Source organism: Trachurus trachurus, assembly GCF_905171665.1.
Source record: "Trachurus trachurus genome assembly, chromosome: 16".
NCBI lineage: Eukaryota > Metazoa > Chordata > Actinopteri > Carangiformes > Carangidae > Trachurus > Trachurus trachurus.
In genome coordinates this window covers 4,336,578-4,406,881 of record NC_139902.1, presented here as the reverse complement: position 1 = coordinate 4,406,881, position 70,304 = coordinate 4,336,578, and the positions used below count along the sequence as shown (strand labels likewise).

At 41.9% G+C, this 70,304-nt stretch overlaps 4 protein-coding genes across 7 annotated transcripts; 2 read left to right on the top strand and 2 right to left on the bottom strand.

The window, feature by feature from the left end:
• Nucleotides 1-19,034: 19,034 nt before the first annotated feature.
• LOC310999387 (secretory phospholipase A2 receptor-like) lies at nt 19,035-27,251 on the bottom strand. 2 transcript variants are annotated; one of them, XM_083989795.1, is made up of 6 exons: nt 27,145-27,251; nt 24,444-24,601; nt 23,458-23,829; nt 22,456-22,791; nt 22,148-22,242; nt 19,035-19,503 (listed from the first exon to the last, which is right to left on the bottom strand). In XM_083989795.1, exons 3-6 carry the CDS (start codon nt 23,702-23,704, stop codon nt 19,396-19,398), a joined length of 786 nt encoding a protein of 261 aa, XP_083845921.1. In that variant the 5' UTR covers nt 23,705-23,829; nt 24,444-24,601; nt 27,145-27,251; the 3' UTR covers nt 19,035-19,395. The 2 variants fall into 2 exon arrangements, with proteins under 2 accessions (XP_083845921.1, XP_083845920.1); XM_083989794.1 differs by lacking the exons at nt 24,444-24,601; nt 27,145-27,251 and adding an exon at nt 23,978-24,092.
• On the top strand, nt 26,516-29,221 carry pkdc (protein kinase-like domain containing). Its single transcript, XM_083989792.1, has 3 exons — nt 26,516-26,576; nt 26,882-27,284; nt 28,468-29,221. Exons 2-3 carry the CDS (start codon nt 26,914-26,916, stop codon nt 29,102-29,104), a joined length of 1,008 nt encoding a protein of 335 aa, XP_083845918.1. The 5' UTR covers nt 26,516-26,576; nt 26,882-26,913; the 3' UTR covers nt 29,105-29,221.
• A 639-nt stretch (nt 29,222-29,860) lies between these two features.
• On the top strand, nt 29,861-43,374 carry herpud2 (HERPUD family member 2). Its single transcript, XM_083989787.1, has 10 exons — nt 29,861-29,972; nt 30,709-31,115; nt 34,119-34,196; nt 35,529-35,642; nt 36,506-36,666; nt 37,204-37,329; nt 39,047-39,382; nt 40,041-40,149; nt 42,547-42,735; nt 42,819-43,374. The coding sequence occupies exons 2-9, from the start codon at nt 30,969-30,971 to the stop codon at nt 42,733-42,735; spliced, it is 1,260 nt and encodes a 419-aa protein (XP_083845913.1). The 5' UTR covers nt 29,861-29,972; nt 30,709-30,968; the 3' UTR covers nt 42,819-43,374.
• A 13,351-nt stretch (nt 43,375-56,725) lies between these two features.
• tbx20 (T-box transcription factor 20) lies at nt 56,726-69,120 on the bottom strand (the record flags this gene model as incomplete). 3 transcript variants are annotated; one of them, XM_083989614.1, is made up of 8 exons in its annotated part: nt 56,726-57,054; nt 58,018-58,130; nt 60,880-61,010; nt 62,756-62,914; nt 65,716-65,824; nt 66,760-66,924; nt 67,720-67,957; nt 68,991-69,120. In XM_083989614.1, the coding sequence occupies 8 exons, from the start codon at nt 69,118-69,120 to the stop codon at nt 56,726-56,728; spliced, it is 1,374 nt and encodes a 457-aa protein (XP_083845740.1). The 3 variants fall into 3 exon arrangements, with proteins under 3 accessions (XP_083845740.1, XP_083845741.1, XP_083845742.1); XM_083989615.1 differs by having other exon boundaries at nt 60,898-61,010; XM_083989616.1 differs by having other exon boundaries at nt 60,934-61,010.
• Between the last annotated feature and the right edge of the window lie 1,184 nt (nt 69,121-70,304).

Genomic DNA, 70,304 nt, shown 5'->3' with positions numbered 1-70,304 from the left:
TTACATTCGCGATCCTCCAAAGATGGCGCCCAACATCCCACGGCGTGACGTAACTTCACATTCTCTATAGACACCACTACAGTGTCTCACCCATGTGGTCACCCCGAAGAGAGGAGCAGTACACCCGTGCAAATCCGGCCTTATACAGAGACAGTCTAAGAAGAGAACACATGTAAGAGAGGAGTACAACCAGCATCAACAGCATTTAAATTAATTCACTCAGAATTATAACTGACCATTGGTCCCAAAGACACACAAAGACAAAAGAAGAAAAAGAACCAAAGCAAGTTCAATTCACAAAAGGCAGATGATTTAAAGCAGAAGTAAGCAGAATGTTTGTGTTAATATAAGTTTTAAATAGTTATATCTTCCGACAGCAATCACTTATATAGAGTGTTTGGTCCGAAACACGGGTCTGTCAGTCACTCTGCTCTGCTGTAAGCCGAGGAGAAAACTTCTTGTATACTTCCTTGTATCCTACAAGCTTTATCCAATGAGGAGAGAGAACGGCATGAAGGGCTGTGTGTGCAGCCAAGGGATGCGCGTGAATGTGGTGATGTAGGGACGAGGACCAATAGATCCATGACGAGGGCGGGGACTGCTAACTCCATCAGCTGATAAGAAGTTAGCCAAAACGACCGGATCGCTTACTTCTGCTTTAACTGGCCTGGGGTCTCATTTATAACCGTTGCGTATGTAGCCGATGATCATATCTGGCCCTCTGCGTTGTGTTTCTCACAGCCTGTCCTAGGTGGAGTTAGAACACTGGTCTCCTGCACGGCAGGTGACGATGCTAACCGCTTTGCCAAGAGGTTGACAACAGCTTGGCAAGTTGGTTAGCACGTCCTTTATGGGTGGAGTGAGTGCACATCCGTTACATGTACGCACAAAACGGGGCTGAAAGTGGCGTACGTGACTTTCCACGCCAAGGTTGTGATCTATAAAAAACAAACTTGACGGGAGAATGTGCGCAGCCCTAAGCAAACTCTGACCCATGCGTACGCATGGTTTGGAGGACCTCCAGCCCTGCCTTTGCTACTGGCCCTGCTGACAACATCTCTTCTCCAGTGCCCGAAGTCTCTGCCCCCAATCCTATAGCTGCTACCTTTGCCCCCCTGTATTACCATCCAACTGTGACCCCTCCTGGACCAGGATGGGGGCTAAACCCAAGTCTCTTACCACCTCCACTCCTCGAGAGACATGCATCCTGGTCCCTAGTTGCGAATGGAAACAGAAGAAACACACTGCCTCCTCGAGCACCCCACCCAAGTCCGCTTTAATGCACGGGCTTACCCGGGCGGAAGCCCAGGGACCTACCGAGTTCAGGGGCCTATTGATGAGCTGGCAAAGTCGCATTGTTTTGTTACTTGTCAGGTTTACTGTCAATCACTTTATACGCATGTTTGTGGCTGCTGATTGATCCAAATTAACCCTTCGCTATGACCCGCCCCGCAGCCTCCGCTCCCCTTGGTTACTGTTACTACGTCTACCGAGCTTTCCCGCCTTGAGTGACAGTTGGAAAATGACAGGGAAAAACACATTTGAGAGTGGTGTTCATAAAAGAAAAGTGGTTCCTGAGAAAGAATCTAGGGAAAAAGAGTTACTGGAGAGGATCCCAAAGCTCACAGGATTCTTTAAACGACCTGCCACGGATGATGGTGGACCCACAAAAAGCTCAGTATCTCACTCACCGGAGGCAGAAGACGAGGCGGGGCTCGCGCATACCAGACCCCACTGACCCCTTACAACTAACCCAAAGTCACATAATTTTAACACTCGCCATGTAAATCATCTGAATCTGTCTAACCTCCGTTCCCTTCCCCCCGCCTCTCAGCCCACTCCAGTGCAAAGTTTCCTCAAACTGGCACTGTTCAACTCCTGCTCTCTCAACAATAAAGGCCTACTTCTAAATGAGTTAATCACTGACAATAACCTGGACCTCTTCTGTATGAGTGAAACATGGCATAAACCTTTGGACGACTTCTCTCTCAACCAGACCACACCAAATGGATTAACCTTCGACAAACCCCGCTCCGAAGGCCAGGGAGGAAGCATTGCGGTCATCCACAGAAAGGACATCAAAACCACCACCATCTCACTCCCTGCTGCCCACTCCTTTGAAAAAGCATTGCTCTTAAGCTCTCTGGCCCCACCCCCTTGTCATTGCCGTCATTTATCGTCCACCCAAGCCAAACTCCTCATTTCTTCCTGATTATTCTGATTTTCTCACACAGTTCTGCGCCATCTCAACATCCATTCTCCTTCTTGGCGGCTTCAATCTCCACATTGACAATCCTGACTGCAATTCTGCTACTGATTTCCTGGATCTACTCCAATGCTGCAACTTTCAACAACACATCAACTTCCCCACACACCGCTACGGTCACATCCTGGATCTGGTCTGCTCCACTGGCATCACCGTCAAAATCATCTCCAGCTCCAATTTCCACATTTCTGACCACTTTACTATGGACATTGAGACCCCTCTTCCTATCCCAAAAATCAAACGCCTGATCTCGTTCTGCAACCTCAACTCCCTCTCCCGCTCCCAGTTTGCATCCTGTCTTGCCACCACCATGTATGCTTCCTTTCCCCCTACTTCTGACAACACCACTGACCTGGTAAACTTCTACAACTCTGAGTAGTGAAATGGCACTCATATGCCGCCCAAGCTGAGTGAGTAGTCGGATACAACTGTCTCCCCATCACCTCTCCTCTCATTACCTAAATCATCTGTCTGTCTGTATGTTTTTGGACTTCCTGTTTTATTTTGTAGTTTGTGTTCATTCCTATTGTCGTTCATCCTGGAGCAGTTAACTGATATAATAACTACTGTCGAAAATGAGATGAAACTTGTAAAGAAATGGTTTGATGTAAATGAGCTATCTTTAAATATAAGAAAAACAAAATGTATGATCTTTGGGAACCGTAAAACAGACACAGTAGTTAAATTGAGAATAGAGGATACAGAAATTTAAAGGGTGTTTGAAACAAAAATTTTAGGTGTCATTATGGATCATAAACTGAATTGGAAAATGCATATTAATCATGTCAAATCAAAATTAGCCAAATCAATTGCCATATTATACAAGGTAAAAGATATGTTGAACCAGCATGCTTTGTATATTCTGTATTGTACAATGGTTGTCCCTTTTATAACGTACTGTCTAGAAATATGGGGGAATGCATATTCTACCCATACTAAACCGATCTTTATTCTTCAGAAAAGAGCTGTAAGGATTATCACTAAGTCAAATTATAGAGAACCATCAAATGAATTATTTATTAAATTAAGGGTCTTCAAATTGACTTAGTGGACTATAAAATAGCATTGATAATGTACAAAGTGTATAACAACTTGTTACCTTGTAAAATTGTGAACATGTTTAAAAAAAGGGAATGTAGATATGAGCTCCGAGGGAAACGTATGATTGAAAAAACAAAGTCCAGGACTAAAATAAAAGATAAATGTATTTCTGTAAGGGGTGTAAATATATGGAATGCACTTGATGATGAATTGAAGATGTGCCAGTCAATTCATGAATTCAAACGTTTGTTTAAGAATAAGGTATTTGAAAAATATGAGAGATGCGGTTGATGTAGCTGACACTATTATGGAATTATGTTTGGGATTTTGTGCAAAACGATATGATTTTCTGTTTGATGTTTTGAATGATGTGATCTGAATTGCTGATCATGTAAGAAGGGTAGGCGAAAATAAGCGATAGCTTCAGCCTATGCCTTTTCGGTTTGGCTCTCTTCTAGTTGAACTGATGTTTTCTGTTGGACTTTTAATTTTGAAAGACCTGACCGAAATAAACAAATTTTCATTCATTCATCACTTCCTGTCGAGCTCCTTTCTTCTGTTTCCCGCCAATAATCTCCACACCTGTATTTAAGCTCATGTGTCACGCCCCTTCCTTTGCCAGATTGTCGTGGTGCGTTCGAGATGAGCCAGGCCTGCGCAGAATCGATCGCCGGTGACCAGCGCACAATGCATGCCGGTTAGATTTGTGTCCGACTTGATCCCGACTTGCTCTGACGTCATGCACGCGCCTGCAATGATAACCTCACGAGATCAAGGCGGCCGCAGTTTTTAGAGCCAGGCGCCGCAGTTGCTCTCCACCGACTGCAAACCTTAAAGTTTGTAGTTCAAACGCTACGTTTTGTCGAAAATCCTAATTTTCTGTGTAATTGTTATTGTAATATTCTTGTTGTAATATATTGTTGTTGTAATATTTAATGCTATTAAATGAATTCTCATGTTGTGCTGTAAAGGTTTCATTTGTGAACAAACATATTTTGTGTGGTTGATTGCCTAATAGGCTAATAATGATCATCATCATCATCAACATAATGCCGGATATTTATTTTACACTCATCAACGAACAATAAGTGCTTTACAAGGCACACAAATGGTAAAATACAATGCCAGATACACACCTATTCCTATACATATTTTAGACCACAAATAAAAGTATAATTTTAGAAAAATAAACTTTGTATGACCTCAAAAACGTGAACCTTAAAAGTATGATCAATTCATTGGTACAAAGTTTGTATTCCTCTTTAGTACATTTGTGAGATTAAACAGTACACAGTGGAATTTATGTGTCCATTATTCTCTGGCTACAGTAGCCTTCATATCACTGTAACTGCAGTAAAAATATTCACATGTGGGTGTGTGTGTGTGTGTGTGTGTGTGTGTGTGTGTGTGAAAGTTAAGAGTTGTTTAAAAAAAACAAATAAACATACAGTATATCCCCGTTCAACAAATTTAGGGGACCTGGAGGAAGTTTCAGAAGTCCTGGAGAAGGGGGTCCTGGAAAAAGTAGCCTATGTGTGGTTCAGTGTTTCCCCTACCCCAAAAGTCTTATGTTTTTCTTTTATAAATGTAGTAATGATGGTCCACAATTGTGATAAAATGTAGCCTATAGTAAAGGGAAATTTGCTTTTCCTGGCATTCTGGGTGGCCAGCTCCCATACAACTCTGGTACAAGAATCACCAAATCTGCAATCACTGGGATTGGCAATAGTCTGGTCACAGGGTTCCCACACAAGAAAGAGATCTGTTCAATTTCAAGTAGGTGTGGTAAGTTTTTTTTTAATGCAGCTGGGTATATAAGGCACCTGCAGAACCTGGTTTTGACCTGCAACAATGGATAGAGTTGTGATTACCGTGAGGGATAACGAAGGTGCCATTCAGTTAAAAGTAAGCAGAGAAACTGCAGAAAGAAAATGAGAACTGGTGAGTACAAAAGTAAAGTATGATACCTTAATTTCATGAGACACTTGGATGGCATGTATTAAATGAAATCTGATTTTTCCCAGATAAAAAGTATGCTGCTGACCTAGTTAAGCAAATAAGAGCCGCAGAACACAATCAAGGGCCGCGTTTCCCAGATTTGTTAAGAAGCTCTTAGCGCTAAGATCTTCTTAGGAACGCTCTTAAGAACGCTGTGAAAGAAGAACGTGTTTCCCAGAGTCGTTCTTAGCTTAAGAAGATCTTTCACTAAGAAGGAAATGTAAGATCGAGCTGACCCACTCTTACGAGTCTTCTTAGCGACCAACGCTCACTTTTTCAAGGCAAATCAATATCACACTAAGCAAGATTTAAACAGTGCACATCGTATGTTTAAAACATATTAAATTATGTGCCGAAATAAAAAATAAAGAGATAAAAAATAAAATAAGAACAATAAATAACCTAAATATGAATAACCTGTGCTCTGCACATTGGGCACACAAATAAAATTAATCATCATGACTATCATTTATCATAATTTTTACGCACACATCCACGTCCCATATCTGCATGAACATCAAAAACACAACCGTTCTTAAATCAACCCCTAGTGTCGCTGTTGCATCGTGTTTTTACGCAGTGGGCAGCTTCTTGGTGTGGTGGGGGCATCGCAAGCAAGGGTCAGTGTCCCGGAGGGGGGGCGACCGCCATTCCGACGGTCTGCCAGTCCGAAAATTCCCGAAGGTCCGTCATTTCGAACTTCCCGAGGGGCCGCCGTTCCGAATGTGTTTTATTTTGAAAATTGACCGGATTCTCTCGTGGTTTGACTTCCTGCCCATGTGCGCTCTGTGGAGCGCCAACAATTTAACAACAAAGACAACGGGCGGAGAGCTTGATTCACCCGGAATGATGCTTCGGCGGACTTGCCCTCGCTTTTGAGGTCGGTTCTTTTACAGTCTATGGGTCGGTTGTGAGAAAAATGCCGGTTGTGAGAAAAATGCTGTCCAGACAACTGTGTTTTTATTTTATTTTATTTTATTTTTTTTGTTCTTCATCACGCGATCGACCCAAATGTCTTCGCGATCGACGTAATGAGCACCCCTGCATTACATCCATGGTCTGATGCAGCCGCGGCACTCCTGCTGAAAATAAATGTCCTTGCTCTGTGCTTTGGTTAGGTTTAGGCAATGTAGAAAGGAGTTGGTTAAGTTTAGTAAAAAGGTTAGGTAGAGGCCAATAAAATCGCAGTTAATATGTATCACCCCCGGGAGTCGAACCCTGATCCACCGCGTCAAAAGCAGATGCTCTGACCACTATGCTACCACCGCAATTAGGCTTGTTAACTCCGTGCCGTAAACCATTCAAGATTTTTTCAGGTTCGGAATGGCACCCTTTCTTTCAGGTTCGTAATGGCACCCTTTTCCCATAAATAATTAAGGGTCGGCATTCCGACAAATTAAAGTAAACGTTCGGAGTGGCGGCCCTTCGGAATGGCACCCTGGAACCGTCACGGAGTGTGGCAGCCGTGACACCGATCCTCCCGTGCCATTTTATGCTGGCACCAAAAAGACTGTCACGCATTAACACTCCACTGCCTAAATATATGTGTACATGTACATCTGGATAGCATTGATCACTCAGTGATGATGAGAAAAGAAAAACGTGTTGACCACCAAAATAATTTTCTATTGGGTGGATTCCAACCCAGACCACAGCAATGCTTCAACTTGCAGTGGGGATACTCTATCAAGTGAGCTATTTGCTACCTTTATGTTACTGAATTATTGTGTTTTCATGCTTTCCAGAGTTGTCTGGCTGTAAACCAGCCAGTCCCTGCGCATGTTTTTATTTTTTATTTTCACACACATCAATCACATGGTCACGCAGCCGTCTTGGCCGCATCTTTACGCGCCTGTGCCGTGTCATCTACGGTCAGTCCGTCACTGCCCGTGACCAACGCGTCAACAACAGCTGAGAAGTTTCTAATCAGGCCCGCGGACACCGGGACCTGTGTTAACCCCATGTTTGGCAAGTGGAAATCCCGTTTTCGGTTTATTAATCGCCCGTCGGTGCAGCTGCGCTTGTCACTGTGTGTGATTTATGCGTGTATTAGGTGGCGGGTGATATAATAATCGATTTGCCTGGCATCGATTGATTCGGTTTCAGTACCGTGGTGGTGGACAGCTCCCGTTAAGAGCTTCTTAAGAAGCTTCTTTGGCGTGATCTTAAGGTTCTCCTAAGAAGGCAGTTAAGAACGCATCTGGGAAACACCCGTATCTTAGCGCTCCTTCTTAGCCGAACCCTTCTTAAGAGCCTTCTTAAGTCCTTAAGAAAGATCGAATCTGGGAAACGCGGCCAAGGTAAGTTCTCTTTTTTATTATACCAGCCAAACATGAATATTCAAATACGTATCTATGAGTCTTTTCAATCTCCTGGCTTTCTTTCTCTGCAGTAAACCCAATCAGCGTCACCCAACCTCCTGTCTTTCCCACACCTCCAACATTCACCCTGTGCCCCGCTCCTATTCCCCAGCCAACAGTTTCTGCCACCCCCACTCAGGTCCGGACCCAGCCTGCAGCCACATTCACCAGGTGCCCCACTCCTGAAACCCACATTTTACCACAGCAATCATTCCCATCTACATCCATCCAGCCAGAATGCGATGAATCCCAGACAGGTACAGTGGTTGCTTCTAATCTGTGGATTAAAATACAATAAGAATGTTTTTAACAATGCTATGTTTTCTCAGAATTCAGACACAGGACCACATTACTTCTGATTGAACTCACCCGGACATACAAAGACCTTTATCACCGCAACAAAATAGCATTCTTCAAAAAACTTAAAAAAGCATTCACTGAAAAAGGGTACAAATTCACAAATGATAAAATAAGAAAAAAGCTTGGCAATATGTTAACCACATACAAAAGGGCCAAAGACAGATCCAAGGCAACAGGAGAAGAAAAGATCACCTGGGAATATTTCTTGGTAAGTGCTTGCTCTGTAAACTTTTTAGTTGACCTTTCTGAAGATATCAATCTCCCATTTGTCCTCTTCAGCATTTCAGTATTTTGTTAAGTGCCTCATACTATGTGTGTGTGGGGGTTATTATGAAAGCAAACTTGTGTGAAAATACCACTTCTCTGATTTTACTGGAAATTCTCTTGTGTCATTACAGAAAATGGATGAAATATTTGGTGGCTCCGGGGTGGGGAGTGCACCACCTGGAACAATCATGTCCACGCCGTTCTTCCCCAGTCAAACATCACCTGAGGACCAGCCCCCCCAGTCAAGCTCCCCTGTCTGAGGACCAGCCAGGTAGGATGGACGAGCAGGAGCCTGGTCCCTCAACAGCCACTCGCAGCACCAAAAGAAGAGCTGCACCAAAAAAGGGCCATCGACCAATCCAGGAGACGTATGAAGCCCGTGCAGAGAGGAGGACCACTGCCCTGGAAGCTCTGGTGAGGCCGGAATTGGCCAGGTCTAGGCGACTTAAAGAGAGAAGGAGAAGAAACTTTGAGAAAAAAATGCTGACATGCATGGGTCAAATAGTCTCCCAACTAAAAGAAATTGGGCAGCAGCAACAAACCATTATAACTCTACTCGAAGAAAGCAACAACAAATAAATGTTGAAAAAAAAAGATATGTGTGTCTGTGTTTTGTTTGTTCGATACATCTCATCAAAAACTGAACAGCTCAGTGGTTGGCTGTTCACATTCACAAATGCACGCGGATTTCCTCCCTAAAAACGCTCGTCTACACGCGAAATAAAGTGAGAATGCAACACCACTTTTGCGTTTTCTGTTGTCGCGTCTTTGGGGTGGAAATCCGTGTGCATACAGTGACGCAAAAGTCTGTGTAATTCAATGTTGTATGCACACCACACAACAACACCAAGTCTGCACGCCTATGTATTCTTCTTCTTCCTCTTGATTTTCGGCAGGCTGTACGCCGGCCGTCGTTATGCTGCCACTCTGGAGGGTGGTTTCAGTTTTCAAGCCCCGAAAACGCCGTCGCTGTCTAGATGAAAGGCCCATCCGATTAAATATTTTGCCATTTTCATCCGCGAGCGTTGTCGTGTAAACAGGGCCTAAGTCTGAAAATGGGTGCAGAGTGTGTGTGGACTGGGACTGCTAATAGTTTGATTAGTGATGTTGTGCAGCTGGAACCACAGGAGGAAATGATGAGGCTGATGAGGAGGTGTGGCAGGGTAGTGACGGGAGTGTTTCCACCATTGATATTTATAAGAAGACTAGGGCTGTTTTCGAAACCACATACTGCCTACTACAATCTGTGTTAGTATACTGTATACTGCATAGTGAATGTGGGATTCAGTATGCTACTTCAGCAGACCGACACCGTTCACACTGCAGTATGCAGTATACGAGTTTCCCAAAATGCATTTCGCGGCAACCGGCAGCAGTAACACAGGCGAAAAGCAGTTTTATTTCCCGCTTTCGCACTGTTATTATGTAACTTTATTAAGTTTTAATATTTTTTCCTGTGAGAAAGTAACTGTTTAGATCCCAAATATACGGCCAGTTTATCCAAATGACGGCTGCTTAGAAGTTTGCTCCGATGTTTTTCGGAGAAGTGAAGCTCCGCAACGACTGCAACATCCCAACGGCAGCAGCTAGTCTGAACTTTCATCGTCATCCCGGGGGAGAAAACGGTCACTAATTAACTTACCCGCAGGTTTTTCGAGGTTTACCATCAGTTGGTTAAATTATTTTTAGGAGATACATGTTGGTCTCATTGATGAAATCTAACAATTGTGGCAGTAGCATTAGTTTGTTTGAATGAAAAGTGTATGTGTGTGTGTGTGTGTGTGTGTGTGTGTGGGGGGGTTGATCGGACCATATGAGTTTCGCTTGTACCGCGCACTGCTGTCATGCATGTACGCTTCTCTCTGTGTGTGTGTGTGTGTGTGAATGCCAATAACGGAGAAAGAGCGCTATGCGGAGATCAATGAATGAACGATATTGCGTTGGTCGAGTAGCCTAGAAATCTAGCTGCACCCTAGCGGCAGCAAATATTTGCTCCGTAGGTGGGTCTAGAAACGAGCCATAGGAACTTTTTGAGTCTTGAACACCGGTTGTGTTCACCAATCAGAGCGCTCTATCTGTTTAGAGAGTCGTTGGGCGGGCTTAACGCCATTACGACATACATTTTAATTGGCTTGTCAGGCTAACGTCATCCTGCTCTTTGCTCTGATTGGTCGTAGCGCTACCGTATTGGTGCAGAGGCAGTTTGAAAGACAGCCTTCATCCCGCCCCCTGGATTGAGCCGAGGTCTACCGGTCGTTGCCAGACTACTGACCCCTTGCAGCTACGTCACAATTATCACGTGACGCGAGAGGCGACGCCATGACGGACGGCAGAAAGTGCTCAGTGATAATGTACTGTCTATAGACTGTATGGGTGCCGTTCAACAATGTGGCTCGATCACTTCACTACAACCTCTCAGCATTATCACTTATTTAAAATAGAATATCTACTCATCCGTTGCAATATTCCGTTTGTTTTTTTGTTATTCGCCGTAGAATATCTCAGTTTTCTGTGCATTTTCCACTGCTAAGGAGCTAACGTCAGTCAGGGCCACACTACCCATACAGCAGCTGCTCCTGTCTTTGCTGCTGCTAACTACAGTTAACGGACCTGGAAATTAAAACCTGGTCCGACCTGTGGGTGTTGAAGACCTGACCCGACGTCTGTATAATTAGTGATCATTCTCTGATTAAAGCAGAAGTGATATATTTGTGTTAATATAAGTCTTAAATAGTTATATCTTCCGACAGCAATCACTTACATAGAGTGTTTGGACCGAAACACGGGTCTGTCAGTCATTCTGCTCTGCTCTGAGCCGAGGAGAAAACATTTCTCGTATCCTACAGTTTTTATCCAATGAGGAGAGAGAACGGCATGCAGGGCTGTGTGTGCAGCCAAGGGACGCCGTGAATGTGGTGACGTAGCGACGAGGACTGTTATGGTGCGTTCAAGGCAGCCCGTAACTTGTGTTTTTCCGACCTGTGAAGTTGTACCAGTTCGATCTGGTACGAGTTCACGGGTTGGAAGTTACGAGTGGCCGTTATAGTGACTTTCACCGGTAAAACAGGTCGGAAAAACACGAGTGGGTTGCCTGGAATGCTACAAAGTCGTAAGTTGTGACTTGAAGCTGTAATTTACGGTTTCAAAAGCCTGCCTGGAACGCAGCATTAGCCAAAACGACCGGATCGCTTACTTCTGCTTTAAAGCCAGCTTAAAAATAAAAGAAAACAGGAAGCCGTCTTCGTTGTAATCGCCGCGATCCGACGGCGGCAACTACGTTGTGACGTTGCTATGTTTAATACGAGCGTTAGCTGTAGTTAGCCACAGCATGTAGCTCAGCTAGGTAGCTTCAACTGTGTTTACATCGACTATACACTGTAGATAAACTAACTTTTAATGGCATCGATAACGTGTCTGTATATCTTCGCACTGGTCCTGTTGCTCATGTAACCCCGCTGCCAATGGCCAGCCCCCGGTTCTTAGCTCTAGTCCAGCAAGGAGTTGGTGTTTGGGACCAATTCTAAGAACCAATAACCAGTTCTTAAGTGGTGGAAAAGTAAAGAACCGGTGCTAGTCAGGCTCTGGCTCCGAACCAGCACTGGAGCCAGCTCAGTGGAAAAGGAGGGGAAACCCTACAACCCCGGTACCTATGTCACAAAACTATAACGCGCCCATTGAATCAAATTGACGTCCACTGTTCTTTTGCCGTCCATCATGGCGTCCGCAGCTACCGCGAGTGGAACGTGACGTCACGTGCAAGGGGTCAATACATTTTAATGATATAGTCTGGCTTGTCAGGCTATTGGTCGAGCGGGGTCATTCCTATGTTCCCACAGCCCTATGTTCCCACAGCCCTATGTTCCCACATTTCTAACTTTTGTTGTCACTGAAAATTAGGCCCTATGTTCCCACAGCCCTTTGGTCCCACCATTGGTTGGGTTTAGGCAATGAAGAAAAGAGTTGGTTAAGTTTAGTAAAAAAGACCCGGTAGAGGCTAGACAGGCCAGATAGATGGAGTCCAGATAGGTAGAGAGAGTCCAGTGGGAACATAGGGCCTAATTTTGAGGAAAACCTTAGAACTGTAGGAACATAGGGCTGTGGGAACATAGGCACGCTCCCGGTCGAGCCAAAAGCCGAAAAGTCTATTGTTGAATGATTGCAATAATTTTCCAGAGAGAGGTAATTTCACAATTTTTTCCAGCATAACATTTGGGCTCAGCCTTCCCTAGCCTCCATTTTGCGCCGCCCATGGCTCTGTATATAGGACAGAAATCTCCACATTTACAAAAATAAATAAATGTTTTACAATGAAGCAATCAGTCTGCATTCATTTTTATTTTATTAAGCTATATAACATGGTTACGGTACATGGCAAAGATAACATACTCTAAACCGTCTTTGGTTACAGTTAGACGTCAGGGGCGCATTGCGTTGTGGGAGTACGCAATGTAGACTGGTCAGATGCATACTGGAGATATTTTCCGAATCAGTACGACATCTGGGAATTTTTCGCATACTGTAGATTTTGCTTTTGTTTGCATACTGCATATGTGACGGGGTCAGTTTTTTGTTGCATGTTTTCTTGTGTTTAAGTTATGAAATATGTGTTGCCTTGTTATATTGCATGTTGTGTTACTTTGTGTTGTTTTGCAGTAGTTATGTTACTTTGTGTATTTTACAGGGTTTATTATTTGAGATTTATGTTGGATTACATGCAATGTTTCTTTTTACTAACTGACCCTGAACTACACCCAGCCAGCAGGCTAATCAGCGCAACAAGCCACAGGTGTGGCATGCACAGGTAACTCTTTTGCGGCAGTGAAGCAGGAAAAAAACACTCCAAGGATAGATGACGCACGCAAAGGATAGAGGACCAGCCGAGAGCCAGAAGACCACTGCCACTGCAGAGACCACCTATGCCTGAAGCACAGCAGCCCGCGTCTGTTCGGCTTAAAGATTCCAGTCTAAAGATTCATCACCACTACCTCTGGGAGCTGAGCCTGGTATCTGGTCCTGAGAAGAACCCATCCAGGACTGTGCGAACCCGAAAAGAGACTTGGACTGTTTTTTTTCTCCATTATGATACTACATACTCAAAATCAGGAATAATTTTAATGTGTTTTTCCATTAAAGTAGTTTAATAACAAGTAGCTACCCACACATACGCAGCAGATATACCAAAAGAGGTAATAACGCCACACAAATGTTTTTGACTGTAGGCTACTTACCAACCCAGCATTTCAATGTTGACTTTCAAGTGATACAGTCACACTATCTCACTCACCTCCACTCACTCTCATTCACCAACACTCTCTTTCACTCACACACACCCTCCCATGTATTTTTTCTTCCATTGTGTTTGCATTTGTCTTTTTGTAGTTTGGCACCACAAACAGTGTAAACTTATGCAAAGATAGATGCACTGTTAATCTCGCAGCCGCACATTTTTTTCAGTACCTGTGCAACTCATGCGCTTTTAAACACTCACCTACCTCTTTCCCTACTTACCCACACTTCCTCTTCTTCCACTGAGCTGAGCAAAGATAATGCTCCTTGAAAGGACAGTTTTGTAGAGCAACTGTCTATGCTGCCACTCTGTAAATCAAGAGTTGTGAGTTTAGCTACATAGTGTAGTCTTAGTTTAAAGAACAGGGACACAACTAATGCCACCAACACGTGGTGGTGATTGTCAATGCCATACTGTGTGTCATTAATGTGCTCCCCAAGCAAAAACACATCATCTGGACCTATCCTCTTCCGCACAATGTAGAGGACCTCTGCCACCTTGATGGGCAGTGATCCTCTGAGTCCACTGATGCCTGCCGAATGACCCACTCTGCTGCTCTAACAACCTTCACTGTGCCCTCTGATGGAATCATCAGGCCTCCATTGTTTTTTAGAGTCAACAGGTGGTAGCTTCTATCCTTTCTGTCACCAGGCTGGCACGGCAGACATCACAGGAGAGCTTCTTCAAAGTCTGCCGCACAACAAATCCTGAAATGTAGACAAGAGCTTTATCCACAAGACCACTGAAGCGGGTGGGAAGGTAGCAGTGGTCATGTGTAATTGCAGGAATGTTGGCAAAGGGCGATGGCAGATCTTCTGCTTCTTCTGCAGAGGACATATCTACAGCAGACAGGTTTGTAGATGTGTTGATGCCGTGATGGGAGGACTGGGCAGTAGAGGACACTGCTGGTAGGGACTTGGTGTTGTCCTGTGCCGTGACATTGCCTTTGCTGCTTGGTTGGACCACCACCATGAAAACGAGAGCCTCAGAGGCAACATCCGTTTCATTTTGTCGATCCCCCACGTCCACATATCCAGACATAGCTTGGGTCCGGGGATCATACTGGATGTGTTTCTTGATGGCCATGGCATCGAGCATCAGAGTGACGCATCCATACTTAGCCTTATCTACTTGGTGTCATATTCCCAGCATATCCAGCATCATTTTGTTGAGACCAGGGGTCTCATTTATAAAACTGTGCGTGGGATCGTTACTAAAAGGGTACGTACACCAAAAAGCGAAGTTTTGCGTGCGCCAAAAAATATTCAGACTTATAAAACCCTGCGTACGCAAACTTCCCTTTATAAATCCCAGAGTTCCTACAAGTGTGCGCAGCTGAATCCGCTTCACGTTCCGCCCTGTACACGCCCGGTTTTAACTGTAGATGGTCAATGCAAACCACCACATGAATGTGATCTGCATGTCAATGAGCCTGACGTGCTCTTGTTCTGTCTGTGTTGTGAATTAGCTGCAGGTGTGAAAGTGACAACGTGACCAATGCTGCAGCTGTTAACGGCGTCAGCGGCTCAGAGCGCACGTGTTGTTGCGCTGCCCTCTCAAATGCTGGACCCAGTTCGGCGCATGTTTACAACAATGACAACAGTTTTAATCTGAAACGAGTTATTAACCATTCATCATGGTCTCCCTCTCCCTCCTTTCTCCTCCAGCGGTGCCTTGGTGCACGGGGCTCACCGCTGTATTTATGTATTTACAGTAATTAGACTGATCAATAAAACTTTGAATCATTAGCGGAATCAGTTACATTCTGAGGAATGATCAAACATGACACTTCTCTTGATAACAAGAAAACAGAATGTAACAATTGTGGGAACGATTACTGGATTTTTTTCCCCAGGGTTTGAGATTTAATTGACTCTCGATCATTCACACAGTATCATAGGAACATATAGTTATTTACACCATGTATTTATTCCATGCAGCAGCGCTGTCCTCTCCTCCTCCTGCGCTCTGGGAGTGGACAATATGACGGAGAGATGGTGGTGATTAAATATAGAGAAGGAATTTTGATTTTGAATTTTAAGTTAGATTCTAAGAAGATGTTTCTGAAACACCAGTCCCATGCAAAATAAGGGCGCTGTTGAATTAAATCACCGTGGCAACATGGATCTAACGCATACGGGTTGAAATTAAATGTGTGACGGCCGATAATAAAAACATAATCGTTCTTCTCAATCATCATTTCCTGAGTCTGACTTCAGTTCACCACCACGGGTGCATGACGTCCGTCCGTCCCCATTTCTCCGACCATACATTTCTTTATTTTTGCGTCCATTAGTCCGACCTCCCATTTCTCCGACTTAAGTAGCCCTAACCCTTAAAGCAGATATCAGCTTCACGGCCGTTTCGGCTAATGCTGCGTTCAAGGCAGGCTTTTGAAACCGTAAGTTACAGCTTCAAGTCACAACTACGACTTGGTAGCGTTCCAGGTAACCCGTAGCTCGTGTTTTTACCATCCTGTTGTCTGTGAAAGTTCCCTATAACGGCCACTCGTAACTTCCGACCCGTGAACTCGTACCAGATCGAACTGGTATGACTTCACAGGAAGGAAAAACACAAAGTACGAGTTTCTTTGAACGCACCATGAGTTAGCAGCCCCCGCCCTTGTCAGGCATCAATTGGTCCTCGTGCTACGTCACCACATTCACGCGCATCCCTTGGCTGCACACACAGCCCTTCATGCCGTTCTCTCTCCTCATTGGATAACACTTGTATCCCACAAGGAAAATTTTCTCCTCGGGTTACAGCAGAGCAGAGTGACGGAGAGACTCGTGTTTAGGCTGAAATACTTCATGTAAGTGATTGCTGACGGAAAATAGGACTATTTAGGACTTATATTAACAAAAACATTCCACTGATATCTGCTTTAACCTTACCCTAAACCTAACCTTAACACTGCAGAATGGGTAGTCGGAGAAATGAGCCGTCGGATTTATGGGCAGTCGGACTGATGTATGCTCCCCCACCACCACACCATCTGGTTCGCCAATTCCCCTTTTCCTCCAAACCATGCGTACGCATGGCTCAGAGTTTGCTTAGAGCTGCGCACATTCTCCCGTCAAGTTTGTTTTTTATAGATCACAATCTTGGCGTGGAAAGTCACGTACGCCACTTTCAGCCCTGTTTTGTGTGTACGCAACGGTTATAAATGAGACCCCTGGTGTCCCACAAAAAATACGGGGACAGCTCTCCATTCCGACACACCTCCACTTCGAAACACCGCTGTTCCGACACCCTCCCCCCGCAGCTGTCCAATGTCCAAGGTGCTGAACCGCGTGACGTTGTTTACATTCTGCTTTGTGGCTTGTCTGTAAAACGTGCGCTGATCAGAGACTGGGCAGATCTGTCCCACTTGCTTTCTCCCAGACTCCGTTGTCCACTTTTTTTCTCCCCCCCCGCGCCGCTCGAGCGCGGCTGAAGCCGGCTTGAGCTCACACGGGCGCGAGGCTGCTGCAGCCGCCACTCGCGCTGACAGCTGACTGAGGGAGATGCTTTGGTTGGGCTTAGGCAATGAAGAAAGGAGTTGGTTAAGTTTAGTAAAAAGACCAGGTAGAGGCTAGACAGGCTAGAAGCATAATGAACGTTATATGTCATTAATATGAAGTATTTTCTTGTTTTGCAGTTAATTATGCACATGATCCGTTTCGACCCCAAAAAGGAAAAAAGGATCAATGCGCACTGCGCACTGGGGGTTTCCCCCAATAGCCTTTTCGGAATAGCGGGGTCTTTAGAAAAAATAGAAAACCCCGCTATTACGATGAATGGAAGTCTATTGTCGGAAAGGCGGGGCTTCGGAAAGGCGGGGTGTAACCAAAAGATACGTCACCAACTGACACGGGAAAGGGCGGCATTTGGTGTGTGACGTCACCTACGCGACCTGTAGTCTTTCTGCTTACGGATTCTTCCGAATTTTATTCTACAATAGTCTTACGATAAACTGCTGGTTTCTCTTCATGAAACGTGATGTTTTAAACATGTAGAGGTCATATTTTTTTCTCATGGCACAATTCAATCAGATCACGAAATAAAACTTTCACTCCCGTTCACTTACATGGAGAGTTTTTCAGAGTTGAGGTCCCATGGCGCCGTTAGTTCCTGCTTCCGCTTAGGCTCTCTATAGACACACGTACACATACAGACACGGGCGCACGATAAATGCGCTATATCGCGCTAATTTCTCAGCTGCAGCGCAAGATCGCTCAGCCCCCCCTGCCCGGTCGCGCCATGGTCTCCTGAAATCCTGTGGGAAACACTGACCACCTTTGTAGAATTAAAGAGCTCTGCTGTTTAACCACTACCCCACGCAATTCTCCCTCAGAATACTTTATACAACAATTGTAAATGATTTAATGACAAGGCATGAGACGCTCTCATCATTTACTAACATTCCACATGCAAATACTCACAACACTAGGCTGAGGATGATGCTGAGTCAAATCCATTCCCAGGTTCTCTTCTTCTGAGATTTGTGTGGTCCTTCTCATAGTCTAATAGCCTAATGATATGATGGATGGACAACACCATCTTTTAGTCAGACAATCTGTCCAGTCCTATCAAATTCCTCTGCTCCAAAGTGCTCACTGCAGAGCAGGGTCCTGTCATTGCCCCTTTGCGTTTAAGGGCACGTTGCAATTATCCAATAAATGGGAGCCTTAATCCAGTGTGCGGATATTCCCTTTTTTTCTTTTTCAATGATCCTATGACTATCCGGCACCTGGCCTACTCCGTTTTTCTACTCTGTTTTTCTGTGAATATTTAGTTTCTTAACATAAAAACAAATTGATTTAAAATCCGTGTTGTATGACATGAAGTAGTTCAAAATCATTGCAGTTTCACCAACGTTGTAAAGATGACACAAGACATCTGGGAGCTGAGACTGCTGTCTTCGTGTCCTCTCATAACTTAGGGACTAATGTTGCTAGAAACATTTTTGATCATGTACCCAAAACAAAAAATATAACATAAACCTAGAGATTTCTTTTAACACTTTAATGTGGAAAAAGTTACATATCATAATTTCAATACATATCATGATGATGGCCTCTTTTTATTTATTATAGCAAAGAGTACTAGGTATGATTGGGACACATTTAAAAGAGATTAAAAACCAAAACCAGCTAAGGCTTCATAAAAGCTAAGATGATTAAACTTACATGGTGTTAGTTCTTAAGTGCTCACTGTTATTTAACTTCAACCAGATCTAACTAAAACATCAGCAATGTAATGATTGTTTCTAGTGCAGCAATAGTAGTAGTAGTAGGCTATACAAAACATCAATTGACTCAACCTTTAGATTCAGATAAGAAATGTCATTGACACAGGGATCTGAACATGTAAGGGTAAAAAAAAAAACTACAGTGATATATGGATAATATAAATAAAACACTTTCATCTCCTACTAGCCATGAACTAAAAATATATAAGAGAAACAAGTTACAAACAAAACAGATGGAAGCTAATTCAAAAACACAACTGTATAGTCATGAACAGAAGCATTGATATATGTGCAGCAGGATCTGTGATGTTTTACTAGACTGTGCACTACAAGAGAATGTAGGTGTGTATGTGTGTAGGTGAGAGCAGATGAGCACTATGAGCTGGTTAAACTTGAACCAGCAGGTAAAACCACAGTAAAGTAGATTTGACCACTTCTCCATTGGACACAGTCATTGTTAGTATCCCAGGTTTACTAATTCATCAGTGATGTTGTCTATGTCAGTTTTTGGCTGAGTAAGTTGGTGTTGTGTGATTTTGCTGTGAGTTGTAGTTAATCTGCCTCTGATTGATCCTTCATCTGCTCATTCATCCTGACGAGGTTCCTTGATGAAAACCCTTCCATCAGGAGACTTTTTCCATCTTAATCTGAGATGAGTGGTCCCAGTCATGTTCCTCAGCTGCTGTGTGATCTGAGGAACACAGAACAAAATGTACAATTCAAAGAAAGAAATCATCCATCATCTGCCGCTTATCTGGTATCAGGTCATTCATGCTACATACTGTACGGTGTACATGATGCACTTGAAATGATCATGGTATACTTGTTATACTGTAGAATGTCATTGCCTATTCATTTTCGTTCATATAGATCTACATGTTTCTCAGCTAACTTTTAAGTCAGTTTCGTCTGTATGATTTACTGTTTATTTTCATCCAATTTCTTATTCTTAAAGGGATTTTTCAACATTTTGGCAAATTGGCCCATTGCCATAATCCCTATAGTTTTAGGAGTAGGTTTGTTACCTTTAATTGTCGGTGCAAGCTATTTTTAGAGCGGCAGAGCAGAGCCGCAAGCTGCTCAGAGCTATGCTACAGAGGCTCATGGGATTTCTTGGTTGCCTTCATCACACTCATCAAATACACAATCCAACAACTCCAAAACGCTCTTGTGGACAAGTTGTGACCTGCACATTCACCACGCTATGAGATAATAACAGAACGTTACGAGACAGAGTTGTTTTCGAGGTAAATTCTGTCACGTCTGGACTGGAAAGAGGACTCAGGTGCAGCGTGGCAAAAGGCCGAAGCCAGCTTTATTTAACAACCAAAAACCACTCCAAAGGAGGGAAACAAAAACACTCAGATGTTGAGACAAAAAAAGGCAAAACAGGCAAGGGAACAAGAAAGTGACATGGTCAATAACTGGAAACGAGGGCTGGGGTGCACGAAGGACGAAAGGGAGACACACACACACACACACACACACACACACACACACACACACACACACACACACACACACACACACACACACACACACACACACACACACACACACACACACACACACACACACACAGATGGGTAATGGGGAACAGGTGGAGACAATCACAAATCAAGGCAGGCAGACCATTGACACACAAGTAAAGGGCAAAGTGACCTGAAACGAGAGGGCAGTTAAATTTCAAAATAAAACAGGAAGTCACAAGACAAAAACAAGAACACCCCGACATATCACTGCATTGTGACAAATTCATGCAAAACTGCTGAAGCGCGTTCCCGTTGGGGGCAGTTTTTCAACAAGCAATCTCTGCATTAGCCTATAAAACAACTCTGTCTCGTAATGTTCTGTTATTATCTCATAGCGTGGTGAATGTGCAGGTCACAACTTGTCCACCAGAGCGTTTTGGAGTTGTTGGATTGTGTATTTGATGAGTTTGATGAGGGAAACCAAGAAATCCCATTAGCCTCCGTAGCATAGCTCTGAGCAGCTTGCGGCTCTGCTCTACCGTTCTAAAAACAGCTTGCACCGACAATTAAAGGTAAGCAACCTACTCCTAAAACTATAGGGATTATGACAATGGGCCAATTTGCCAAAATGTTGAACTATCCCTTTACAGTAAGTGTCTCTCAGTCCACTTCTATGCAGACGACAACCTCTTTTATTTGTTGTTCCCTCCCCTGACCCCACACTGTCCGTCTCTCTGACATATCTATGTAGATGAAGGAATGCCACCTTCAACAATCTCTCTCTCAGTCACATTGTCAATATGAAAATTACCCCTTCATCTCTTACTCCAACTGAGATGGCAGTTAACTCATTGAGTGCCAACCACATAATTTCTCGTTTTTCGTTCCCATGCGTTGAGTGCCAAAAACGAGATTTCTCGTTTTTTGCTTTTTTTTTTTAATTATTTATTATTATTTATTTATTATTTTTTAAAACACTTTAACACACCTTATGTGTAAATTTGGGGACTCTACGACGAGTAGAACTGAAATAGATGACGATCAAAGTCTCATGACAGCTCATGATCTGGAAGTTTTCATCATAACTCGGCTTTTGCAAACGGAGTTCTGCATGTGGATGCAGCAGCTGCTCTGCTCTCACCCGCGAGGCTGCAGCAGCTCGGAGCAGAAACAGGAAGCTCTCAGCCGACTGTCCCGCCCGGTCTTCATCTGGAGCAACACCGTGTCCTCCCCAAGGTCCTCCCGCGGTAAAATGTGATGGTCTCTGGGCCAAAGCAGACCGCCGGCACCGAGCCGTACCACAGAAGGACCGCGACCACCGGTGGGACCGGTGTTCCTGACCTGCTGTGGCCCAGAGACCATCACATTCCGCGGCGAGAGGCTGTGACACGGCACGGTGCGTCTGTGTTATTGTTCTTTAGTGGCGCCCCCACCCCCGCCCCCGATGGTGGTTTTGTGAACAGAACAACATTTGTTGTATATATTTATCTTACACGAGCCCTTTGATCCAGAAATGCGAGTGTCAGAAGAGCGACAGGCACAAACAGAGCACCTTTCATAAAAGACGCTCTATCTCCTTTTCTAGAAAAAAAAGCAGGGATTTTGGTGAAACCCAGCCATGTTTAGCTTGAGTTTTCTCAGGAACAGAGGCACGTAGAAACAAACGGTTTGTGGCCATTTGAAGCATCAAGTGTCACCTTTCAAATGAGCCAAAGTATGTGTTGGTGGCAATAATATAGAATACACTGTGGCTCTACAAAAATCGTCAAAAATCGTCTAAATTGCCGGTACACTTGACTAAAAATTTGGAAAGGAGTGCGGCACTCAATGAGTTGACACATGTAAATGTGCCCTTTGACTCACTTGCTTTAAGATGTCCTCCTCCACTTCAGGGTTGTTATGTTCCAGCAATAAGTCTTGTGAGCTGATCCTAACTTTAATGATCCGCACAATGGGACCTGATAATGACACAAACACGTTTCATTATGACCTTCATGACCATGGCCAAGACACAGTAGGATGTAAAGTGTTCCGTGCTGTTACCTGCTGTTTTACAATATTTCTATCATAGGGAAAATGAACATCAGCACTGTTAAACTACAAGTTCAAATTTAAATTTGAATTTAATTTAGAATAGAGTAGGAGGAACCTAAATGAAGTGGTTTACTCACAGTTACAGATGAATGGATGCATTTCATCACATAGCCTCGCTCCCCATTTACCAGATTCACTCTTCACCATAGCAGCACAGCTGTCTGTAGCCATGTTACTTCTGCCCTGTCTCCAGTATCTAAATGAGGAGTAGGTCCCGTCTGACCATGTCCATGGGCCTCTGAAGAGGCCGACCCACACCCTCAAGTCTTTAGCTACTTTCTGAATGATCTGGCTCTCAGCCTCATTCCTCACACTGGCCAGGTCTGTGTGATATGTCCTGCAGTAGTCCCGAGCATCAAACCAAGTTACCATGTTGTTAGAGAGAACATACTGTTCTTCACCAAGATTTTTCCCTGAATGAAAAAGGAGAGATAAATGCCACTTATTGTGCTGCACCTTGCTGAATGTGTGCAGGATTGTGAGTCTGTGTGGTCTCTTGTCTTTGTCTGTCTGCTAGTTATCAGGACACATTGGACCCCATGCAGTAAGAATTTTCAAAAGTCAGTCTTTTTTTCTGTTTTTCCCTGCACCAGTGACCCTGAACAGATCCAGCAAACAAATGAAATAATAAGAGTTTCATACTGCACATCTGACAAACTAAACATGTTACATGCAAACCCACTCCACCGCCCTTAACTCAAACAAACCCTTCATTTTGCACAGTTTTATTCATTGTTATACATTTAATATTTGCTCTTATTTGTACTGATGTTTTGAATATTGTTTATTGTATGTTTCTTGTGTTTGGATGTTGTTTAGTGATGCTTTTATCTGATGCGCTCCTCTGTAAAGTGTCCTTAGGTGTCTTGAAAGGCGCTTTCTAAATAAAATGTATTATTATTATTATTATTATTATTATTATTATTATTATTATTATGTTTTGCAGGGTCAGTTGTGCGCATGTACAATATGAAAATATATGATAAATACAGTATAGTTTGTGTCTGTGTATATAAAATACAAACTTGCTTGCATGCATTTCAATGTGTGATGCCAGAATGAGAATGGATGACACTCACCATTGTAGCAAACTGAGTAATACGTTTTTGAACAGCCATTTGTATACAGCTTCCCATGTTGGAAAGAACCACAATTATTTGATTCTTCTTGACCCCAAACCAAATAATTTCTTTCTCCCTCTTTGTAGAAATCTTTGTCTGCCAGAGACCAGTGCCATGTCTTAATTGTTCCTGTCCTAAGTCCTATCCACAGGCCGTCATCATATTTGTCCTCAACATCTCTAAGAAGTCTTTCCATCTCTTCCATGTCATCAATGGTGGCCAGGTCCAAACAGTTCTCTCTGCAGTAGCTCTGAGCCTCAGACCAGGTTTTTGGAGTTGTCACTACAACATATTGATGCTGAGGGACACATGAAGCCAGAGAGCAGAGTCCTGGGGAAGAAATACCAGAAAACTTTAGGCTGTTTTTCAGTGGTAAAAATGATCAACAGCCAATGAGAGGAGGAAAAGAAATGAAGAGACATTCAAAGACTTGATATTCAAAATACTATTAAAAAAAACTATAAAGAAAAATACTGACCTGATAGAAGCAGAGTTAGATGTGAGATCATCTCCATATGACAATGTTCATAACAGAGAAAATAAGATTTACTTCTTTACTTCTTCAAACTCTAGAAATGTAGAATATTCCTTCAGAAGGTAGCAACAATAATAATTTGACTTTCTGCTGTTCTCCAATGTTGTACAAAGTAAAGCATCAGTCACTCTGCCAGTCAACTGCTGGTTCATTATTTAAGAGATCTGCTCAAGATCATGACTGACAGGGGCTGAACTCTCAATACACACTTTGCATTCATTCTAACACTTAGGCTAATCCTTTCTTCCTTCATCTCCTAAATCCAGATTTTTGCATGGCCATTCATCATGGGTTTCAATTCAAAACAGTGTCAAGGGCACTTTCCAGTAGAGAGCAAATGTAAAAACAAACAAACAAAAACGTCAGTGCAAATACAAAATTTATTTTCTCCTATAACTCCTATGAATACCTTGGACTCTTCAGCGGATGGGTTTAGGGACTGGAGAGAGGTGAGGGACCCTGAAAGGTTGTGATCAGAGGCCACAGTCATGCCAGAAACACATCATCCAGACAGAACCCGTGGGAAAGGACCAGGTCCAGAGGGTGTCCTCTATCCAGGCTTGGTTGCTTTACAGATTGAGTCAGATTAAAACAGTTTTAAAAGTCTGATAAAACCAGAGATAAATGAGAGGCAGATGGACAGCAGACATGAATATTAAAATCCCCTAAAATCAAAACCCTGTCGAACTGAGACATAATGCGAGATAAAAGATCAGAAAATTCCTGTTAAAAACCAGCAGTAGGTTATTTAGGGGGCCTGTAAATTAAAACGCATAAAATTGGCAGTTTGTTCTTTAGAATGAGGTTGAGACACTCAAAGCTGGAGAAAGTCCAGAGAGAGGGGGGAGCAGTTGAACATACTTCTATATAGATAACAGCGAGCCCCCCTTCTCTGCCTGTCATTCTAGGCTGGTGGAAGAATGAGTAGTCACACCACCTCCAACAAAGTGATGTAATTGATTACTTTGTCTTCCTTAGTATGTAAAACATATGAAAACACTGGGTTATGATAAATGCAAACTAAGCTAATGGATTTGAAGGGCAAACTAAAGGTGAACCCTTCATGCTGACATCTAGTGTGGCATAGGCTACTGAGCTGTGACAACTTGTCTTTTCATTGGGAGGCTATAGGTTTACAAGAAGGTTCAGTTGCTGTTTTATAAACTGTATTCATATGTCCTTTGAAAATGCTTTTGAATATCTCTGATATGTTTGAGTGCAAATGAGCTGTTTCATGTTCCCAGTGAATTAGATATTACAGTATTAGAGGCCAATAGCTGATACAAGTGTAAAGTTCTTGTTAAGATAGATAGATAGATAGATAGATAGATAGATAGATAGATAGATAGATAGATAGATAGATAGATAGATAGATAGATAGATAGATAGATAGATAGATAGATAGATAGATAGATAGATAGATAGATCACAGCACTGAGACCAGGATTGGACAGCAGCATTATGACAGCATTAGGCCTATGTGTATCATTCAGTCAACAGATAAATTCATACTTTGTTTCCTTAACAGAGCATGAAATGAATTAAAGTAGAAGTAAGCGGAATGTTTGTGTTAATATAAGTCTTAAATAGTTATATCTTCCGACGGCAATCACTTATATAGAGTGTTTGGTCCGAAACACGGGTCTGTCAGTCACTCTGCTCTGCTGTAAGCCGAGGAGAAAACTTTCCTTGTATCCTACAACCTTTATCCAATGAGGAGAGAGAACGGCATAAAGGGGCGGTCCTCTCTGTGTGTGCAGCCAAGGGATGCGCGTGAATGTGGTAACGTAGGGACGAGGGCGGGGACTGCTAACTTCATCGGCTGACAAGAAGTTAGCCAAAACCACCGGATCGCTTACTTCTGCTTTAACTCGCACTTGAAAAAAACTATAGGTGGTGCAGTGTGCAAGTGAGTCGTTTTGTCATCAGAATTCGTATGCAATCATTATAGGCAACCTGAAGTTTGCGAGTAGCCTACTTACTTTTTTAAACTAAACCCACGAAGGGGCGGTATAAAGAAGGGTACAGCTCTGAAGAGATTAATTTTAACATTGTCTGAACACCTGAAGAATTTACATTTCAGCACATTGGCTCGTGTATGCCGTTGGCTGGACATGTCGTCATCATCATCAGACAAATCATCAGTGATGTGTCACAAATACTTTACATTATTACCAAAAGGTAACACTTGCCCTGACAAAAAAAGTGGGAACATCAGTTCCTTAACATCTTTAGGTCTACAAAACATAACATAGCTCTTTTTGGCATTATAATTCTTATTAATTTTTGCCCCACAGTCCAAACATATGTTGGGCAGCTCCTGAAACCCAGCACTAGAAGGAGAAATGAATTAGACTCATGTGTCTCACTTTTGGTCTCACCCTGAAAAAGTTGTATTGTGCCCTCCAGCCCAGCAGGTGGCAGTGTTGCTTATTAGGCTGACTTTAGTTCAGGACTGTGTCTTTAAACACCACAGCAGCAGGCTGGAGACTATACTTCCTGTTGTTTGGCCATCAGAGGCACATTTGGCAGGAGGCAGAGGGTAACGTACAGCAGTTTCATTCTATTTTATGCATATTTGCTACAGTAATGGTGTCAGTATTCATTATCGGTCATAGTAGCATTAAAGTGAAAGTGTGTGAGAGTGAGGCTTGGTTGTTTGTGAACAAAGCAAGTGACACAGAACAGTGACCAAACACCGGTAATAACAAGGTAGCTGACAATAAAGCTTTGTGAGGCGCTCTAATCCACTAGAACATGCCATCATTTTGTTGCTGTGTAAAGCATTTTGTTTTGAATGGTGCTATATGAATAATACCTTTTATTTTTATTTTATTTTTTTCACAGATGCTCTTTGGTGATCCAGCACTGCCTGGGAAATGAAACAGGAGTACCAGGATCTGGTCCTGCAGGCATGCGGTGCCTCTTCCCTGCGTGTCGGTGCAAAGATCCAGACCCTGTGGAGCGGCTATGGTCAGATAGTGAGGTTACACCTGGAGGGCTGCGATCGGCCCTCTGTGGTCGTCAAACATGTCAAATTCCCAGAGGACGCAGAGCACCCGGGCGGCTGGAACACAGATCTTTCCCACATGCGTAAAGTGAGATCTTACCAGGTGGAGACGCACTGGTACCAGAACTATTCCACCGGTCTGAGCTGTCGCATCCCTGCCTGCCTGGCCGCCTCTTCCCACGGAGACGAGATGCTGATGGTGCTGGAGGATCTGGATGTGGCAGGTTATGATCAGAGGAGGTATGACCACTGAATGTTGCATGGAATATGACTCGATGACTTCTGGCTGATAATATGACACCGTTAAACACAGTTTAGTAACGATGCAAAAATGCATTTTGACAAGATTGGTATCCACAAAACATACAAAATGGAGATGACTGCAATGTAAAGAGATTCTAGAAAGAGTGGGGTCAAGAGTCCAGGACATTCCCACACACCTGAGCTTTTTTAATGAGAAGCAAATTTTAAAACACACTTTTTGACATAAGTAATTTATAAAAACATCAAAAAAACAAAACAAATAATAAAATATTTAAAGCAGAAGTGAGTGATCCGGTCGTTTTCGCTAATGCTGCGTTCCAGGCAGGCTTTTGAAATCGTAAATTACAGCTTCAAGTCACAACTTACGACTTTGTAGCGTTCCAGGCAACCCACTCGTAACTTCCGACCGGTGAACTCGTACCAGATCGAACTGGTACCACTTCACGGTCAGAAAAATACGAGTTTCCTTGAACGCACCATAACAGTCCTCTTCGCTACGTCACCACATTCACGGCGTTCCTTGGCTGCACACACAGCCCTGCATGCCGTTCTCTCTCCTCATTGGATAAAAACTGTAGGATACGATAAATGTTTTCTCTTCGGCTCAGAGCAGAGCAGAGGGACTGAGAGACCCGTGTTTCAGTCCAAACACTCTATGTAAGTGATTGCTGTCGGAAGATATAACTATTTAAGACTTATATTAACACAAATATATCACTCACTTCTGCTTTAATTATATTTTCTGTAAATTTTAAAGGCATAGCCTACATAGAAATACAAAACCCCTTTTCTAACATTTTTTTATATTTAGAAACAGTTCAATTTAAATGCCCAATCTCAGCCCTCAAAACCCACCCTGTGCAAATAGTTTTAAATTACATTAGACAAACTCTTTTTCATCTTTCCCACATTGGAGTCTTCAATAATATCACCGGTGAACAGTGCAGAAACCACAGCATGAGTTTTCTGTAGAATAATGAACATAATCTTGTTTCTGAAGTTCAGAAGATGTGGATGATGTAATAACATCAGAATTGTGGAATCAATGGTTTTTCCTTTTCAATGTCCTTCATATTGTGTAATTCCAGGTTTTTCAAGGCATGAAGAGTGAGACATTATGAATAAGAGCATAATTTAAGTTATTTTACCTTTTTTGTAGAACCAGCGTGAAGGACAAAGAGATAAGGGCTTGCCTCAGCTGGCTGGCTCACTTCCATGCTCTGTTCCTGGGTGTGACACCAGAGGGGCTGTGGCCTGTCGGGACCTACTGGCACCTGGAGACCAGGCCGGATGAGCTGGAGGCCATGGACGACGCCGAGCTAAAAGCAGCAGCTGGGGACATCGACGGGATACTCAACGCATGTTCCTTAAAGACCATCGTTCACGGAGACGCTAAGTTAGCCAACTTCTGTTTTTCCCAGAGTGGACAGGACGTGGCAGCTGTTGACTTCCAGTATGTTGGTGGGGGCTGTGGGATGAAAGACGTGGTGTATTTTTTAGGAAGCTGCATGGAGGAAAAGCAGTGTGAAAAGAGGGTGCCAGACTTGCTGGACCACTATTTCACAGAATTGAAGCTAGCTGTGAAAAAAGATGTGGACTTCGGTGCCCTAGAGAAAGAGTGGAGGGAGATGTTTGCATTCGCCTGGACAGATTTCCACCGTTTCCTGTTGGGATGGATGCCTGGACACTGGAAGATTAACCGCTACAGCAAACAGCTGACAAAGGAGGTGCTGCACAAACTAAAACGGCACCAAATAGCAGACAAACAGAGAAGTAAGCCTGTGGCTGACAACTGATCAGCTTTGAATTCATATATGACCAAATTAATCATCCACAAACACACACCTGCTCCTTTCCATGCCCATTTACAGCATCCTCATTGAAACGTTTGTGGATCAATAAAAGTTTTTGAAAAATACCTGGGCCTTTCTGTCTCGTCTATGCTGCAGCTCTTCAGAGGAAACATGTTTTAAGGTTGATAAACTTCTCTGCTCATACACCCATTAATTATTAACAGTGAGAACTGAATGAAGGAATCCATTAAAACCTGAAAGAACTTGTCCTGTACCCAAACTTCATGAACTGGGCCTTCTGATGTGGTGGAAAGATAATTTAAAGTTTCTCCCTCTCTTTAGTTTTACAGACTTTAAATACTGAAAAATACTTTAATCAATAAATTGACAAAGATTTGGATTAATAGGACACATATAAAGGTTTCTTGAAGGTGAAGTTGTTATGCAGTTTAACTGTCAAACAAATTACTAATTTTTAAAATAAAAACATTGTCTTTTAACGAAAATAAATGTTTCCTATTTCCTTTTTTTGTTGCTATAGTTAAATAGGCTATCTTCCTTATATCGTCCCCAGTACTGCGGGATTATAAAGGATTATCCAATCTGATTTTAATTTATCGTTAGATGTCTCCTAGCAACCACATTAGCATTAAAAATAAATGATAAGCAACGATGCAGTGGATTCTACATTAGTGTTGTAGCTGTGCTACGACCATGGCTACGACTGGTGTGTGTGGTTTTGCCCCTGATCAGCTGTTTTGAAGAGGATGATGACGTGTTTCCGCTCTCACACCCGACATTACAACAACAAGGCAGGCTAGCGCAGAGGCGCTCGGGCGAAGAGAGGCGACGGCACCACCAGACCAAACAGGTATAAGACGAGACACTTCCGAAGACCTAACCCGGTTTAGTTTCATGTAATTAGTGCGTTGAATGTGTTGTCACCACCGAGGCGTCGTGTCAGCCCGAACCAGTTCCCAGCGAACCCCAGCGAAGCTAACGTTAGCCGACGAGCTAACTCCGCTAGCCTGGCTTTATGACAAGGGTCAAAATATAAACAGAGCTGTCCGGGGTGAGCTGCCTTATAAAGCCTGCTCACACTATGTGTTACTCCGCCTGTGAACACGGAGCCTGCGCTGGTAAACGGAGTAGTTAGCTAAGTTAGCTGTGAATCCCCCGGCTCAGCTTGACTCCGGCTCATTTACACTAAGTTAGTTATCATGACACTTTACTGTAAGCAACAGGGCAGGTGTGAACCCCTCCCTCCACCTTTACTTTCCGTTTCGATGCCCATCAAACAGAATTCATAATAATAAGATAACGTACATATTAGATTGACATCCTGTCACAGTCAAGAGCCCAAACAGATGTTCTTACTGCTTTAAAACCCAAATACATTATTTTTACCACAGCATAAGACTGGAAGACATGGCAAATCATCCAGTGTTTGATATAATAATATCTCAGAGCCATTTTAAAGGAATTTTTATAATGGTGATCATTTCTGAACTTCCTAAATTCAAGTTTTTAAACAGATTTCTATATCGTATCAATATAAGACTGAAAGAGCAAAGAGACTCAGATTCTTCCTCTTCTCTTTTCTACAGAAATCCAGGAGCAGCCATCATCACACAAGAATCGCCTCACTACATTATACTGGGAACCACAAACAGATCTACCAGATGCAGCAGATGTTATAGAGGGGGAACGTCAAGTCCTCCACTTGTAGTACGGCAGGGACTGTTTCTGTTTAGTCCAGAATGGAGAGGATTTGAGGAAGTTTTCCCCTCAGGTGAGTCCTGAGTCGTGACACTACGCTCTCCTGAGCCCAGGTTCTTAAGAGCCAACCCTGCTAGTAATATGAGCCATGGACTCTGGGGCAGTTGATAGTCCTGTAACCCTGGTCATCAAGGCCCCCAACCAGAAGTATGAAGACCAGACCATTAACTGTTTCCTCAACTGGACCGTAGAGAAGCTGAAGAGTCACATCTCCATCGTGTACCCCAGCAAGCCGGTAAACATCTCTCATTTATGTTTTCTCTTGTTGCTCCACTTGGATTGATTTTGTTTAAAATGGCTTATAGACAAGGAGGATTTCTCATGATGATGTGTTTGGGCCTTTGGTTGAAGTTTATCAAAAGACATAAGCAGCCAAAACTAAAATTATTTTAATTATCGATTCATTTTCCAATTTATTTATAATTCTCATACTCAACAAGATAGAATGAGTAAATATTGATCGGACCGGTTTTTCTTTAATAATAATCATATAAACTACTAATTGATCATTTGGATGTCTGGTGACTGGTAAACAGAAACCTGTCAGTGATATTCTGTCTATGAAACTAAATGTCTTCACTTGGGACTCAGCAGTAACCATGGCATTCAGGAAACAATGCAGTGAAAAAGCATGAAGACTAAATCCAACTGACACAGTGAATAGTTATTTGTTGAGCAGAGCCTAGTGGTCCCCTGTAGGGCTGGTATGTGGCTTAGTGTTTTTTAAATGTCAGTTATAGTTAATTACCTGCTGTACTCCTGCAGCACGATCCAAAGTGAGCTCAGTATGTTTCAAACAATCATATGACTGAATACCTCACACGCGCTGTGCAACGACTCTTTTGAGGTCATGAACAGGTGCACTGTGTTGGTTTCTACACAGTGGAGCACCTGCATGCTGCTCCCACGTCTGGTAAAATACTTTTTTTTGGTGTTTAGTGGATAGATAATGCTGCATTTCCAAAGATAAGGCCTTCAGATGCTTGGGGACACAATAGTCGATGTGTGTCTGTACCTCACAACATTTTGTCACTATAAAAAAACAGGCCACAGATATGAAGAGAGATAGTAGCTGCGTTTCCATTGCAGGTTTTCGCAAAATAGACAATTCCTAATTGCAGGTGTTTCCATTGAAAGGTGTTTTGCAATTGAACCGTAATTCTCATGAAGTCAAGTCTTGCACCTGTAACAGAAGGAACTATTGTTTGGTTATTCAAGCAGACTTGTTATTGTGTGACACTGCCTGAGTTACCAGACTAGTTGAATGATTCGACCTCATGCCAAAGTTTTATTAAAATAACCCGGTTGGGTGGAAACGGTACATGAGACGGCACGACAGCCAGAAGAGAAAGGGAGAGAGAAGGGAAACAGAAAAACATTACCAACAGGATCAGATCTGATCAGACCTTGTAAATGCATTCCATTACACTTTTGCGATACACTCTTATATCAACACGTCTGAAAAAACACCTCATGAGAGCGTTAAAGTGTTTTGCCGATATTTGAGAGGATTTTCGAAATGTAGGACTTTCCACTACCAGGTTTGCTGCAACTAAACTGCGTTTCCATACGCTTAGAATGAGCCTTTCATATCCACATAGGAGCTGTGTGAGGACGCATTTGAAGGTCGATTACGTCACAGCGTCACGACGAGGCCTCTCCCAGTTCCAAGGCTCCTCCAAATGTGGCCGACACATCCGGCCTTCTCCTGCCTGTCCTAGGAAGACACACATATCCTTCTTGGCCTCTCATGTCCCAAGATTCTTTGCGTGCTGTTAATTATTAGCCACCTAGCATGCTAGCTATGGGAATGTTGAGGCGGCTCTGTGCTGTAGCCATGGTAGCCCCACTTTGCAGCCGGCTTGAAGGCTGTATAGCCCGAAGCGAGGAGCTGAGAAGCCGATGGAAGGGTAAAAAAGCCAGGACTTTAAAATGTCTGACATTAGGATGTTGATTACGTTCGGACGCAATGAAGAATTGCTCCGAAGGCTAGACCCTCCCACTGACTAACGGTTGACATGGCCGTTGGAGGTTGGAAGCCGTTGCCTTATGTAATATACATTATGTAATAACGCCGCATTATATAATAATGTAATACATTTTGTAATAAGTTGTTACTTTTTGTTATAATTCGGTGCATTATGTAACAATTTATTACAAAATGCTGCAATATTGTGTTCAAGAATTTTATAACAAAATGTGACGTTATTACATCATGAGGTGAAAATGTATTATTATTTTTATTTAACCCAACACAGACAAATCAAATACTGGCTTTAAGGGGCTGGGGGTTGCATATGTTTAACTTTCAGGCCAACATAGGTTACAGAGGTAGAGATGTGGAGATGCCATTAAATTCCACTCACTGGCCCTTTAAAACCTATAAAAGAAGCAAATGTTATAAGAACCAACACATCAATAGTCTTTGCATTGTCACTTTGAACCAGGGGACAGCTTCTAACAGTTTCTGTGACTCTGGTTGTCAGTTTTCTATTGTGGTCAAGTGTCCCTCCTCCACTGAGGAGAAGTGAAAGCTCTGTGACGTACAGAGAATATGTTTGTACACACAGAAAATGCCTTTAGCTTCTAATCGAGTCCTGCTATCTAATCTAATTTAATCTTTGTCTCAAGGTGCCTGGTTACTTTACATGTAAACTCCATTGCCTGCTCTGATAACCTGAGCTAAAACCTTAGTGTGTTTATCTGAAAGGCTCATGTTTCTGCTGTATGAAACACGAGCCTTTCACTGTGGGCCCGTCAGCCTGGCTCTGTATCCTCAAAACAAAGCTGTTGTTGTCGCCACACAAAACACCAGTTGAGAAACTAGTTTTACCGTCTTGTCCATTTTGACGCTGTTGATTTCGATTTGTATCCTGTACACTGAGTTCACCCAGTTGTTACTCAACTGACTCAACTAGATATCCAAGTTTACATTTTAAGATCTGAGGTAAAAAAACAAAAAATCCTTTCCTCTGAAACCTCTCGAAGAATGTTTGAGGGTTAATTTTAGCTCTGAGAGCCAGATTTGCTCCGGGTCCTCGGCAGTATCACTTCCACCCCAGTCAGTGTTACAGTTTATGTCCGAGGAAGAGCCACAACATTTCAGGTCAGGTCGGTATTTTTATCGCTTGACCCTTTTAACTGTGCAGAAAAGACTGAGAGAGATAGTTGGTTCCTGTTGCTGTTAGTGTTTTGCAATAAGCAAATAAAGACACATGATTCTGTTTTTGTGTTAAAGCTGTCTAAAGACCAGCGGCTGGTGTACTCAGGACGACTCCTTCAGGACCACCTGCAGCTCAGAGATGTGCTCAGAAAGGTGAGGCCCGACTGCACTGCTTGTTGTGTGTCTTAATATTTTGTATTCATATCCACCTTTTTCCGAACGTCATAAACGAAAGCCAGTTTTGCTCTTCCGGTGGAATTTTATGTTTACGTTTCCATGGTTTCGGTAGTTGTGGTAAATGCATGGATCTTTTTTTTTTTTTTTCAATAAAAATCTGTAAATCATGCATGGATCATCACACCAGCTTTTAACAATGGATATCACACAAATTGACATCCGTGTTAAAAGCCAGCGTTAATAGATCTATGCATTTAGCCTACCGCAACTATGACAACGACTGAAAACCATGGAAACGTAAATGTACAATTCCACCGGAAATGCAAAACTTGCTTCCGGTTTTGACCATAGATGTTCAGAAACTTGTGGATAAATAATTGAGTTGGGGAACACTGTTAATTGACTCTCTCATCTGATTGCCCTAGCTGCCTTAGTGAAATATAATTAGTTAGCTTGTGAATGTAGTGTAGGTGTTGATGCTCTGTATGGTTATTTCTTATCAACTTTGATTTATTTGAATTTGTTCAAGCCATGAGCTTGTCACAGTAAAATAGTGTTAATCTGAGTGTGATGTCACATTATTTACTACATTATTTATTTATTTATTTATTTATCAACTGAGGGAAGGAAAGAAGATGGAAGGAAGGAGGGGAGGGATGTGGAAAGCAAAGAAGGAAGGGAGGGATGGAGAAAGCACAGAAGGGGAGAGAAAGGAAGGAAAGAACTGAGAAAGCAGGGAAGGAAGAAAGCAAAAGGGGGGGGGTGGGAAGAAAGAAGGAAGGAAGGGATGAAGGAATGGAGGAAGGAAGGAAGGAAGGAAGGAAGGAAGGAAGGAAGGAAGGAAGGAAGGAAGGAAGGAAGGAAGGAAGGAAGGAAGGGGGAAATAAAGGAAGGAAGGAAAGACAGAGTCGTACCCATGCAGCTGCTGAGTCCTCTAATGACTTGTCAAGCCACAGTTGTTCAGACTGTGTGTGTGTGTGTGTGTGTGTGTGTGTGTGTGTGTGTGTGTGTGTGTGTGTGTGTGTGTGTGTGTGTGTGTGTGTAGTGAAACATGCTGCCTGGGAAACAACAGCTGATCTGATGTGTTTCTGCCAACAAAGGCCGAGCTTTGTGTCGGGGTTCTGGTCAGTTCTACACTAATCCCCCCATTTTTTCTCCCTCTCCCTCTCCCTCTCCCTCTCTGTCTCTCTCTCTCTATCTATTTCCTGTTTTGTCTCTGTTCTGTTGCTGTCTTCACCACCTTCCCCTCCTCCTCCTCCTGTTCCTCCCACACCTCTGTCTCTCGTCCTGAACTTGCCGACCCTGCAGCAGGATGAATACCACATGATGCATCTAGTGTGCGCCTCTCACAGCCCCCCCGGCTCGCCCACGCCTCGCAGCCCCTCCATGGCCAACTCCAGCTCTTCATCCTCTGACTCCAGCGTGAGTAGCCTTCTCCCTCTTCCTCCTCGTGTAGGCCTCAAAAACAAACAAAAGTGTGCCTGCAGCTCTGTTGTTTGGAGCCCAGGCTCATTACAGGAAACACATGCACTGAACTGTTAAAGGGATAGTTTACCATTTTGGCAAATTGGCCCATTGCCATAATCCCTATAGTTAGAGTTAGAGTAGGTTCGTTACCTTTAATTGTCGGTGCAAGCTATTTTTAGAACGGCGGAGCAGAGCTGCGAGCTGCTCAGAGCTACGCTACAGAGGCTAATGGGATTTCTTGGTTTCCCTCATCAAACTCATCAAATACACAATCCAACAACTCCAAAACGCTCTGGTGGACAAGTTGTGACCTGCACATTCACCACGCTATGAGATAATAACGGAACGTTACGAGACAGAGCTGTTTTAGAGGCAAATTCATGCAAAACCGCTGATGCATGTGCCTGTCGAGGGTTTTCTATTTGCCTCTAAAACAACTCTGTCTCGTAACGTTCCGTTATTATCTCATAACGTGGTGAATGTGCAGGTCACAACTTGTCCACCAGAGCGTTTTGGAGTTGTTGGATTGTGTATTTGATGAGTTTGATGAGGGAAACCAAGAAATTCCAGCTCTGAGCAGGACGCAGCTCTGCTCCGCCATTCTGAAAATAGCTTGCACCGACAATTAAAGGTAACGAACCTACTCCTAAAACTAGTTGGATTATGGCAATGGGCTCCGTCAAACACTGATGGGAGTTGCTGAGCCATGATGACTCCCACTTGTTTGCAGCATGAGCAGCTTCATCTTAAACCCCTGAAGATTACAAGATGACTGTGAGCTCCAAACAGTGTCTTATGGTTGGTTGTTGTGTTTTCAGAGTCCAGACAGCGCAGGCTCCGCCTCCCCCGCCACCACGCCAAATCAGGACCCTCAGTCAGCCCCTTCCTCCTCCTCTGTCCCCGGTAGTTATGATGGGCTGAGGTACCGCGGTGGCTTTCCCCCCTACAACCCTGACAGCCCGCCTGGTGTCCCGCAGTGGTAAGAAGACTCAGCTTTCATTGATAGATGATGATAGATTGAAAGATGGAACTCAGATGAACCAGGACTGATGAGAACCTTTCCCTAAATCAAACCATGTTAGAATTTAGAAAATCCTTATATTGTGTTATTGTAAATCTGTACTGGTTCGACAGTGAAACTAATTTAAATTTTGCCTACTTTACTAAGTTGTTTCAATTTCATTTACCACACACACATGCTACTCCAATATCTTTTTGATGTTGTGGTTTTTAAAACAAACAGGAAATGTAATGTAAGGTAATCCAAGGCAACAGAAGCTGGTGATGTTCAGTTTGAGTTGAGACTGTTAACAGGTTTGAAGACTGCAGTAGGGCTGCAACTAACAATTATTTTTATTATCGATTAATCTGTTGATTATTTAAACGATTAATCGATTTGTTGTTTGGTCAATAAAAGGTTAAACACTCACAGAGATACTGAGATAGTGTATTTAGAAAGGCAGAGGGCGGATGTTGTCGTGGTTAATGTGTGTGTTTTGTGTGTCTGTGTCTCCAGGCCAGGAGGGGCCCAGGTTCCTTTACAAGGCGGTCTCCCTGCCAACGTACCCCCCCACCCCATGTACATGCCAATGCAGATGCTGTGGTGGCAGCAGATGTACGCACGCCATTACTACATGCAATAGTAAGTCTGTCTGTCTCTCTCTCTGCATACACACACACACTGTGTATGTGTATGTGTATATACTGTATTTAAGGTATGCAAATTTAAAGGTGTTAATGCCACTGATTCCCTTTTATTTCAGTGTATAAATGTTATTTCTTTTTTATACCAAGTATGTCTTTTAGCGGATAAAAAGACAAGTTTATAAAGAATCGACAGCTTCCTGACTGGATTCACTTAAAGGAGAAATCCAGTCATTTTTGACCCCTAAATCGTTGTCCTGATGGTCACCCAAAAAACGTTACTAAAATTGATGCAGGCAAACCGGAGTTACACCATGGCTACCCGGTGCTAGGGATAGCGACAACGCTAACCTATGGGGGCAATTCTTTCAACCACAACAAACAATCAAATATCTATGGTACATGACTGGAATCCTTAGAGACACACCACTGAACTTATAAAGTGTACAGTATAAACCGGTATAAACAGTATAAACTTTGTGTTTTTGCATGTTATCACTCACCTCAGACAGCCAAACTCTGAAACATCCTGGAAAGACATTACTATCCGATCACAGAGCGCCTGCTCTCCCCGCCACAGAAACAAACACTTTTTCCGTGTTGTGATGATTTCTTTACAAAAATAAACGGTGGAGCAGTGCAGTGGTAATGTCCAAAATATCTCTGACCGTTTATTTTTGTAAAGAAATCATCCAAAGAAATTAAATAATACAAATTCATAATAGTAAAGACAATACGCAATGATTAATTATACAGTTGGTATGTCAAAACTAGATAAACACAGATCCCAACACCTTCTAAATTCTACTACTACTATTCATTAATCTGCCACCTGCCATGGCCTGTGTCAGGACCCCATCAGAAAAAACTGCTTGCCACCCCTCCACTTGACTGGGCTTAACAAATAAATAAGCCAGAGGATCGTGATCTCAATTCTAAGCAAAAAAAAAAAATGTCAGTGACATTTTCCCAATAATCGTGCAGCTCTAGTTCCTTCCTTGGACCAACTTCTGATAGATCCTGACCACTGCAGACCGGGAACAGCCCACAAGAGCTGCAGCTTTCAAATCAATCGGATCAAATCCTTACACTGAACATTTTCCTGCTTCTATCACATCAACTATGAGGACAACATATTCACTTGCTGCCTCATATATTCCACCCACTAACACAGTGGTTCTCAACGTGGGGTCCGGGGACCCCTAGGGGTCCTTGAGAGATTTGAAGGGGGTCCCTGATTTTTTTTTTTATTTAACCACTTTTTCTAGATTTTTTTTTTTTTTTAGAAATTTTACCACTTTTTTCTAGAAGATTTTTACTTTTTTTATTTTTATTTTGAACATTTTTTACGAGAACTTTCACCACTTTTTTGGGGGAGAAAATGTTTCCTTTTTTTTTGAGAATTTTTACCACTTCTTCCTAGAAATGTTTAAATGTTTTTGGGGAAATTGGACCACTAAATTTGGTCCAATGGGGGTCCGTGGTCTAATTTGTGTCAATTTAGGGGTCCGTGAAGGTTGAGAACCACTGCACTAACAGGAGCCATGATGAAGTGTTATTCACTGTTATTCACCTCATCTCTCAGTGGTTATAATGTTTTGTCTGATTGGTGGACACACTAATGCAACGATATGTAGAACTAGCTTCCTCCTGTTGTGTTGTGTTTATCAGAAGAACATGTCAACACTGTGCTTTCTTCCTAACCCTCCTCTCAGCCAAGCAGCAGTAGCAGCCTCTCAGCCTCCCAGCGACCCCGCCCCCCCCTCCCCCTCGCCGGGCCCCCTTCAGCCCCCTCCGCCCAACGAGGCCGTGCAGCCCCCGCTGGGGCCCAACCCGGCCCCCAACCCTTTACCGGAGAACCAGCCGGCCAACCCCAACATCCAGATGAACGCGCAGGGCGGGGCGGTGCTGAACGACGACGAGCTGAACCGCGATTGGCTGGATTGGCTGTACACGGTGTCCCGCGCCGGCGTCCTGCTCAGCATCGTCTACTTCTACTCCTCCTTCAGTCGCTTCGTCATGGTGGTCGGCGCCATGCTTCTTGTCTACCTGTAGGTCAATGTTTGTCTCTGTACATGTGAGCATTAAAGGGATAGTTCAACATTTTGGCAAATTCGCCCATTACCATAATCGCTATAGTCATAGCAGTCGGTTCATTACCTCTAATTGTCGGTGCAAGCTGTTTTTCGATCAGCGGGGCAGAGATACGAGCTGCTCAGAGCTACGCTATGGAGGCATATGGTATTTCTGGCTTTCCCTTATCAAATACACAATCCAACAACTCCAAAACGCTCTGGTGGACAAGTTGTGACCTGCACATTCACCACGCTATGAGATATAATGGAACGTTGCGAGACAGAGTTGTTTTCGAGGCAGATGCGTAGCTGGAACTACATTCCAAGTATTCAAGTAGTAGGAGTATTTGCTTCGTGTGTCGTAATGTTACATATTTATACATTATTATCTCATAGCGTGGTGAATGTGCAGGTCACAACCTGTCCACCAGAGCATTTTGGAGTTGTTGGATTGTGTATTTGATGAGTTTGAGTTCTAAAAACAGCTTGCACCGACAATTAAAGGTAACAAGCCTACTGCTATGACTATAGGGATTATGGCAGTGGGCGAATTTGCCAAAATGTTGAACTATCCCTTCAAATGTAAACCTTCAAACCCAGACCCATGAGTGTGTTTGTGTGTTTGTGTCTTCAGGCACCAGGCTGGTTGGTTTCCCTTCAGGCCGGAGCAGCAGAATCTCCGAGGAGAACGGGCTGGAGCTCCTCAGGAGGAAGCAGAGAGACATCAGGACATACAGGAAATGGTGAGCTGAATGCTGCCATGTCCCAACATCATAGTAGAATGAGTTTTTAAAATTGGTGCTATGTCCACATGGCATTATAAAAATATGTATCTATTCATATGAAAGTGCTATGGCTCACAACATGTCTCAGGCTGATATAATTCAATTATATACAAAAGCCACAAATGTTTTAATGCTTCCATCTACCACAGCAACACCCAATAAACTGACTCAGTCAATCAGTTAGTGATAAATCATAACACTGATTTGTATGTGTAGAATCTATAATTAGCTGTGATTTATTTTCCTCTGTTAAAGTGTTGTCTTTTCTCTGATGGAGATGTTTTAATATGCAAATGTGCCTTCACTGCAGTTTACATGCATCTCTTCAGAATACAGAACTGCCTTTTCCCCCAAAGCATCTATGTGCCACTATTTTTATCACTGAATGTCAAAAATGAATGTGAGAAAATATAAAGGAGAAGGTTTCAGTGTAGGATGAAGAGACAGGACGGTTTCATGATGTCATGCTGTTACAGTCAAAGGGGAGCGCTCACACAGAGCTAGAGCTTCGCAATACGGCCAGAAAATATAATCAGATTTTTTTTCACCCACACTCAATTTACAATTCAATTCCTCACCACCTGAGGAGCCAACTACAGAACACAAAGGACTCACTCAAATTAGACTCTGTAGTCTATATCTGGGCTCCACTGACTTAAACATGTTGATGATCTCAGCCTTTATAAACAGGTGTTATGTCTTTGATGTGAATCATCACCTCATCTGTAAGGTCTTTCCACTGGGACCTCCTCTTCTCCTCATACAGGACACTGTGGGAAATGGTCGTGCTAACGTGAGCTGCTTGTTAGCAGTAGTTTGAGGGCTGCACCTCACATATAGGGCTGTCATGACTCTGAATTTTTAGTTGATGAATAATTGCCATACAGTTCATTGTGATTAACAGTTTAATTGCCTGCTCGCTTGTCTGCTCGTCAAACTTTCGCAGTGTGTCTTTAAATGCTGGTTTTTCAACCGTATTAAATGGCTGCATTTCTTTGGTTACATACCACCTTAACTCTCTGTTAATGTGCATCTGGTACTGTCATGTTTAGACACTCATTCGGATGCTTCGGGGGTACAGTAGCTAATTGCTAGGACAGAACTGAAGCCGCGTCTGTTTTTTTAAAGTTTGGCCAATTGGGTGAGGTGGTGGATCCATAATGTGATGATGTCATTAAAAGAGGACCAGTCAAACTGCAAATGGTGGAAAACAACGGGGAAATAGTGATGGAGATATATGACACCGATGAATGGAAACAATTTAAACGATGATGCAAAATGATTACGGTCATCTCAAGTATTTTGCATTAGGCGATTAAGTAATAATTGTGACAGACCTACTAGGGCTGTCAACGAATATTCTAAATTCGAATATATATTCGAATATAAAAAAAAAACGAGATTCGGATGTGAAAATTAATATTCGAATATTAAATAAATAGTGGGGAAAAAACTGAGTGGGGAAAAAAAAACTAAATAAATAAGTGTGTGTGTGTGTGTGTGTGTGTGTGTGTGTGTGTGTGTGTGTGTGTGTGTGTGTGTGTGTGAGAGTGAGAGTGTGAGAGAGAGAGGAGGAGCAGAGGAAGAAGTGAGAGCTGTCAGATAAATTTGTGTTATGTTGTTGTAGTTAGGTCGGGTCGGACGCTACAATGTAAATAACAACATGTGCGTCAGACGCGAAATAGTCGCGGAGCGAAGCCAGTTTCCTTTCGGTGCCGTTAACCGATTGTGTCAGATGCGCCAGAGCGCGCACCTCTGTGCCAGGCTCGCGGTCTGCGGCGATTTGTGTTTACAGTAACAGAGCGCACGAGGGATTAATACACACATTCACATAGGCTACGCACACACGAGCTACCCACAGACACACAGCTGAGGTGCCCCTGAGGCACAGGCTCCTCCCACTCAGCTGCTGCCTCTGTTTGAGATGCTCAGTAAATGAGTCGTGATGCTGCACAGACAAAACCACCTTCAGACTGAGATGTTGGTCTCCTCACTGTTATTAGCTCAGGGAAAGTAACTAGTAACTATAATTCATTACTTTTTAAAAGTAACGTGCCCAACACTGGTCTGAATAGAGTAACTATAGAACCACAGAAGTTCAGGGTGGTGGCTCCATACTCTATTTACCTAAGTTTAAGTGAAACTTGGTTTTCATTTTCATCATCATCTTCAAGTATAAATTTGAAATGTTTAGGAAACCTCAGAAGTTGTCAGTAAAAACTTCTGATTAATTATTTGCACCAAAAATAAATATTTTTTTTCTTCAGGATGTCTTTAGAGTAAATGTTATCAAAATCAAAGTTTAGGGATTTTAGTGCTGAAAAACAAATAATAGTGTCTTGTCTTTGTTCATAGGAGCGTTTGATGGACGAGGGCGTGGAGGACGATGACAGTGGTGAAGAAGGGGGCGGGGGCCCTGAGGACCAGGCCCAGGCTGCTGCTGCTGCTCTCCCTGAGCCGAGCTTCTTCACCACGGCCTGGTCCTTCATCAGCACCTTCTTCACCTCACTCATCCCTGAGGGACGGCCCCAAGCAGCCAACTAGGTAGACCCCCCCTGCCCCCCCATACCTCTCCAAACCCCCTGTCCTCCTCCTGCCTCCATTTAATACTGTCCCAAATCCCCCAGACCGCCGGGCACAGCCGCTGCCACCGGGCTACAAACCTCCTCCATGCTGCCAACCAAGGAGCCGACGGCCCCGACGTCTAGAGCAGATGCTGTGTGAGCTGAGCAGGGGTTTAGGGGAATAAATGAACATTTAGAAAAAACAAATGTAACGCTGTGTTAATGAAGTAAATGCTTCAGCAGTGAAAGTTATTATTATTATTATTTTTTAATTTCATCGATCGTGTATTCATTGATTCGTGGTGATAGTGAGAGACGCTGGAGAGAGCTGTCTTCCATTTTAAGCAGTGAAGAGGTCATGAGTTTGAAACGTTTCAAATGAGGGATGTGAAAGAATCAGTAGGAACCGACTCCCTGGAACCACAGGGAGACGCGTGACATCATGAACCATGAAACCGCATCCCTAAAGACATTCTTATGTATGCACTCTGCGTGCATACTGACATTGCAGCTACTGAAGCACATTGTTTTCCCACTTTGTGTATTTACACATGTAAGTATATGCATCTTTAATTCCTGAATATATGCTTTTTTGAATAAAAATCTTGCTGCAGTTGGACTTGCTGGCGTCTTTCCTCCTGTGCTGTGCTCTGAAGTTTTCCTGAGGTCCTGCAGGTGGCGACATTCACACACAGGTTACACTGACGGAGGAGAGGGGAGGGACGCATGGAACTTTCTCCTCTGTAATACCGTAGATGTCAATATATTTTAAAGGTAAAAGGTATGTCATATATTCACAAATTCCATTATATTCTAATTGTTTATCACATACCACAGACTCTTACTGCAACTTCTTACCATACTGACTCCCCTCCAGACAGATAGACAATTAGATATATGAATAGAAAGATAGATACTTCATTTATCTCTAAGGGGGGATTCATAATACCACCAGAGAAATAAAAGAAAATGCCTTCCATGTTTTGTTATTTTAAATTGACAGTAGATATTCACGTATATTCATGCTATCTACGTTTATAGTTGTGGTTCTTGTACGAAGAAACAAGTTAATTTCAACATTTTCTTATTTCCGTATTTATTCTGTTGTCTCTTATTTAAAAAAAGAAAAGAAAAAAGTTTCTAATACTGAGCCCATGACTTTATTTGTACACAGAGGGCAGTTCTAGGGCACGGAGAGTATGTCAAGACACAAATTTGACACAACACGTGAGTTGAATTAAATGAATATGCTAAATTTTTAGATAAAGTATATAAGGTATCAAATATATACAAGGAAGCTTGTAGCATAATGGCAAAATGTGCACAGGAGATGAGTAACAATAAATAAATCTGAAAACAGCAGAGATAGATCTGAAATAAGACAGTTCAAGTGAATCTGATAATAAATGTACAGGGCCATGTAGCAGCAGATAAATGAATATTGTGGCAAATGATTAAATATATACAGCAGATGACAGAAATTATAGCAACAGATAAATAATTAAGCAGATGAATAAGTGACAAGACAAAAAGCTAATGACATCATACAAGTAAATGAACAGTCACAGGAGCAAATGGAAATGGTGATTAATCAAACTGAAGCAATGTAAATTACGATAAAGGTAAAAGATATAAAAGGAGAAGTAATCTCTAGGCAAAATAAAAATTAAGAGTGTTTGTTTAAACCCAGAAAACTGTGCCAGAACTTCCAGAGAATAAAAAAGTGTATGAGAAGAACCAAAAGATAACAACTTCACAGGCCGTCATAAAAACACAAGGTCAAAACCTTTCACATCACAGAGAAGTGCGGCTCTGGACTCCTACTAGAGATTAAATCCAGGAGGCTCTTGTTGCCCCTGAGAGCGAGGATGGGTATCTTTCTCAAGGGCAGCTCAGTCAGTGGTTAGGTGGGATGTGTTTAACTGACTTCACCCCCTGAGAAGGCTGGGTTTGTAAAGATCCTACTGTCTCTCAGCAAACCTCACACATCTCAGGAGGCAAAGTGTCCTTGAGCTCGGAGAGGAACTTCTAGAAAAGGCAGGATTGTGTCTGTGTTGGATGTTAGAGAGGTATATGGTAGAACCTTGTTTGTCCAGGGCAGGATAACGCTGCTCTGACACTATCCTCACAGATAGAGAGGTGAGCGGGGAAGCAGCTCAGACAGCGATGCACTTCAGAGAGTCCTCCAAAACCCCCTAATCAAATGACCATGGATTTTTGTGTAGTTGGTCGTAGAAGACCCAATTAATTATGCATGACAGCGGCTTGACGGCCATTTGATTTCGTTACGCGCGCCCCCTCCGAGCCGCCGATCCAATCAGGTTAGGATCCCCACCACCACTCTTACCTCCCTCCTTCCCCCTGGGGTGAGGGTAAGACTCCCCTTATCGGAGGAGAGAGATTTCTTTAAGAGGGTGTTTGGGGCCTTGTAGGACATTTCATCATCATAATAAGTCCTTGTTATGCAGCCAGCTCGGCCCTGTTTCCCTGCTATCAGACCTCGTTGTCTTTGCAGAGGCAGCAGTTGGGCTGGACACCTGCCACAGAGGAGGAGGAGGAGGCAGCAGATAGACTCAGGTTAATATGAGTAGAGGGAAGATGAAGAGGACAGATAGAGAGTGTGACACCTGTGAGGACGGGACGTTGATGCACCTGCTTTCAGAGAACGAGCCTGACTGAGCATGCGCAGTATGTAGAAACATGAGCTTTAGTAATAGTGTAGACCAGTGGTTCTCAAAGTGGGGCCCGGGGACCCCCAGGCGTCATTGCGAGGGTTCAAGGGGGTCCCCAACTTTTTCTCGAAATTTTACCACTTTTTTCCAGAAATATTACATTTATTTCCAGAAATTTCTCTAAATTTTTCAAAAAAATTACGCCATTGGTCATAATTTGAACATACATTGAGTAAAAAAAGTAACGTTATTCAATGTCAGAACAAATATTTGTGTATTTCTGGTGTTTGTTTCAAAGTCTTGTCCAATGGGGGTCCGTGGTCTAATTTGTATCAATTTGGGGGTCCTTGATGTAAAAAAGAGAACCACTGGTATAGACGATAGACTGACCTACCTCATCTTTACTGAATACTATCATTCTGTAGTAGGCTATTTGTGTATAGGGCAGAGGTCTTCAACAGGGGGTCTGTGACCCCTAGGGAGTCTTTGGAGGTACTGCAGTGGGGGCCGTAAGGTTTTTGGTTGAACAATTTTTTATATATTTTTTTGTTTCCACACTTTTAAAATAAAATGTCAATTGGAATAGCTTGTCTACATGATTATCGTGCAATTGACAGACAATGTTGATACTGGCATTGGCAGTTAATTAGGTGTGTTTATAAATGGCAGTGGCACAGCCCCTACTTATTTCTCCATCAATTTGGGGGTCCTTGGCCTGAAGAATCTTGAAGACATTATAGAGTTATAGGGGATAGAGTTGGGATCAGGGCTATGGTTAAAATGCGGCACTCTCATGGACCGTGGATTAAAAAAAACAAACAAACAATTTGGTAAATGGACTTGCACTTTTCCAGCGCTTTTCTAACCTCTTGGACTACTCAAAGCACTTTACACTGTATTTGTTGCATTCACCCTTTCACACACATTGATACAGCACTGGTCACAGACAGGCTTTGGAAGGTATCATTCACACATCCGATGACACATCACCAAGTGTGGGTTCAGGACACGTCGACCTGCAGACTGGAGAAGCCAGGTTCGAACCGCTGACTTTCCGCTCTGTCTCCTGAGCCACAAAAAACCCTTTAAAAGATGTTATGTATGGTAGTGAAACCATACATCATTAGTTAAAATCCCTCTTTTAAATCAGGTAAGACTAATTAAAATTAATTGTTGAAAAACATTCACTAAAGTGCCCTCTTCAGTGGCGAGGACACGCTGTATGTGCCTGTGACCTTCAAAAAGTCTGTGCACGCCACTGCTTAGAACGTATGTCAGGGTTTGGTTGAGATCAAAGCTATCTTGATTACCCCGTCCAATTTATGACCAAATGATCTCAGCGGATTTTCTTGTGGCTTTTTACTGCTGTTATTGTGTTAGGATTACTTTATGTTACGATTCAGAAGGACATGTGAGATGTCTTTGTTGCAGCTCGTCATTTTCACAGTTCCAGGTCGAGGTTAAGTTTTGTCTGTGTGAGATTTTCAATCAGGTTCCTACATGGAATAAATTCAACTTGAGTTTTGTGTTTCATTGGATACGAGGGCTTTAAATATCTGATTCAGGTGGTCAATCCTAAATTTCAGGACACATCTTCAGTCATGGAGCTCAGGATCATCAAATGTTTCTGCTGTTGCTTGAGAGTTAACATTTCCTGCATTATTATTTGCATCAGCATCAGAAACCTGGTATCTAACTTGGTCAGACTCTGGTACACACTCAGGCGTGTGTCAGAGGTAATATCATATAACATAGTAAGTGAATTTCGGTGGCTAAGTCTGACACTGAAAGGAAATCTTGTATCCGCTGTAATCCTCCAACACACAACTGTCAAAGCTACTGTTCATACAAAATGGGATTAACATGATTATCTCATGATTCAATTGACTCACAAACACAAATGCATCTCTATCAAAACAACATGCTATTTTTTGCATTAGCTTAGAGTTCAAATCTGACATTTATTCAAAAGTTTTAGTGAAAAAAGTTTGAAGCCATTTTTCCGTTGGGATCCATAGTTTAATGACTCAACTGCACAGAACAAAGAGAACCAGAATAATGTGAGATCACACAATTTGACTGGACAGATTGCAAGGATCAAAAGTTGATTGTTGTTACCACTGATGATGAGCAAAGAGTGGTGATCAGACTGAGCCAGTTACTGCAGCAGGTGAGGTGGTGGCTCGATTGCAGATTGGTACCAGCTGAGTCCCTTATGTTTCCAATTAACTAATCATAACTCCCTATCCCCAGTTTAGGACACTTTCAGATCTTATAATAAAGACAAAGTGGCAATATGACCTTGTAGTAATATAAATAGAAGTTCTTAAAACTGGTGCAAACACCATTTATCTATTTGATATTTTTATATCAACAATATCAAATGTAAAATGTGTCATTTGTAATGAACGAACCAGAAACCTGCAGTTTCCTTCAGTTCTACAGTTTAGCCTCTTTCATCTCCTGCTTTTACATTCAGCCACACAACTGTTCCCACTCTCATCAGCCTTACTGTCAAAATTAGATGAGTGACCAACTCACATGACCAATAACACTTTTGTGAGAATGTTTTACTTATGTTTTATTTTATCTTTTATCAGCTGGTTTGGTACAATGCCTCTGCACAACAAAATTAGAATTCGAGTCATCGTTAAAGTTTGCACCAAGAGTAAAATTTCCACTCTTAACAACATTTCAAAAGGCTCATATCTCGGCCGACACATCCCACCCCTTGTTTATGGAATTCTCACTACTTCATTCAGGTTGTAGATTCGCTCTGCCAAGGTGCAAAACCAACTGCACAAAAACTCTTCTATCCCTGCTGCGAAAACCTTTTTGAAATCTTTTTGATGTATCCCACAAGGATATTGTTGAATAGAGTTGTTGGATTGCGTATTTGATGAGGGAAACCAAGAAATACCATTAGCCTCTGTAGCGTAGCTCTGAGCAGCTCGCAGCTCTGCTCCACTGTTCTAAAAATAGCTTGCACCGACAATTAAAGGTGCCTTATGGCAATGGGCCGATTTGTCAAAATGTTGAACTATCCCTTTAAATATGCTCCCCCTGAGGTGAAGTTAGGTGATCAGGAAGTACACAGGAACAGGTCAAAGCAAAACAGTTTTTTTTATGATGGAGGGTCATCACAAGACTCAGCAATTGCCGGTAGCTTTCTTCAGATAGCAGCCAGTAGGGCTGCAATTTAGTTTTTATGTGACGACGCATAATAATGATAAATAAAATCTAATCTAATGCAATCTAATCTAAAGAGACAGATATTTCCCTCATCATGAGGTGGAGACCAAACTAGAGGGCGTATTGTTGTTAGGGTTGATGCAAGCCTTACCTCCAATGAAAGCTTATCTTACATGTTGTGTACAGGATCCATAAATTGGCACCCACTACTATTCCACTGATCAGGTTATGGGTTGGGTGGGTTAGGGTTAGGGCTAACCGCCTGCTGGTTTTTACACTTCAGTCTTTTAAGTGGGTTTAAGTGTTAAAAGCCAAAGCATCAGATGAAGTCCCACTGATATCAGGAGAGATCTGAAAGACGACACAGCATAACCTCTGTGTCTAACTGCATTTAGTTTGAGAAACTTTTGGCAAAATCATTTGTACTTGAGCGGAAACCCAAATGTCTGCGGGCAGGAAGTGAAATTAGTCTGAGCTCTGTCAGGAAGTCCTGTCATCTCTGTTTGTCTTGGGGCAACTTTGCTTTCAAGGTGTATTTCCTCTAAAACAATTTCCCATTGTTTGCCAACAGGTTTCACATTTCACCACAAACTCCCGTGTGTGTCTGTGTCCTTTGTCCTCCCCGAAGCACTTTTGTGGCCTGTTTGTTAAAAGCACTTTATCGCTAAATTTGACTTGGCACGTCTTGTCAGGGGAGATTGCAGCTGATGAGACTCTTGACCTGCAGATAAAACATCCATTAAGTGTCTTGTCTGGGGCGATTCTGTGCTCTTACTCTATTAGCATATTCTTAGCCATTTGCAGGATGGTGCATCAATGGATGAGCGCTGCCCGTGCTGCAGCCAGTCACCACGCCATAAAGAACCACCTCTCACTCTGCTGCTGTGCTAAATGTCGTCTCCGACATTGTAATGCTCGCCGGCTGTCCTCCGCCAGACGATTCAAATGACCGCTAAAAGCCCGAGGGAAGGGAAAAAAGGGCCAAAATGCAAAATTGATGGAAATGACATTAGATTCAGCTCATGCTCCTCACCGTGTAAATTATGCCCCAAAATGGACTCTCTGGCCCGACTGTTAGTTCCAATTTGTTGGGCCATACCTCATGGTGGCTTGTCTTGCCCTTCCCCTCTCCCTTTAATCCAATCAGAGCCACAATGGATGTTATTTATTTGTTTATTTATTTATTTTCGAAGGATGTAACCGATTCTTATCAGGGCAGAAGTGGGGCCTTCTTCCTGGTGAAACGGTGACTAACGTCCAGCCATTGATCCGTCAGTTTGTCTTGCGGTGGCGGGCGATGCTTCTGGTGATAGACGACTTGTGTGTGTGTGTATGTGTGTGTGTGTTTATATGTATGAGAGTGTATACTTTATGTAGTGGAGTCAATACTGCAGATATGGTAGTGTTTTTCAGTCCTTGACTTGAGAGGGTGACAACACCAAAAGCTCATGTGAAAATAATTTTGAGCGGGTTCTGACATCATGTTTGTTTTTGTGAATTATTTTCTTCTGTATTTTTTTTTAAACCCATTCAAATATCCACATTCAGGCTGGCCCATAATGTTTATGCTCATATCCTGTTACTCATAAATGCATAGACTGAATGTCTAAAATGTAAATGTAAAACATTAAACTGCTCCTATCTGAAGACACTTTTTATGCACATCAATTACAGATCTATTAGCTTTACAGAATATTATGATAGATGATAGATTTTAATGGAGAGCAGCATCCTTGAAAGAACTCACCGTTGACTTAAATAATTTAACAACTCTTGAAGTTCCTGACTGGATAAGTTTTAGGCCCAATCTGTTCAATTACCCCTGTCTCTCTTAACCTCCTTTTGCTTTTTTGCATCTTCTAAACGACTTTAGTGAGAGCTTGTGGTTTGTTTTACTAATTTATTTAGTAAAGCAAAAATATGTATTTGATTTATAAAGCAATGAGGATTTTGTATTAATAAACTGAGGAGTTTATTGTCACTTATTTTCCCTTGAAGAGCACCTTGAGCTATTCTACACATTTTTTTCACCTTTTTTCCTTTGGCCTCTGCAGCACTCCCCCCCCCCCCCTCATTTTTTCTACATTGACTTGAGGATTTTGTATTGTTTGGTTATTGTTCCATATTTGAGTTAATGTATTGAAATGTGGGGCAATGCCTAGATGAGCAGCACAAAACCATTGTTTTTATTGCAGAAAAGAACAATAAGAATATTAGGCTATACAATGATTGATTTTCTACGAACACAAAGTTTGTTTGCAAAGTCAGGGATGATGAAGCTCAAAGAATTGAGGAGCAAAAAGTGGACTTTTACTTGCAAATTTGCTTGTATCAGTATCACAGGACGATAATCACAGAAGAAAATTTAATTCCAAGCACAAAATTGCAAATATTACGTTAAAACAAATGAGTATTTCTGTTCTCTGTGTCAAAATATGGAATTCCTTAACAGTCGACAAAAAAAGCTTTACAAATATCTTCCAGTATAAGAGGATGTATAGCCTAAGCAAAAAAATAGGGAAATTATATAAAAACATGGAATAAAAAACAATAGTTATGGATTTTTGGTAGTTGGCTATATGGCATTTTATCTGATGTATGCATTTTTTTGTTTGTTATAAGTTCTTTTCATCCTGCAGTCCCAGCATTGGAATGAACAAATAAAAAGAAATTAAATGAAATTTTAGATTGTTGTTATTGTCAACAAACTGCCACTCCACTTCCAAAAAAGAGCAAAACCAACAGAACGCAATTGAATTATACGTCATGCACGGACCCACTTTGGTGCGCTGAATTGCGTTGTACGTCTCACGTCAATCAAATAGGAAATACCCCTAAAAACAGCATCTTTCATGGTACGAAGTGAACAACGCAACTGAATTATACTTCATGCACGGACCCAGAGAACAGCCATGGATGCAATGATTTTATTATCATCTTGACAGCGTGAGTTCAATGTTGATTTTCTAAAGACAATGACATTTATAGTTACTGTATGTCAGGGAAATGAAAGTTAGTTTAAATCCCATAATAACAATTTTAAATTAAAAAACTGCAAATGTGCTTGTTCTCTTCTTTTATTTAGAGACATGTACCAACAGGACCTCATCTTAAACATGTCAAAACTAAGGTTTCAGAAGAAACACAGCCTAACGAAAAAAGAAGGTCAAGCTACAGTAGCTACCTACTTACTCCCTCAAACTTATGATAGGGCAAAACCTGTTTAATAGCCCATAAAGGCTTACAAACTAAATATGTTTCATGTGTAACAGCCATTCAGCTTGATGACAGCTTGGAACGGGGTCATCCCTATGTTCCCACAGCCCTATGTTCCCTCAGCCCTATGTTCCCTCATTTCTAACTTTTGTCGTCACTGAAAATTAGGCCCTATGTTCCCTCAGCCCTATGTTCCCTCATTTCTAACTTTTGTTGTCACTGAAAATTTGGCCCTATTCCCACAGCCCTTTGGTCCCACCATTGGTTGGGTTTAGGCAATGAAGAAAGGAGTTGGTTAAGTTTAGTAAAAAGACCAGGTAGAGGCTAGACAGGCCAGATAGACGGAGTCCAGATAGGTAGAGAGAGTCCAGAGGGAACATAGGGCTGAGGGAACATAGGGCTGAGGGAACATAGGCACGCTCCCCTTGGAACAACACTGACATGATCTTAACGAGCTGCAGGCGTTGTCCTGGGAGACGCTCGATGCACAGCTGTGACTTATCAGGAGTTAATTAGTGGAGGTTCTTACCTTCATGATGCGTTTGAGACCAGCTGTTGAGTTGTGATGCTGCAGTAGTGTTGGTAGACGGTAAAGTAAATAACCCTACTGTAAAAACTGATCTAATAGGAACTGCTCAACTATATAAAGAAAAGCAACAGTTCATCTTCACTTTAATGTATCTTCAATAGAGTTTCCAGCCTCACAAATCAATAACTAACAGAACATATCAGAGGCAACATGAAATCATTACAGTAAGAGAACATCTCAACATGGAAGTGTTGAAATGGAAACGGCTGCGAAAAACCCATGGAACAAGAAGAATGGAACAGTTTGGGCCGAGACAGAAAGGACTTCAGACTTGTCCTACAGCTATATCATTTCTGCCTTCATCAAAACTGAGGTGTTTTTTCCCCCTATGTGCAAAGACATGAGCAGATTGTCCAAAGTCCTGATCATATCCAGAGCAACCTGTGCACATGTAAACACATTCCTCTTTTAGGATAACCTGTCTTTATCTCTCTCCCCTAAATATAACAGCAGAAAGTCTGATGTGTCACAGGTGGAAAAAAAAGAGAATAGAACAAAGCAGAGATTCACAGAGCAGAGCCCGTTAAGGTCGTTAGTAAAACCTATGTTGTTCCTACTCCTGCTTTGGAGAAGGCTGATGATGTTTGGATCAGTGTGAAGCTGTGATGTCAAGGGGAAGGAGGAGGAACCTTTTTGTTTTTATTATAATCCTGGTCTGGACTATATCTATATATATATGTCTATACGTGACAGGTCACCAGTCCATCACAGTGCTGAATTATAGTCATAAACATGATCCAGACTTTATCCCATACACATACAGACAACATTTTATATTTATATGTCATCTTGATGATCTTATTTCTTTTTTCTTTTCTTTTTTTCTCTGCTCTTTGTTGTCACATTTCCATTATTGAGGGAACAACTGTAATGTGAGCTAATTTCCTTTTGGGCAGTGTGAAGCACGCAGCTGACCACTAGGTGGCGCGGTGAGCTGTGTTTTTGTGACATTAAAAGCAGTTCAAGTGGAAGCAGAACAGTACTGTTTTGTTTTTGTCTGTATTTTGTCTCACTGAACTTTTACAAGAGTAATTTCTGCACTGGCCTCCTCATATACTGTATATTTAATGATATTTTATCCCATAAACTAGAAGATGGAGCGTTCATAAACGATTGCATGTGGAAAATAAATGACTCAGATAAAAAAAGTCTTATCTGCTTTGGCTAAAAACAGTAAAAACAGGCTCATTAAATATCTATGTATCAGCTGTGTGTTTTTTTTTAGTCATTTCATGATTTCATTTATTTCTGACAATCTGTGATTCACTGCGATGGAGAAACTTGTACATGATGTCAGTCTGTGAGGAAAAAAAAAACTCAAAGTGTTTTGGTGGTGATATATATTTCTCAAGGTTTACAAATAACTATTTTTTTTTTAAATGCGGCATAGTATATTACACATTATTTCCAGAGAGCAAAATAAATATATTGCACATAAAAATCATTGAAACACAATCTCGTTCGGTGTCAGATTATGGCATACAAAACAAAAACACAATAGAAAAGGAAAACGGAGTCAGGAATGTGCGTACAGTTGGAAGGGAAGGACGTGTTGTTGCACATTTAGAAAGATGGAAATTGACGTGTAGTTCAGGCTGTACATCAGAAAACGACCAGGGTGTGGTTACAAAAGCAAAAAAAAGAGACGAAAAGGAAGAAAAAGGATCCGTGCACTTGTGTTTCCACAATAAACAGATGAGATAAAACTGCTCGCATGTGAATGATATGCAAGGGGTCGGAACATGTGGCACAAGTCAAACCAGGACTTCTACAGTGTGTCTGTGTGACCGAGCTCAACTATAGTTCAAAATCCAGCACTAAAAACATCTTCATCATCACACACACCTCTGAATGAAACCGATGCTGGTGCTTTTCATGAGCCAACAAGAGTTTGTACAGAAACTGTTTTCTTTTTTTTTGGGGGGGGGGGGGCGTTGAAGATGGTCTATCCTGTCCTAAATGTGTCAAGCAGATAACATGACATCGGGACGTCTTCATGGAGGTGACAATAAACTGAATTTAGCTGAATTGAAATGAAATGACAGCAGGAAATCTCAATCTGACGTCATAAATTCATCAGCGATCATTGTTTTTCTTTTTGAAAAGTCAAATTGAACTGTCTTTCAAATTTGTTTTAAACTGTGTCAGTACGTAATTTTAAAAGGGTCAGTTTCTGTCCAGGAAGTGATTAAATAGAAAGTCCTAGTTCATTTATGTTGGAAACAAATCGAGTGAGTCTAGTGCAGAATTAAACTACATTTTGGTATTTTGGGGTTTAAAAATGAGACATATCATTATTTTTCACAGGTGTAGAACATAGACATAGATTTGATGAGGATTATTCAACTATCAATGTTAAAACCAGCTTGGACAATAAATCTGTTCATTGATCAGTTGATCTGTTGATCGAGCAAACTTGACTGCTTCCAGCTTCTCAGATGTGAATGTTCTCTGTGTCACATACGACCGTAAATCTGAATATACCCTGTTAAATTGTGGGAAATTAATATCAGGATTTAATTAATCTGATCAATAATAGCATCTGTCTAAAAATAGTCTTGTGTAGTTCATGAACTTTCAGCATCGGCTGTTTCTTATAAACAGGTACTTTTCTTAAATGGGGAGTTTCTGCTGTGAACCCTCTGAGCTGCATAATAAAGCAGCAGCATCACTCCAGGTGGAACCATCTCACCTGTGCTGCTTGTACATTTATTACACTTTCCAATGAATCACGTTGCCTGCTTTTACTGCACACTCTAGTGGGGCTAGTGTGTAGCTCGCAGCTTCTTCCTCCCTGTGTGTTTTAAATGGAACGGCACAGAGCCATTATTCCCCAGGTGTGGACGCCCTGTCGGCACGCTCCCGCGCCGCCATGAATCAGCCGCGCTAACCTCTGCCAACAGGCTGCAGTCCACACCGGGGGCGGCAGAGAACCCGCTGGACTCGGACGTGCTGTTTCTACATCACTGCTGCTGTTTGTTTGCAATGGAAACAGATGAAATCGCTCTGCTGTTCCCCTTCAAATGCCTCGGTGTGTTCTGATATGGAGGAAGAGATTATAACGCAGGATCAGCGAGTCAGCCTGGAAATGGATTGATTTGGGCTACATTCATGGCCACATGTAAAAATGATGACTAATGAGCTATGAATATTTTAAAACATGACCTCAACACATAATGTGGTGAGAATTCTCCTGGTTAAGGCCCGGTCACCCAACGCCCTAATGCTAACAGTCGGTTAGCATGCTGCCTAGCAACAGGGGAGGTTTATGGTGTAACAGAGCTAATGGGCTGCAGTTAAAGCTGTAGTTTCTTCTGTTTAGGACGGTCTTGCGTCAGCGCTGTCTGTGTGGTTTGTTATCGGATTTGCAGCAGGCGGAGAAACTGAAAAATCTCTCTTCCTTTGAGAGTAAATCCAAAACGATGACTCTGCAGATTTCCGCTGGTGTGACCGGGCCTTTAAAAGTGAGCGTCAAACCTTCACCCTTTTACTCATCCCACATTTTTCCATATAAAGTTTACCCAGTGAGTTGGTCTACTGCCGACTGCATGCGTCCTATGGTTTCTTTCTTTTTTTTTTTCTTTCATTTTCTTCACTCTACAATGAGATTTTTTTCCTATGAGTAAATGTAGCATCTTTGTCTTTGTACAACACTTTTTTTAACTTTATGTTTTTGACAGTATTTTCAACGGAGCGTGTGAAGCTGTAGCTTTGCACTGTACATATGGCTGGCTTTCTAGAAAACACAGAAAAGCTGATATGCTGAAACGTTGGCAGACTCGGGACTCGCTGTCCGACACGCTGCTGCTGCTGCTGCTGCGTCACGTCAGTCGGCTCAGGTTGCGCAGTCCAAGGATCACACGGCAACCTGCCATCTTTAAAGCTATGGTGGAGACCCTGTGGCCAGTGGTGAGAGTCGGGTCTTTACAGGAAGACAGGGTCGTATTAAATATAGTTAAAATGAGTTCATGTTGAGGATCCACTGTTCTTCAAGGGCCAAGATCAAACATGCTCCCTTTGTCATCTTGCATTAGGTCTCATAGTTTGTACAATGTCACCGGAGAGTTTGTAGAAACCCGTTTGAGGGTCTTTCAGTCCGTCTTTTTTTTTTCTGAATGGGCTTCAGTGAACCACTTCCTCTTCACGCTGTCACCAGCACCTCGCTCACTGAGGTCAGCTATTTACAAAGACCAGAGGGGAAGATACAAACTGGATGAGGAGTGATGAGCCGGCGCGGAGACGTGACTGAACCGGGGGTGGACGCTGGCGTTGGGCTGGGCTGTCTCCTCCCCAGGACCGAGTCATACGAAGGGCGTCATGACCGTGGAGGAGTGGCGCAGTCCCTGGATGGCGGCGTAGGGCCCCTGCTGGAAGTAGTGGTGGTAGCGGGGCATGTGGAAGGACGGGAAGGACGGCCCGCTGCCCTGCATGGTCCCGGCCAGGGCGCTGGGCGTCAGCGGCATGCCCAGCCGGCTGTAGGGGGGCAGGGAGCCCTGGATGGGGTGGGGGAGCGAGGCGGCGCCGGTGCCCATGGCCGACAGGGACTGTGGGTGCTGGAAGCCCGAGAAGCCCGAGGTGCTGGTGACCCAGGAGCTCAGAGACAGGTTGTCTGAGGCGGTGAAGGCCGAGCCTGCAGGAGAAGCAGGGAGATATGGATATTAGAGGAATATTTAATAAATGTACGGTGTCCTTGAGTGTTTAGAAAGGCGCATATAAATAAAATGTATTATTATTATTATTATTATTAATAAATAAATTTAAAGGGATAGTTCAACACTTTGGCAAATTGGCCCATTGCCATAATCCCTATAGTTTTAGGAGTAGGTTCATTACCTTTAATTGTCAGTGCAAGCTGTTTTTAGATCAGCGGTGCAGAGACATGAGCTGCTCAGCTAACACAACGGAGGTGCATGGTATTTCAACGTTTCCCTCATCAAACAAAAATACACAATCCAACAACTCCAAAACACTCTCGTGGAAAAGTTGTGACCTCCACATTCACCACGCTATGAGATAATAATTAGCTATTATGTAACATTACGACACATGAAGCAAATACTCGGAACTACTTGCACTTTTGAAGTCACTCTGCCGATTTGTCTAGAAACAACTCTATCTCATAATGTATCATAGCGTGGTGAATGTGCAGGTCACAACTTGTCCATTAGAGCGTTTTGGAGTTGCCCCGCCGATCTAAAAACAACTTGCACCGCAATGTTGAAATGTCCCTTTAAGGACAAGGCTGATGATTCTATCCCACATTTCTGCTGCACAAATACAGCCCCTGAAAATAGTCCCTGCTCCCTCCTGATTGACAACAGATTACTAATGACTAGTAGAAATAATGGAAGATTCTATTTCTGTCATTAAACAATATGGTTGGTGTCAGCAGGAATCAGTGGGCTTGACAATGACACGTAATGTTAGGGACGTCACACAATGCTGAGTTAGAGGCAAACACATTTGATCCTTCCATGAGATTTGCTGACAATAACACAAATATAGAATCAGATCTGCCATCCATCCCACCCCCTGTATCTGTGCTGATAGGATCTGGTGACTGTGTGTGTGTGTGAGAGAGATGACTGCTCACCTCTGGCGTGTGCGGAGTGTCCGTCCTCGCCCAGGTTCTCCTCGTCGCCGGTGTAGGTTCGTATGGGCGACCGGGCGTACGAGTGCTTGTGGATCAGATTCTCAACACTTTCCCTGCAGCAGAATCCAAAGAGAGAGCCCCAAAATAAATCTCTTTTTTTCCCAACCACAGTGATACACCTGAAGCTAACAAAACACACTGTTAAAATATTTATTCTCAATTAAGGCTTCCATGCTTAACCACGATTGATCACATTTTTTATTTAAATAATGGACAAATATGCTGCCATGTTTTATACATTGATGAAAAACAACAACACATATTTTCCAGAAGACCTCACTGCATTTTGTATGAAAAAATCTGCTCAAATCAAAACAACGGCTCCATACTGTATATAGAGACTGTGAGATTATTTATTTCCTGCAACTGATTCAAACTACACTGCAAAAACTCAAAATCTTACCAAGAATATTTGTCTTATTTCTAGTCAAAATATCATTTCTAGTCAAAACAAATGTCATCATACTTAAAATAAGACTCATCACATAAAAAGTAGCTTGTTTTTAGACACTTTTTAACTTCTTTCAAGCATATTTTCACTTGAAATAATCTGATAGTGGGGCAAGTTTTTCTTTCTTATTACAAGCACAAAAAACCTGCTTTCATTGGCCGATTCTTGTACTTATTTTAAGTAAGAATTAGTTTGAAACAAGTGAAAATTATCTAAAAACAATTTAATTTTTAGGTGATGAGTCTCATTTTAAATGGAAAGAGATTAGTTTTGACTAGAAACGAGACATTTTGACAAGAAATAAGATTTGAGTTTTTGCAGTGTATGAGTCGGGACAAAGGTCAGTATAACAGAGAAAATGTTAATCATGAATTCAAAGGATTTTTTTTTTTAAGTTGCGTTAAAAGGAATTTGCATACACAGGTTTTTATTGCAATACATTTACCTGTTCTACTTTTAACCTCTAATATTGTTATTGTGGATTATTTTAATGTGTAAGTGAGAATGTCCAGTTGAATTTCCCCCCTATGGTCACACATTTAGCAGCTGTTGACAAGTCTGTAGGCTTTTTGGTTTTCAGAACTTCACAAATTCCAAAAACATGTTTAAAATATTCACACACGTGTTTTAAAGACATGAAACTAGCTCCATATTTGACGGCTGAGACAACAATGTCTGTCTGCAGAGCTCCAGCTGTAAAGTTTTCATTGAATCACCGGTGTCATGCTAAGTTCTATCTATGTCTCCATATTTTGTGAATGTTCTTACAGTATTTATATAAACATCAGAAAATGTGTGTTCATTCTGTGTGTATTGCCCTTCTCATGTTTGTGTTGACTGTACATGTGAATGTATTTTGAATGTGTGTGTGTTTGTGTGTGTTCACTATTCCACAAAGTGCATTAGCTCATTTGAGTCTTGTCAGACAGCACTTCTCAAACACAGTGACACAAATTGTTAAGGGGGGAGGTAGTGTGTGTTTGTGTGTGTGGGTGGACAGGCAAGTGGTCTGCATCATGAGAGCCATGCGTCCACATTAGCAGCCCTCTGCGGCCCCCACCCCTCCAATTAGGTTAGGAAAGTGCAATATCTGTCAGCAGAGGAGTACAAATGTGTGTGTTTTTATCAGCGTCGGGCCCCTCAGGCGCAGAGGCCACAGAGAACTCCCACAATGCACGGCAGAGCAGGGGGGAGGCGGGGCATGCTGGTTTCAATCAGTCACTGCAGCCAATTGAATTACAGTGTGTTTTAGTGCAGTGGCCGACTCCAGACTAATGTGATTTCTGCAGCTCCCCGAAGATCAATTGATCAGGTCTAATTCACAGCCCTCAAAAAGAGAAAGACAGAAGAAGAGAAGAAGAAGAGAAGAAGAAGAAGCAGGCGGAGGGTAAAGGGTGGGAGGGGTAGGTGGGGGGTGTCTGGGTGTCTGTGTTTTCATGGTCTCTGCCTATGTTTGATTGAAGGAAATGGGCAGATGGTTTGATTTCAGCAGCTGATTTTGGCCGTTGTGCCGGAATCAGGAATAAAGAGAAGTGTGTGTTTTGGCAGCATCAGTAAAAATCCTTTGGAGCTGGGGACGGATGACTGTAGGTGAGCGTGTGTGTGTGTGTGTGTGTTTATGTGTTGACTTGAGTCTTTCATGCACAATATGATAAAAAATAAAAAAAATATACAAGAAAACAACTGTAAAGGGAAAGAAAAAAGGAACAAAAAATGGGAGAAAGACAAACTACAAAAAATGGTGGGGAATGATGAACTCATTGAAAAGATTAAAAAGACAGAAAAAAGAGAGGTGGAACAGAGGAAGTAAAGACAACAATGAAAAATAGCACAAATAATGAAAAACTAGAAAGACAAGAAAAATGAAGTAGAGAAGAAAGAAGGGAAATGCCAGAAAGATAAGAAGGAATGGTTTAAACAAATAAAAGAGATAAGATGATAATAATAAACAATAAAAGAAAAAAGAATCAAACTGACAACATGACTACAAAATGACTACAAAAAAGACAGGAAAATAGTGAAAACGAAAGGTGAGAAGGAATGAATGAAATAAAGAAAAAAATAAGAAATTAACAATGAAAGAAAGTAAAGATGAAATGACAGTTAAAAAATGAGAGTAAAGAAGGACAGCACAGGAAATAGAGCAGGAAGAGAAGAAGAAATGGAAGACAATAAAAAAAGACAAAGAGGAAGAATGGAAGGAAGAATGGAAGCAACATGGAAGAAAGATTCAGAATTAAAAAAAGAAGAAAAAGAAAAGATGTAAAGAATCAAGCATAAAAAAATGTCTGATGATGATGATGAATGCTGTTACATGTAACACGGTTTATCTGTTTCACACTGAAACACACACACACACACACACACACACACATAAAGAGTGCAGGACCCAGAATCCCCTGTACCTCTCCATGTCCGTGAGCCGTGACGAGTCCCGGAAACCTTTAGCGAACGGGTTGCTGTCGATCTTGAGTTTGGTTATCTGTGAGAAACAGAGCAGAGAAGAGAGAGAGCTCAGTCCTCCTCCTCTTATTTACCCTCCTCTCTTAACCTCTAACATCTCTCTTGTTTTCACGTTCTTTCAGAACTGTCAGTCCATCCCATTGTGCTCCAGCTCCTCTCTTCTCATACTATACCACATCACCACCAACACAACAAACTATTAAAGACTCTTTAGTACATTTAGTCAAGCATTGATGCAGAGAAATACAACAGGACTGAAATGAAGGTATGAAATGAGAGGCAAGGTAGAAAACCTTCATTCAACATGTTTAACCATTTTATAGCTCAGTGTGCCCTGTGCTCTTTCCAAATCTTACTTAAACAGAACTGCACAATATGCACATGCATACAACATCATATTGCAATTATATAGGCAGATACTTCAGTGTGAATGGTCAGTTTATTTTTCCATTTTCACTCAATGAATACAAAACTGATGGTGTAATTTTTGTTAGGTCTTGTTCCTTTACATCTTGATAATTATAATATATTATAATATAATATATTATATTTTCAATATAATATTGAAAATCAAAATATTGCATCTCCTGGAATTTGGATATTGCATTTGGCCATATTATGATGTTGATAACATTGTGGTTAATTGTGCAGCTCTGTGTAACCTATTGAGCAAGTGTTGTATTCTTAAGAAAATTAAATGTGTTGAGTTTTTGTTGTTGTTTTATAATATTAAAGGCATTCACAAAGTAAGAGGCTCCTTCGCTGCTCTGTGACCAGGTGGACCTTGACACAGTAACATGGACTACATGTAAATGCTCACGCTAAAATTCACTGGAATGAGAAAATATCTATTTTTATTCCTGGTATTTTATTATACATTTATGTCTCTGAAGCATTGTGTTGCTTTGCCCCAGTATCATGTTATGTTAATGTTGAATAATAACTGTGTATTATTAACTGTGTATTAGTAGTATGATGAGAATAATAACAGTATGTGATTATTATATAGGATGGTATGATATATTGTGTATATGACTACACTACAATTCTTTTAGAACCATAATGACTCATCTATGTTGGACTGTATTATATGTATGATTGTATGTGTTATGATATATAATTAGCTATATCTATTATTATTATATAGCTATAACTAGAATTGCGAATTAGGACTAAGTGTTATGTACAGTATGTAATTGTGTGCATATGTATATATTGGCTTCCTAAGTTATTTTTATTTTACTGTTATTGTGACAACTAATGGGGATCCATTTAATAATAAACAATAAACTGTGTATAACTTGTGTCACAAATATGTGGTTAATTATACGCAAACATGAGCCTATGACATTAAAACTCTAAATTATGTTATAATAGAAGTCAATACATGATGGTTCTGTGGGTCCTGGTTCAGTCTCTGTTCAGAGTATCCAAACTGAGTGGACTGAGAGACTTTTTACGACGCAGTCACGTGTTCACAGATGATCTGGTTTTATTCTATCAAATTATTCTTTGTGCTGTTCAGTGTTAAGTGTAATCTCATGTTTAGCAGTAGGAGCTTTAGTCTTGTATCACGTGATCTTCCTCGTGAATGAACAGGAAGTGCAAAGAAAGACAACTGTAAATTTGATGGAGACCGTCTGATACAATCAAAAGCTCCAGTGCAGCTATACTAAATGGAGCTTTTAGCTATTTGATTGTGTTAAAACATCACGAGGAACTGCCACAGTAGAGCTCAGCATGTGTCGGCTGTCAATCACTCACCAGCTGGTTCTGATAGGCCGTGACGGCGGTGAAGACGGTCTCCACAAAGACGAAGGTGCGGAACTCCTCTGACTTGAGGTTGAGCAGCGAGGCGGTGTGGTCCTTCTTCTTGATGATGTGGACCCGGGGCTGGTACTTGTGCATGGAGTTGAGGATGATCTGCAGAGGACCACGACAAAAACATGACTGAGATGGGGTGAGGTTAGTACACCATGAACATGTCTGTTCTGATGAGACAATTCCTGAAACTGACAACAACTTCCATTAAAAAGACCAAAACCTTGGAAGAACTGAACACACTGCTGCCACGTGTTAATCCACAGTAAATGTACTATTTTCCCAGCTGTTTCAGGAAATCACTATTCTTTAAAAAAAAAAAGAAAAAAAAAGAATATAATGTCATGACCCATTTTGAAGATGTATTTCTTCAGTAGGAGTCGGTGGGCTGAGGCAGGGCCGTTGTATCCACCTTTTTCCGAACGTCAAAAACGTAAGCCTGTTTTGCTGGTTTTGCTCTTCCGGTGGAATTTTATGTTTATGTTTGGTTTCAGTAGTCGCGGTAACTGCATGGATTTTTTTTTTTCCCCCAATGAAAATCTGTAAAACGCATGGATCATCACACCAGCTTTTAACAGTGGATATCACACAAATTGACATCTGTGTTAAAAGCCAGCGTTAATAGATCCATGCATTTACCGCAACTATGACAACGACTGAAAACCATGGAAACATAAACGTACAATTCCACCAAGCCGGCAAAACTGACTTCCGGTTTTGTCCATAGATGACGTCGGAAACTTGTGGATAGGGGAGAAAGGTGATGATAATTCTAGGGGCCCAGCGCCCAGTGGGGCCCACAAAAACCCCAGTAGTTTAATCTTTGTATGACTGAATTATTCTGCATAAGACCCTGACTAATACTCATAGTAATGCTGCATTAGCATCAAAACAAAGTAGGCTAAATAAAAAATGATAATACATATGTAGTCTAAGAAAAAAAAGTGGAAAAGTCAGGGGCCCACTTTAGTATTCTTTCAGGGGCCCCAGAATTCCTAGCAACGGCCCTGGCTGAGGGCCGAACCACAGAGGAAGAGGAGGAGGAGGAGGTGGAAAATACTGAGAAATTAACCCCAAACACGGGAGCAGCTGGGATTTGGTCTTTTCACAGGATTTGATGACAATAAGATTTATAAGTACAGAAAGATAAGAAGTACAAAATATAAGCAGGCTCCTTTAAAATGCTCAGTTAGAGTAGCTACTGTTCTTCAATCAGCGGCATAGCTGATGTTCATCCTCAGTAGATTAAGTCAAATATAAAAACAACTGATGTGAAACATGAAGCAATAAAAAAAGAGGGCCATCTGTCTGGACTGAGTTACAACACATTAAACCTGAGGTTTACATATGAAAAACATTTTTTCCAAAGATTGGTCTGATTTGTATTTTTTAAAGAATTGTAAATGTAAGTTTTGACATGTCCATTCGCTGATAGAAAACAGCTCCTTGATGCATGTTGTAGTGAGAATATTTGTTTCAGTTAACTTAGAAACATAAAGGGTTGGTCCAGGACATTTAAAATATTTTTCCTGGCATTTCTTATTTTAGAAATATATTACAATGTATTGAGTCAATACATGAAGCACATGTAATGATAAAACAAATAAACCAGTGATTAATATCTAAATAAATCATTGTTGCCTTTTCCTGGCTTCAGACTCTGACTTTTTACTAAAGATGCAATTAATTTCATTCATTTTTTCCATTGTCTGTCTGTAAAAACAAGAACTCCATTACAAATATGAATGAGTAAAGTAAGTAGCCAATATACAGATAATAGTTCTCTTCCCTAATAATTGTTATGCCACAAGGTTAAATTATATTTTCAGTCAGTGCTTCAGCAGCACAAAAAAAGAAAAAGAAAACTATTTAAAATAAATAAATCACCAATTAATGTTCAATATAATTTATGCATAATTGTCGTTGGTGAACAAAAGAGTCTGAGATTGAAATGAATGTGACAGTCTCATTGGTATTAATATATTGTTGACCTTAAAACAAACTATTTGAATGCAATTTTATGTTTTTAAGCTATTTAGAGTCCCTAGTGTTTTTAACTGGATTGATATATTATAGGCTATATACTGTATATTAAAATACCTGTCACCTTCATGTCTGTTTCACAGAGACATTATATTACTAAGGAAGAATTACAGTTCATTTCTAAAATCATTATAAGTAACAAAAAAAAAGAACGAAACAACACCCTGCCTTGTAAAACACAATCAGCAGAGAATGATGTGTTACCTTTTTCATTTTGTTCATTTGTTTTGGTTACCTGGGTGTAACTAATGTCAAGGAGCTATTTGTGGACTAACACACCCACAAGAAGAGGAATAGGCAGCAGCTCTGTTTCCCAGGCTCAGTGCTGTAGCTACAGTTGGCTCATTAATGGATCAAGGATAAATGTTTTTTTTTTCTCTGTTACCTGTTTGTGCTTGTCATGGTGCCTTCAGCGAAAGAAGGATTGAAAGAGCAATTTGCTCCAGTCGGGCCAGTAATCATATAAAGCCCACACTTTAAATCTGACTGAGACTATAAACTATTTAATAGGAACTATAGGATTTTACATCCAGAGCTCTGTAGAAATCAGCCTTTTGAAAAAAGTAGGCTATTTCTACCTGTAATTTGGTTAATAGTCGCACTTATACAGCATAACTCAGTACAAATTAAGGTTGTCATTTTAAATACATAGGCTATTTGTTTTGTTAGCAGAAGGAAGTGATAGCTACATTTAGTCTATTCTTTTTGAGCCACTTGTAGCGAACTAATCTCTCTGACAGACAGGCTTGTGTGAGCTAAGGTGCGCTGATATCTAGCCTACCACGTGACCTTAAAACATATATATATATATTTATTATCTTTAAACAAATAAGGAATAAATAAACGAGTGGCCTACTCACGTGTCCGTGTTGGTCCAGTTCGTTGTTTGTCAGTTTGACCTTCTCAAAGGAAACCATCTGTTTCATCAGCTGCTCGCCGGTGAACGGTGAATCCGGATGGACGTACAACCTGAGAGGAGGAGGAGAGGAGGTGGTTAGTTACTGTAGCTAGGGATGACGTCAGGCTCAGGCTGACAGGAGACCATCATAAAGTGACATGTCGCCAGGGAAACACAGGTGCATGTGAACACCGCTACTTCCGAGTCTGAAGGCAGCCAGGTCACATCCCCTGCTCTGATTGGCTGACGGGCGCTCGAGGCCAACGTTCGACCTCCATGTAAAATAACGGTTATGTGCAGTGAAAAATAGGCCTAGAATTATTTTTTGCAGACTTCGTTTGATTTTATACTTTTACACACCGTGTCTGCTAATTCGCACTAAATAAATTAAATACATAAATAAAATAAAAAAAAGGCATAAGATTGTTTGTTTTTTGACATCCATTCTGTTGAGTCAGTATGGATGTTTCCAGTGCACAGAAAAAGAAATGCTTCTGGACTAAATAATAATAAATAAAAAACCTAATAAAGTTCCAACTGTGACATCAGTTTTAGATCAAATTAACTCCAATTTCAAACTATCAAAACGACAAAAGTAGCCTGGTCTAACACCGACTGATGATGAGGATCGACTCAAACAGGGTGGTCTATAGGTCAATAGCTACACATGACAGATTATTCCATATTAGTCGAAGCTATCAGAGTCAATATGCTGTTTCAGTCTTTGATCGATTAAAAAAGAATTCTATTTTTATTGGTAACAGAATTGAGAATAAACTTTTACGTGCCGTTTGAAAACAGGCTGAATACACGGGGAACTCAGTCTATAGGCCTATATTCTCTTCAGACTTTGTTAAGCCTATAGCCTATAGGCTTTCCCCCCCTATTTTATTATCTCACTGTACAAAAATAGGAGAAAAAAAATATATTAGACTGATTTTTTAATGTTTGGCTTCAGGAGGCAAAGTCAGTCAGTCACTGGGATGGGCCGCTGCATGCTGCCTACCTGGCGGGGAGAGGAGGGTCGGCCTTGCCGGCCACCAGCCAGGAGGAGCGGTGGTAGGCGTACCGGTACCGCTTGTTGTCCACCGGCACGATGTCCATCAACACGATGTACTTGGAGTCCTGGTCCACCCCGGAGAAGGACACCCGGATAGTGGGGAACATCCTCCTGATGAAGAGGAGACACGACATTGTAACTATTATTCCTTAACTGATCTGGAGCTGGACAAGTGTGTGGTTACCAGGCCTCACTGTAGCTACATCACTGATAGACTATGGTCTGCACAAACTAATTGTATAGGCGCACAAACAACACGCACTCATCTATATAGGCTACACCTGTCATTAAAGAAGTACAGGGGTATCAGACACCTAAAGGAAAAACATAAAATATATAAAATCATTAAAATAGGTTAAAAAAATATATACTTTTTTCTATTTATTTTCTTTAAATAACCGATACTAAAATGTTGTTAGAATTTGTGCGCGTTCTGGCTGCAGCGATAAAACTCTATGGGGAAATAGTTAGATTTCCATTTGTTTTTATTTTTAAGATTAGAGGCCGGTATTCTATCTAAACAATATTGTACTAATTATCAATTTAAATATTTGCCACGTATATTGGTTTATTTGTAAATTGCCAGGTTCTTAAAACCACAGGGTAGAACCTTATTATCCTCAGAGGTCGCCTCGCCTTTAATGTCCTGCATTAAGGCCATGCTGTCTGGAAGGACATAGAACCACATTAGGCTTCATGTATATACGTGCATTTATTTTAGAACTTGTTTTAATGGGCTATTTATTGTAATATTGTCATTGCACGTCCATGCAGCTGCCCCAGTCAAACATGACATGACAGTGGAGTTACCAGACCAGCAGCCTGTCTGCTCAGCTGTGTGATGCTCTGAGGAAGAAGACTAAATAAACACTAACTCATAGACATACAGAGTCTTGGACAGTTCACCTTCCGGACTTGGTGATGATCATCTCGGTGCCGAGGTCGTGAAATTTGTCCCACAGCTCTTTGGTCTCTAGGCTGCACGAGATCTTCGCCATCTCCTCGCTGGGGATGCCGGGATTGGTGGGGATGAGCGGCTCCGTGCACACGGCGGGCGCGCTCCCGCTGAAGTCCCCGTGGCCGTCCAGAGAGGACAGGTCCGCCAGAGACTGCTGGTTACAGGAGGACTTCTCCACGAACTGCTCTGTGATACAGAGAGGACATGAGACAGAGACAGAGACAGAGCACGAGGGAGAATTATTATTATTATATATTTCTGACTGTTCAGCTCTGCAATGAAGACACTGAAAGAGAAGAAAGTCTGGTCATTTGCGAAAATGTTCTTGCGTCTAATTGTTATTTCTCTTGTAGACGTAGCTATAAATAAATAATAAAAGTAAATAAAAATTGCATTTCATATTTTCTCTCTATTAAAGTGTGGACCGAGACTTATCCAAGAGATAGAATGAGAGGCTGAACTGGTATTTTAATCTCTGAAACATGTTCATCCTTCAGGTAAACCTGGTTTGCCGTCTTCTTTGAATTATAAAAATAGAAGAATAAAATAATATCTGATGTTTCTTTTTTTGTATTTGATAATTGTAAATCATTTTTCTATTTTTATTTTAAAAATGGTAACGGGCAAAACGGGTAAATTAAATTACAGATGTGACGTAACAACTAATTGTACTGTCGGTTGTTGTCGGTTTTAGGAAATGACACATAACTTCCTTAAAATAGAGAGAATAAAATGACAAGTTCAAACCAGGGAAAATTACACATCACGTTATTATTTATTTTCTGTCAGATTTAGATGATCCATATTTATAAAAAGTTGCCAAATGATCCTCTCCTTCAATAAAATCAAAAATGATCGTGTAAATCATTTACTAAGAGTATGAATTTGAATTTGCTTTTTATTTTCTATTTTAAAACAATTACAACCCGGATACAGGATAGTAGGTATAACGGGTTACACGCGAGGCAGTTCAACCACTTCTCTCCTTCCTTATTTATTTAACCTATGTCACTTATACATATCACAAAACCTTGATGCTTCCCTATTATTATTATTTATTTTCTTTTAGCTGTCATCAGATAATTAATCCTGCATGGTTTATTTCTGTTTTCTAACCCTGCGCTTTCTCTGTACATGACTTGGAAACTTGAGTAAAACACATGTAACAGGTCTTTAGACGTGATTTGAGTTTCTCCTTCACCTCCTCCTCCATCCTTACCGAGAGGCTTGATGGTGTTCTCCTCCGTGTCTTTGTCCTTACTGGGCTTCCCACTGGACATCAGGGCGGCTATGGAGAAAGCGTTCGCCCGGGATGAGAGCTGCGGCTTCGGGGATGATGTGTACTCCATGTCGGTGTTTGCGTAAAAGGCTTGGAAGATATTCCCCTTTCAATAATAATGATTTGGAAGACAACAATTCCTCCAGGAATCTTCAACTCCGCCTTTTAAGCTCCCAGCGGAGGGAATGCAACAAAAAAAAGCGCAGAAAACTTCGCACAGTTCCTCCTGCTGCTCTGTTAACTGCGCACAAACACACGCTGAGAGTGTGGCCGCTGTGAGACGTTGTCACTGCCGAGCCGTGAGTCCTGTTGGACGCATGGTGAAGGGAAGAGGAGGCAGAGGAGGAGGAGGAAGACTGACTCCAGAGACTTGTGCGCGCGTCCTGCGGTGCCAGATCTGAGGCCGGCGGCTCTTTGGGAAGCTCCAGTCCGGTTCACCCTCCCCTTATAATTCCCGGCTGCGCTCCAATCACTGCCTCTGCTTCCACGTCACACTCCAACCGTCCCACTGCGGCTCTGATACCGAGCAGCCAATTAAACCTGAGCCTGTCAGGGTGTTTTGTTTTTTCATGCCAACCCCACCAAATAAAAGAGAGAGAGAAAGGGAGAGGTTGGAAACACATAGATTTTTTTGTGACTTCATACTGAACCTATATGAGGTGATGACAGTGAGACTATGGTTAGGAAAGTGTAATTCCTTGCCATCATTGCACAACATTAAGGTGGGAAATAAGAGGTGAAAGTCAGTTTCTGTGCGGAGGCCTGCGGACCCCTGGAGGGGCCCCAGACCACATGTTGGGAGCCACAAACCAAGAATGTCAACAAGGGAGATTTTCCTGCAGACGTTTGTCCAAGATGGTTTATTAGATAATTAATGACAGCAGTGAGATGACCATGGTGAGGAGGATGATGATGGCAGTTTAACACTAACACACTTTTCTTTTTTTAAATCTTCCCTCAAACACACACAGAGAACCACTAATCCACTGCTGTCAGTGCCATCACATAATGTGGAGGAAATTCACAGTTGCCAAAAGTTATAATAATAAACAGGCCAAGATGAAGCTTCTATAGTCTTTATTATTATATTTGCTGCAGCTCACACTTTTCTGCTTCATATTGTATACATATATCACATTTGCACACAGAAAGAGTCATTTAGTGTTCAACATCTTTCAATTTCAAGTAAAAATCTCAGTTACAGGTGTTTTTTTTTAATTTTGTTTTGTTAAAAACAGTGTGTTAAAGGTCAAT

Excerpts from the sequence above, each read along its gene's own strand:
- LOC310999387 (XM_083989794.1), bottom strand. The coding sequence starts at position 24,014 with ATGGAGATGATCTCACATCTAACTCTGCTTCTATCAG. Across the intron at positions 22,243-22,455 it reads GCATCCATTCATCTGTAACT|GTCCCATTGTGCGGATCATT; the intron begins GTGAGTAAACCA and ends TGTCATTATCAG. Across the intron at positions 19,504-22,147 it reads AGGAGGACATCTTAAAGCAA|ATCACACAGCAGCTGAGGAA; the intron begins GTGAGTCAAAGG and ends TGTGTTCCTCAG.
- pkdc (XM_083989792.1), top strand. The coding sequence starts at position 26,914 with ATGAAACAGGAGTACCAGGATCTGGTCCTGCAGGCATGCGGTGCCTCT. Across the intron at positions 27,285-28,467 it reads GCAGGTTATGATCAGAGGAG|AACCAGCGTGAAGGACAAAG; the intron begins GTATGACCACTG and ends CCTTTTTTGTAG.
- herpud2 (XM_083989787.1), top strand. The coding sequence starts at position 30,969 with ATGGACTCTGGGGCAGTTGATAGTCCTGTAACCCTGGTCATCAAGGCC. Across the intron at positions 31,116-34,118 it reads TCGTGTACCCCAGCAAGCCG|CTGTCTAAAGACCAGCGGCT; the intron begins GTAAACATCTCT and ends TTTGTGTTAAAG. Across the intron at positions 35,643-36,505 it reads CTTCATCCTCTGACTCCAGC|AGTCCAGACAGCGCAGGCTC; the intron begins GTGAGTAGCCTT and ends TTGTGTTTTCAG.